The 71,873-nt window shown below is 36.6% G+C and overlaps 7 protein-coding genes and 1 pseudogene across 13 annotated transcripts in view; 3 read left to right on the forward strand and 5 right to left on the reverse strand.

The window, feature by feature from the left end:
• The first annotated feature begins 11,381 nt into the window (after window positions 1–11,381).
• On the forward strand, window positions 11,382–12,597 carry LOC121749300 (annotated as a pseudogene).
• Window positions 12,598–15,180: 2,583 nt separating this feature from the next.
• On the reverse strand, window positions 15,181–16,038 carry LOC121749301 (ethylene-responsive transcription factor ESR1-like). Its single transcript, XM_042143881.1, has one exon. It carries the CDS (start codon window positions 16,036–16,038, stop codon window positions 15,181–15,183), a length of 858 nt encoding a protein of 285 aa, XP_041999815.1.
• Window positions 16,039–20,121: 4,083 nt separating this feature from the next.
• Window positions 20,122–21,254, forward strand: LOC121749303 (probable carboxylesterase 120). The gene has a single exon (XM_042143882.1). The coding sequence runs from the start codon at window positions 20,304–20,306 to the stop codon at window positions 21,252–21,254; it is 951 nt and encodes a 316-aa protein (XP_041999816.1). The 5' UTR covers window positions 20,122–20,303.
• Window positions 21,255–22,306: 1,052 nt separating this feature from the next.
• On the forward strand, window positions 22,307–27,927 carry LOC121747101. 2 transcript variants are annotated; one of them, XM_042141084.1, is made up of 10 exons: window positions 22,307–22,536; window positions 23,421–25,949; window positions 26,042–26,223; window positions 26,295–26,363; window positions 26,444–26,596; window positions 26,730–26,893; window positions 26,950–27,097; window positions 27,198–27,320; window positions 27,408–27,495; window positions 27,562–27,927. In XM_042141084.1, the coding sequence occupies exons 2-10, from the start codon at window positions 23,459–23,461 to the stop codon at window positions 27,756–27,758; spliced, it is 3,615 nt and encodes a 1,204-aa protein (XP_041997018.1). In that variant the 5' UTR covers window positions 22,307–22,536; window positions 23,421–23,458; the 3' UTR covers window positions 27,759–27,927. The 2 variants fall into 2 exon arrangements, with proteins under 2 accessions (XP_041997018.1, XP_041997019.1); XM_042141085.1 differs by having other exon boundaries at window positions 26,304–26,363.
• Window positions 27,928–29,225: 1,298 nt separating this feature from the next.
• Window positions 29,226–31,468, reverse strand: LOC121748418. Of its 2 annotated transcripts, none has more exons than XM_042142769.1 (4): window positions 31,067–31,468; window positions 30,943–31,004; window positions 30,252–30,878; window positions 29,226–29,911 (listed from the first exon to the last, which is right to left on the reverse strand). In XM_042142769.1, the coding sequence occupies exons 1-4, from the start codon at window positions 31,245–31,247 to the stop codon at window positions 29,381–29,383; spliced, it is 1,401 nt and encodes a 466-aa protein (XP_041998703.1). In that variant the 5' UTR covers window positions 31,248–31,468; the 3' UTR covers window positions 29,226–29,380. The 2 variants fall into 2 exon arrangements, with proteins under 2 accessions (XP_041998703.1, XP_041998702.1); XM_042142768.1 differs by having other exon boundaries at window positions 29,226–29,917; window positions 31,067–31,466.
• A 5,288-nt stretch (window positions 31,469–36,756) lies between these two features.
• On the reverse strand, window positions 36,757–42,322 carry LOC121748420 (MADS-box protein SOC1-like). Of its 4 annotated transcripts, none has more exons than XM_042142771.1 (8): window positions 42,170–42,322; window positions 41,586–41,772; window positions 39,858–39,936; window positions 37,792–37,853; window positions 37,616–37,715; window positions 37,471–37,512; window positions 37,336–37,377; window positions 36,757–37,139 (listed from the first exon to the last, which is right to left on the reverse strand). In XM_042142771.1, the coding sequence occupies exons 2-8, from the start codon at window positions 41,765–41,767 to the stop codon at window positions 37,014–37,016; spliced, it is 633 nt and encodes a 210-aa protein (XP_041998705.1). In that variant the 5' UTR covers window positions 41,768–41,772; window positions 42,170–42,322; the 3' UTR covers window positions 36,757–37,013. The 4 variants fall into 4 exon arrangements, with proteins under 4 accessions (XP_041998705.1, XP_041998708.1, XP_041998704.1 ...); XM_042142774.1 differs by having other exon boundaries at window positions 42,133–42,294; XM_042142770.1 differs by lacking the exon at window positions 42,170–42,322 and adding an exon at window positions 41,954–42,126.
• Window positions 42,323–67,045: 24,723 nt separating this feature from the next.
• On the reverse strand, window positions 67,046–69,174 carry LOC121746681 (urease accessory protein F-like). Of its 2 annotated transcripts, XM_042140596.1 has the most exons (3): window positions 68,937–69,174; window positions 68,667–68,804; window positions 67,046–67,896 (listed from the first exon to the last, which is right to left on the reverse strand). In XM_042140596.1, the coding sequence occupies exon 3, from the start codon at window positions 67,871–67,873 to the stop codon at window positions 67,142–67,144; it is 732 nt and encodes a 243-aa protein (XP_041996530.1). In that variant the 5' UTR covers window positions 67,874–67,896; window positions 68,667–68,804; window positions 68,937–69,174; the 3' UTR covers window positions 67,046–67,141. The 2 variants fall into 2 exon arrangements, with proteins under 2 accessions (XP_041996530.1, XP_041996529.1); XM_042140595.1 differs by lacking the exon at window positions 68,667–68,804.
• Window positions 69,175–69,768: 594 nt separating this feature from the next.
• The window catches only part of LOC121749522 (molybdenum cofactor sulfurase-like), a 2,431-nt gene continuing 326 nt past the window's right edge, over window positions 69,769–71,873 (reverse strand). Inside the window, exon 1 of the mRNA XM_042144094.1 lies at window positions 69,769–71,873. This exon is cut by the window's right edge and continues 326 nt beyond it. Within this exon, the coding sequence (XP_042000028.1) occupies window positions 69,878–71,611 (1,734 nt within the window). The 5' untranslated portion in view covers window positions 71,612–71,873 and the 3' untranslated portion in view covers window positions 69,769–69,877.

A 71,873-nucleotide genomic window follows, 5' to 3' on the forward strand; every position in this document is an offset into this window, starting at 1 on the left:
CATCAGCCTTCACAATATTTGCCTGTGCAGTAGGGATCTCAACACTAGCCAGTAGATAGTACAAGCTTCCCCTCCTTTCAGCTTCCATCACCACTCTTTGATCCTTGGAAACTGTCATTTTTCCCCCAGTAGAGCAGAATGTATATCCCTTGCGTTCAAGAAGCCCAAGTGAAATGAGATTCCTCTTGATATCAGGTATATATCTCACTTCACTTATAATCTTCACAGATCCATCTTGCATTCTCAGCCTGATCTTGCCTATACCTTGGATGGTACAAACTTGGTTGTTGCCCAATATAACCGATCCAGTCATCTCTTGGATCTCCTCAAACCAGCCAAGATTCGGACTCATATGTAGACTACACCCCGAGTCCATGATCCAAGATCCTCCCAGACCACCCTCCATCACATTCAGAATTTCTGGCACATCAGTTTCCTCAACACAGTCAGTGGATGGAACACGGTTTCCACCACCATTTGCTTGCCTTCTTTTCCATGCGAAGCAATCCTTTTTGAGGTGACCCGGCTTCTTGCACCAATGACATGAGCGGGTTTCCTTTTGATTATTTGATGGAGTTTTCTGATTTTCTTGGCTCGGCTTCTGAAACCTCTTGACTCCCTTGAACTTCTTGACATTTAGGCTCTCAGCCATAGCCTCTGGATTCTTAGAGCCTGACTTCTGAATTTCTTTTGCTCTTATGGCCGACTGAACTTCAACAAGGGTGATAGTACCCTCTCGGCCATACAATATGGCATCTCGTAGCTGATCAAATGACTTCGGCAGAGCATTCAAAAGTAATATTGCCTTATCTTCATCCCCTATCGAGGCGTCGATATTTTCAAGATCATCGACCGCCTTATTGAAGTCTTCAAGTTGCTCCAATATCCCTTTATCATCCAAGAATCGATAGGAGTATAACCGCTGCTTCATGAGCAGCCTATTGGCCAAGGACTTAGCCATGTACAAGTCTTCGAGCTTCGCGATTATTCCGGCTGCAGTCTTTTCTTTTGCAACCTCTCGAAGAACTTTATCCCCGAGGCATAGCACAATTGCACTATGAGCTTTCGCCTCGATCTCAGCTCGTTTAAGGATCTCCTTTTCGTCAAGATCCATCTTCTCCCCTTTCTCCGACTTGTCCTCCTTTCCGCCCGCCTCCAACGCCGAAGCAAGGCCTTGATGAATCAGCATAGCCCGCATTTTCATCCGCCATAAGCCGAAATCATTCCTACCCGTGAATTTCTCGGCCTCAAACCTAGAAGCCATAACACCCTCCAATCTCACCACCGAAAGAACAAATCAGAAATCAATCGCGCCTCCCGATTCCCACAGACGGCGCCAATTTGTAAACAATTGAGGAACGATTTGAGTAGCAAGATCAATCGGTTGAAGATTGGAATGAAATTGTAAAGGAAATTTTATTCACTGGAATGAGAAAAAACAAGAGCGAGAAGATGAGCTACAGTATGTAAAACTAACTACTGAAAAAAGCTATTTAACAGAAACTAAAACTAACGGCTAGTTTCAATCCTACGGCTAGGATTAAAACTTGACTAACAAACAGATCTAACGGCTGCCGGAAACGAGTTGTCATAACAGCCGAGCTGCCGAGCTGCCGAGCTTGACGAGCTTGACGAGCTTGCCGATCTTGACGAGCTTGCCGAACTTGCCGAGCTTGACGAGCTTGCCGAACTTGCCGAGCTTGGCGAGCTTGCCGAACTTGCCGAACTTGGCGAGCTTGCCGAACTTGGTGCTTGAGCCATCACAATCTACCAACAAATTCTATTCTTCATTTCACTATCTAAAGGATAATTTGTTTTAGTTGGTACGTCTCCTCATTCAATCTTAATTAGCAATTTCTCAAGTTTCTTCCATATGACTGTTAATGAGTTGATAAAGAATACAAAGATAAAATCGGTGATACGGTTGATAATGTCGATGATCGGACTACAAACTATCCAAAAAACAAGAAATAGAGCAGACACTTCACTGCTCATTTTAAATAATTGTTGAGTATACGAATATCCATTATAGTTTATTATAATTATATTTCTTAATTTACTTATTATATTAGTAGTAATTAAAGTGCTAAATTTTGATAGGCCTTAAGTATAGACATGCACAAACCGAACCGGACCGCCGGTTCACAAACCGGAACCGGCGCCGGCGGTTCGGCGGTTCAAGCAGGGCGGTTCAGGTTCAAAAAAAGCATGAACCGTAACCGGCAGTTTTGAACCGGCGGTTCAGCGGTTCCAACGGTAGGATTCCGGCTAGGGTGTAGGTTTTCAGACTAGGTGTGCAGAAAAACCGGCGGTTTACGTCAGAAACCGGCAGTTTCTGCCGAAAACCGGCAGTTTCTGACATAAACCGGCGGTTTACGACGGTTCAGCACCTTTTTCAGGTGGCAGTGTATATGCCTGAAAACCGGTCAGAAACCGTGGACTGAACCGCCGGTTCAGGCGGTAAATATGCCGAAATTTGAAATTTGAATTTTATTTATTTTATTTATTTTTTATTTCTTCCAATTTTACTCCTATAAATACCCCACTTCCCCCATCATTTTTACTCACCCCATTCTTGTGTTAACAAGGATTTCCTTCTCAATCTATTTCTCTATTCTCTATCCTCATTCTCTCTAATTGCTCAAGTTGTTTACTACTATATTTGTTGTTATGTTCGTAATTTACCATTTATTCAATACTCCATATTCCATACCACTTTCATTTTCCATTATGTCTTCTTCTCGTAGTGGACCGGGACGTGGTGATCGGGACAAAGGAATTGCCCAAGATCAAAGTAGTCGTCCCCAAAGATCAAATCGACCTAGTCTTTGAGAAGTTATGGAAGAGGTTTCCCGAGTGGCGGCTGAACGCATGCAAGTAAATTCTAAAAAATAAAATTATTTTTCTAATTCATAATTTCATAAGATTGAGTTTTTTTAAAAAAAAATTGTGTTCCTAATTAAAACTTCAACTTATATAATATTTATAGATAGAAGAAGATCATAGGATGACCATGCTACTCGCTGAAATGCATCAAGGTGGGGGAGGGGCGGTGGTAGTTCCCAACAACAAGATGACGAGTACGACGTGTCTATATCGTCGGACTCGGACAACAATGATGATAGATCTCATTCTCATATTCCGTCTAGAACCGGCGGAAATGAGGACATGCCTCCCCCTCCACCCACTAAAAAAGCATTGAAATTTGATATTTTTGTTAAACACTACAAGAAGGTCCCGGTGGTAATTCCAAGTCCTAATGATCGGCTCTCTCAAGAAGAGACATCGGCGTTTCATGCATATTGTAACTATTGTGATAAAGTTTACAAATTTGCTAGTGGTGGGGGATATGGCACCCTCCGTCGTCATTTGGTGACAAAGCATCCGGTAGAATGTGGCACTGCCTCTACCCAAACCCAACTAAACTTCCAACCCGGTGGCTCAGGTTCGTCAGGTACGTCTCTTTTTAAATATGATCCTAAAAATTTTGCTGACGTTATGACTAGATGGGCTACAATGAAGCATTTTCCTTTTAATGTTTATGATGACAAAAAATTTGAGGTTACTATACAAAGTGGTTTGAACGTAGCTGTCAAAAGAATAGGTCGAATGACCGTTCAACGATCTACCGTTCGACAATGTTTAGAGAAAAAAGTTGATTTATCACGTTATTTACTCAACTTGGGATACAAAGTGAACATTTGATCAGATGTATGGACTGATTGTTTTACTAGACATTCATACATGGGCATTACGGTTCACTTTGTGGACAATAGTTGGACTTTGAACAAGCGTTTGATTGGTTTTAGAGAATTTGAGACACCACACACTGCACCCGAAATTGCTTCTTTAATTATTCAAGTTTTGAATGAATTTCAATTATGCAATAAGATATTTTCTGTTGGTTTTGATAATGCAACTGCTAACACTGCAAGTATTAATGACTTGATTGCGGCTTGAGCTCCGGTTATTGGTGGTAAGTATTTTCATCAAAGATGCATATGTCATATTTTGAATTTATGTGTATAAGATGCGCTTGAATTATGGCAAAAGCATGTTAGTCCTATTAGAAGTATTGCCACCAAAAGAAGGTAAGATATACGAATTTTACCATAAATGTGTCTCATAGATGGAATTCGGCATATGATTGTCTGAATTCTACTTTGACGCATAAAGATTCTTTGTGTGATTTTTTTAGAACCTATCCCGTTTCTGACTTATATCTGTCGCATAGTTGTTGGGATCATAGCGTGAGTTTATTTAAATTGTTCAAATATTTCAAAAATGCGACTGTTGAATTATTGAGTGTTTATTATTGCACTGCTATTCGTATTTTAGAGCATTGCATGTATATATCACTTAGTTTTAAAACTGCGATGAAAATTGCTTCATCTTCTTCTGAATTGACGTGTGTTTTATATTATATGATTGAAAAATGGCTTAAGTATTTCAGTGAGATTCCAACGGTGTTTTTGATTGCAAAGGTGTTGGATCCAAAATGGAAATTAGCCGTTACCTCCAGGATTTTATATTTTTATTATAACAATTTGAGTTCTATTGATCTTGGTCCACTTCAAGCATTGCAAGCGGATACCAATGACCAATATGGAGTAAACCTAACCGAAACATTTCATATAAACTTTCCGGACCGGTCAATTATCCAACAAACCTTCGAGTTTAACTTGCGTGCTCTCTACACCGAATATGAAACCAAGTATAACAGTACCCACCAAGTCAGAAGACCTACCCCTCCTCAACAACATAATTTTGGCTTCGCATTTCAAACTGATTATCATGACCCCGACGCGCAATCCCAATTAGGCGACCTATACAGCTACAGCACCGGCGGAAGGTCGACCTCAGGTATGGTAAGTGAGTTAGATTTATATTTCGATTCACTCTTTTCCTTTGGTGATGAAGGTCCTACTCCTCCCGCCCAAATCGGCGTCCTCGATTGGTATGAAACACACGAGAAAGATTTTCACATACTTGCGTCAATGGCCAAAGAGATTTTTTCGGTACTGGCTTCCACTGTCGCCGTCGAGTCCGCTTTCAGTGTTGGATCACGTGTGTTTGAATAATCAAGAAATAAGCTCTCCGCGAAAAATATGGAAGCCGTGATGTTACTTTATGATTGGGCCAAAGCTCACGTCAGAGAACAAGAAAATGATTGGGATGATCGTCAGAAGGAATCACAAGAAGAATTCACCGGGGATGAATCGTAGGCCAACCGTCAACCGCCGGCCAAGCAAGCCAAATAGGTAAGTAAGGTTAGAGAACTACGTGGGCTTTGATTCCCTAATGCAAATGAGCATTAGGGATACGTAGGCACCTCAACTTAAATTTTAAATTTAAGTTAAGCTAAAGTCCTTTTTCCTTTATTTATATTTTTTCATTTGTTTTTACTTTAAAAATATGCAAATACAATTAAATAATTGTATTTGTATATACTCTAGTCGGTTAAGCAGATTTCTCTATAAGGCTAAATCCGGGAAACTTTTGACAATTCTACTATAATTGTTGATTGTTAGACTAAACTCAACATTTAAGGTTGAATTGCTAAATGTGTCCTCAATTTAGTTATGTAGAAACATCTCCTTCGCCGACTAAGAGTATATATACTTATAAATTTATTGTTTAGAACTTCAAGTCTTTTTTGTAATTTGTAATTCGCTTCGTTGTATTTAATTTTTTTGTTTAAGACTTCAAGTTTTTTGTGATTTGTAATTGTTGTAACTTGTAATCTCAATAAAATTACAATTTTCATCGTAATTTTTGAATTTTATTTACGCACATTTCATAAATAAATAAATAAGAAAATGCAAAAAAAAAAAACGAACCGCCGAACCGGCCCGGAACCGGCTGTTTCGGCCAAAAACTGACGGTTTTGAACCGCCACATGAACCGGCGATTTTTTGAACCGAAACCGAAACCGCCGGAACCCTTGACGGGCCAGTTCCGGTTCATGAAAATGTTGAACTGTGAACTTCGGAACCAGCAGTTTTTGAACCATGTGCGTTCGGAACCGGATGTTTTTGAATCGTGTGCATGCTCACTTAAGTATAGTACTATAATAGAAGTGAATAGTGATGGATGCATCGAATAAAGAAATGATCAGATTACGATCACAATACTTAAAAAGAAATCAAATCAGATAGTGATCATGATATTGAATTCAGGTCCATGTATCTTGGACTGTTTTTGTTCCTGCCCCAGCTGTCTGCTTTAGGTGGTTGTGAAATTAATCATATAATTGCAACCCTAGCTAGAATAGTTGATGAGGATCATATCATCTAGGATTTCGTCCTCATTGATCATCAAGGGTTGTAAAGGAAAAAGAATATACGTGCATATAATTGAATATGTATGAGAATGTTAATATCTAATTTTCAATTTGACATCTTTAAGCTTGCAATGAATACGCAGATATAGTTGGTGGGGATGCTGACTGAGTTCCGCATTGCCCTTGGTAAAATTAATGTAAAGAAGATAGTCACTTTATGCTTTTTCTACTTTAAAAAGAATAATTCCAATAAATATTTTTTTGATTATATCTTCCTGTATTTTAATAGTAATACTGCTATTTTCGATGCTTTTATTCAATGAGCTTCATCATATATACCTTTAGTTAAACAGAGAATATAAAAGTAGCAAACAATTAATGGTGTAGGTAGCATGAGGGGTCGGTCCTTGTTAAGAAGGGTAAAATAAACTATTTTGCTTGACATTCTCGATTTGTTTTGTAAAGTTTTACCAATATTATTTACTGTATCATGTTACGATTTTGACCCGTAAATCTATCTAGTGGAGTACTACAAAAGTACTCTTCATAATATAAATATACTCATTTATTTCAATTCGATATTTATATAGTAGTATTAGGTAGTAAGAGTATTGCATGTTTGTATGCTAAGAAATAAATTAAAGGGAAATTGTAATAAAAATCACTAGGCTTAGTTAAATTATATTTTCATATTTTAAAAAGCGGTCGACTATATCATAATTTAGATATTTTTTCAATTTCATCTTAATCTCTTATTTTAGGGATATTATGTATGATGCATGAAACAGAAAATAATACGTGAACAAAATTTTTGTCCACTTAAACAATATGGCTTAATACACTTAATTAGTCATGTCTGTAAATTTTACACATGTATGTTTTACATCAATAAATTCAGATGCTTAACATGCCAAAATTTTCAGTCACGTGACAATTGAGAAAAATGTCAAAATTATGATATAAATGACTAATTTTTAAAATTGCGGGATTGGCCAATATTTGATCAAACTTGTTGATATTTTACATTAACCGTTGTTCATTAAAACTCGTGTCATGTTCAATATTGTCTATTTTTTAGGGACGAGGGAAGTAGTATTTAATTATATATAATGTTTTTTACAAAAGTTGAAATGAAGAGGCATATTTTCTCATGTACAACTATATCCCAAAACTCTAGACACTTCAGACATTGATAGTATTTCATCCAGCGGCGGATGGAGGTGGGGTCGAGTGGGGTCGGCCAACCCCACCGCCATCCCTGGTGAACTGCCGGAATACTCCTCCCAACGGCCCCCGACCCCACGGCGTTCGGAACTCTGCCCCATGATTCATCTTCAAGCTGCGCGCAGCTTTTGCACCTCTGTTGTTATTTCCTCTACTGCTAAATCTTTTATGCGTGGGTTTAGGTTTGGACCTTTTCATTTATTTTAATTAAAACATGCAGGGAATACTTTCTTCATAAATAATTTATCTCTATTATAATGGTTAATACTTTCTTTACAAATTACAACTAAGATTGCTCGGTATCTAAATTAATTTTAATTCAAATTAAGGGTTTGAGGCGTAGAGCATAGGCTGTGCAAAAAAAGATTCGGTGCATTATATTATAGGAGTATAGTTTATTGAACATCTTGTAGTCATGTTTTATTAATTAATTTATTTTATTATCGTAGTAACCGATAAATTTTAACCTAATTTTAATAGATATTCTTTCCGTCCGATAAAAATATGAATATTAATGAAACGGAAATTAATGTACAATTGTTAAAATAAGAGAGAAATGGAAAGAAAAAGTAATTATAGTATTGTTAGTGGAGAATGTAGCTCATCTACTAGAAACAGAAGTTACGAAATACTATAAAAGGAGATAATTTTATGTGACATTCCAAAATGAAAATGTATTTATTTTTATGGGACGGATGGAGTAATATCTATCTTTTACTTTTAGTTATTGATTTTAGTTACCTTCTATTTTAGATTAATAGATACTCAATTCGTCCCACAATAAAAGTCATATTTTGTCATTTCGGTCCGTCCTACAATAAGAGTCACATTTCACTTTTATCATAAATGGTAAATAGGTCTCACATTCCACTAACTCACTTCACTCACATTTTATTATAAAAAATTAATATAAAAAAGTGGACCTCATGTTCCACTCACTTTTCCTACCCACTATTATTTACATTTCTTAAAACTCATGTCTACATCAAATGTGACTCATATTATGGGACGGATAGAGTTCATTTTTTTAAAAATCTCGAGTTTCCATCAACTCTTCTAATGCTAATGGTGAACATCAACTAGAAGATATTTTCGCAACTAATTTTGACAGTTTCATAATATCGTAGAAGTACATATAAAATAGATATATTTCATTTATAATGTATCTTTATAAATATATATATTAGTATATTTTATTATTTATTTCGACCTCACGGCATTTTAATCCTGGATCCGCCATTGATTTCATCTTATACTAAGATAGTAAAAAAATTCAAACATTTACATAAACTATAGTCCGAAAAATAATGTGATTGTTGGATAGCATGTACTTTAATGAAAAATAATCTCACCGGTGGGCATGTCACCGTGGGTGGCGGCGCTGCTGAAGCCTGAAGAGGCAACGCATGTTACTCTGCAATAAACCATAACTGGGTTAGGTTAGGCTTGGACTTGAGTCAATGTGATTGGGCCATTCATGCCACGTATAGGCCGGGTATATGGGCGCATTTTAAAGCTGAGCTGCATCAGTTCATGGGCAGCTGGGCTAATTTAATTATGGCAGCCACATGAAAATTAATTAATTTACCATTATATTGAATTATGCTAAAATGTATATGGGTTGTGTTATATTGATAACTCACTCCTAAATTGCTAACTACAACTAAATAATAGGCATTAGATCTTCAAATCAATTAGGCTAAGATCATTCGATTCTGAAAATCAATATAGTGAACAAAAAAAATATCAATTCGGGTATTTATGTCAATTAACAACAAAGTGGTTATAACTAACTTTTAAAAAATATGTCAACACTTTAAATGCATATAACTATCTCATTTAAATTATTTTTCCACACAACATATATCAAACTAAAGATAATTTTATAAGGATTCCAACGAGATCCTACATGCATATGTTTCGAAGTCAAAATTTTTTTAAAAAATCTTGAATTTTCGTATTTTTGAAGAAGCAGTTTATATCAACACGGCTTACATAATATGTCAATATAATGCTTCTACAATGTCAATATGAAATTGTGCTGACATTTTCATGTCTACATGTTGATATATTTAATACTCCCTCCGTCCCAAGATAAGTGAGTCATTTCCTTTTTTGGCATTCTATCTCTTACTTTTTCTCTCTACTTTATTAACTCTCTTACTTTAATTCACTTTTCACTTTACTAACAAAACCTCATTTTCTTAAATCCCGTACCAAAAAGTTTTGGCTCACTTATCTTGGGATGGAGGGAGTACATTATATTGACATTGAGTTCTTAAACCTCAAATTTGATACAGGTGTTATTATCTTTTTAATATTATAAAATAAAAAAATAAAATTACACATGACAAATTATAGACCACTAGTTCTCTAAAATCCTATGGTCATAAATTAGTTGTAGTTAGCAATTAAAGGATGAATTAACAATTGATTACATCCCAAATGCATATAGTACTCCAATACATAACTAAAACCAATCCTACACCATTAGATGTCAAAATGAGTGAATAATATAAATCTCACTAGTATCATTAAATAGTGGATAAAAATCAATAAAAGGGTAAAATCGTCAATTTCTCATAATATAATAATTTTTGGGGTTTTACTGATATCAACATATTTCATTAAAAATATCAACACAATAATATATATTTCAACAACTAATAATGTGCACCCCACGATCTACTAACACTATTTTTACCATCTTTTTCTCTCTCTCGTACTTTATCAATTATACATTAAAAACCTATGTCTATTTTTTGTTGATGGGAGAGTATTATGGAAATTCAGTGTTTGAGTATAGCATCCTAGCAACTATAAGTATATGTATAAGTTAAATTACTATAAAAATCATGAATTTTAGTGAAATTTTAGTTTGTCCCATAACTTTTACAATCGATTGTGAAAACCATAAATTTTAACATCTTCTCAATTTTTCATGAGGTTTAACTTAAGTGATGTATTTAGTGTAATATCCCAAAATCTACAAGTTTGAGATCGTCCTTGAGTTTTACTCTCTCCGTCCCACAAATATTGACCCATTTTTCCATTTTCATCCGTCTCATAAAATTCATCCCATTTCACTTTTTATCATTTTTGGTAGTGGACCTCATATTCCACTAATTCATTTCTACTCACATTTTATTATAAAACTAATATATAAAATTAGGACTCACATTCCACTCACTTTTTCAACTCAATTTTCATTACATTTTTTAAAACCCGTGCCCGGTCAAAGTGAGACAATTTTTATGGGCAGAGGGAGTATATTTTTTCAACACATAACTCAATCACACCATAAAAGTGAAACACCAAATCTAAAACATGTTTCAGAAATAGAAAAGATGTTTATAGTTACGGTGTTTATGACCGATTTTCAAAGTTGTGGGACAATTACCAAAATTTATAATTTTTGCTACTATTATTAGTATATAAATTCCAAAAAACTTGAATTTGTGGAAGAGAATATAAAAATTCCAAAAAATCTTGAATATGTGGTTGAGAATATATTGCATATAAACATCAATACAATATGAATCTGTATATATCGTTGAAATGAAACATATACGCACTTATTAGAGAGCAGCTGTCCCACAACAGCCGATGGAAAAGAAAACCTGTCGGAAATCTCAATATCCTATCTCTGTACACACGCAGTCAAAGTCGCCAAATCAATAGTGACACCAATATGGAGTACTTGATTACTTAATTATATTAATAGATTTCAATGATCCCAAGGGATCAGTCGAATAATAAGATATCAATCATGCAATGTGTACAAATCATGATACATATATTTCTCTCTCTATGTGTTGATTTCGTCCCATTAGTAATTCTGTAGCTAAAAGAATTAAAACGTCCCAAAAACGACATGAAAAGAGATTGTAATAACCCATTCATCCCTTCACAAGAACATGAAATTCCCATTAGTACTCCAGATTTCTCGCTATGGGAAGTCAGTTTTGATCAAATTTTATTTCGCAACGATCCAACCAATCTCGAAGGAAATAAAATGGGCGAGGGTGATTTACAAGTGATCGACGATGCAAGAATCAATGAGGAGGTGGAGAAAAAAAAGTGCACAAAGAAATTGAGAGGCAAAGAAGAAAAGAAATGGCGAACCGAATGAAAGCACCAATTGATAAGGGAAAGACCCTTATCAAGTGAAAAAGATAAAGAAAGTCGTAGAGAAACCGTGCTCTGTCGACAATAGGAAATTCTAAACAGAAAAACTAAATAAACATAAAAAAAATAATTATGATTTCATTGATTGAATAATGAGAATAACAATAGGTCATATTTATAATACTCATATGAATAACCTAACTTGATGAACAAGATAATAAAGATATGGAAAAAATATGATAATATAATAATAGAGATATGAGAGATATTTCGGAAGATATAATCATATCACCGCCCTTTATGATTCTCTCCGATCAGTCCTCCCTTCCAAGTCTATCAAGGTAAAAATTATTCTTTTTCATATTTAACAAATAAGTATAAAACAATGTGTTTAATCTTGATAAAAGTGGGGGAAAAAGATGATCTCTATGATTTTTTTTTTAATTTGAAGGGCTTGAGATCGGCATCAGATCAAATTGATGAGGCTACAAAGTATATAAGATATATGCAGAATAAAGTGAGGCAACTAAAAGTGAAGAGGGATAAGATGATGAAATCGGCTGAAAATAAAAAGGGGGTTTGCTGAGAGAGAAAGGGAGCTCTAGCAAGGGTTTGCCTATCACAGTAAGGGTTCAGCGATGCACGGGTAGCACCGAGGTGCTGATCTTCGCGACAGCGGAAGGGCTATCGAGAATCCTGCAGGTGTTGGTCGAGAAAGGGCTGAAAGTGGTGGAGTGTAACTGCACCAAATTTGATGGGAGGTTACATTGCAGTTGCACCATCCAATGTGAGGTATCGATGTGTGAGAGTGTTACTATCCAATTTGGTGATTGCAATATCCAATTTGACTTATGTATTGAATCATTTATATTTTATAGGACGGACGCCCGAGTATCGATCTACAAACTCTGCAAGTAAAGCATTCAAGTAATATCAAAAACTTTGGTGATGAATCTGGATAGAACAAACACAATGCTTGCTTTCGTGCATCATTTTTCTGAGTCATTTTAGTAAGTTTGTTTAAAATCTGGAGTAGCATTACTTTGGCATTGTGTTTAAACAGTTTTCGGTCCGTTGCTGATGATATTGGTTTCACTACAAAAAAAACTTACTTTTTTAAAGACACAATTAATTGCGATGGAAATATTTTAAAAATAACAACAATTTAGGACGCAAAAGAAAGTGTTCTTAAATTAAGGACAAATTAATCTTTTGTTTTTTAGGACGCTTTCATTTGTGTTCTCTAATGTTAGTTTATTCACTAACAATAAGGACGCTGTGTATTAGTTACATATTTAGAAACACAAATTAATGTCCTTACTTGCATTAAAAATGTCCTTAACAATTTTTTGTTGTGTATGTTATTTTAATTTTTTAATCATTAACAAATCTTATCACTATTTCCTACATAAGGATTGCTTCCTTTGGTATATATGGGATTATGCATCCTCCTAATGCCTCAAACTTGATCTGAAAACTTAGGGTTCAGCCTTCAGAATTCAATTTGCTTTACCCTAATGTTATTCATACATCGTACCAATAGAAAGTTATCAGGCTCTACGATTGTGGGCCCTGATAACAATGTGGAGCAGCGATGCGAGATTTTTTTAATGTAAAGAAAGGTCTACGAATTTAGTACTCGCTTCGTCCCAAGAAAGATGATCCATTCCTTGGGCAACACAAAATTTTATACAATTTAATTTTGTGTGTTGAGTGAAAAAAAAATAAAAGTAAGAAAGACGGAATAAAGTAGAGATAGGTGTTTCCATTTTTTAGTAATGGATTATCTTTATTGGGACAAACAAAAAATGAAAGTGGTTATCTTCGGTGGGACGGAGGGAGTAGTATTATATCTCGGCTTAGGCGTTGGATTCAATCTAGCCTATGTGGAGTATTAAAGAGTATTAAGGTACAACCTCTGTTCGACATTAGTAGTTCTGTTTGAGTTCAACATGAGTAGTTTTAAAAACACATAAATGAAAGTGGATGAAAAAAGTTAGTGGAATCCATGATCCATTTTTTTATATATTTTATTCGTCCATGAAAAGTATGAACATCTGGTTTGGCACTGATTTTAATGTATAATCCGTAAAGTAAAAGTGAGAGAGAAAGAGTAGTGTAAGTAGTTTTAGTGGAGAGTGAGCTCCACATCATTAATAGTGTAGTTTAATGGTATAAATTGTAAATAGAATGATGTGTAGGGGTAATGTGCCTTTTAAATATTCTAAAAGGTTCATACTTTTTAGGGACATAGTACATGCTTATAAGTCAATATTTCGTACTTTACAGGGATGAAGGGAATATTAATTAATTAATAATAAAATGTGAATGAAATAAGTTAGTGGAAGACAATGTGCATTTATAAAGTGATACTTACGTACGGAATCATGATAATTATTTTCTATCTAGCTAGATTAAAATTGAATAAAACGAAAAATAATTAATGCAATATATAAAATCGCGAGACAAGAGAATTTTACATGGGAAACCCAAATTTGGAAAAATCAGGACACCGAAATCTAGAAAAAATCTCCACTATGTATTACACTAAAAATTTCCTCATTACAAAATTTCCTCCGTTCTAGAAAAATTTCCTCATTACAAAATGTTCTACCTACACAACACAAATCTCAAATTCAATAACTAGAGAAATAAGAGAGAGAAAATTGTGTAATGGCGGACTTTTTCTATCTTTTTAATTGTACTTGAAAGGACATTATTTGTTTAAGACAAATTTCACGTTTGTTTCTTTTGTTGAATGAAGAAAACACCAAATACTACGAGGCAAAAAAAATAGTTTGAAGGAAAAGTTTTAAAATTAAAACACATACATGCATAGGCCTGCCCAAGCAAATAAAATCAAAGTCCAAGTAATTAATTAAATAAAAGAAGTGGGCCTAAATAATCAAAATGTGGATAGAATAAATATAATTGGGCCTAAGGGATTAATTATACAACTGTTTAGGCTCAATTAAATTAGAAACAGAAAATCAATCAAATAAAGCCCAACCCAAGAGGATGATGATTTGTTTTGTGCCCAGATCCTCTCCCACTCCATACCGTTACAACGCCCTTTCACAATCTGCACTACAATTTACAAATTAAAAAGCATACTATTATACACCAATCGTCATAGCAACCGAACGCCAGTCTCCCTCAGTATCAAACTTAACAATTCATAATTCTAATTTAATTCATTAAAACGTGGCAGAAAAGAGAAGAAGAATCTGCCATTCAACCCAATCCATCCAATCTCTCATTTCACAAGAGGATCATTGCATATGTATGGATCTTTATAAAAAAAAGGATCATTTTAATAAGTGGTGCATCTTAAAAAAAATCACTGCATTCACTGCCATACATTATACTCCTGTCCCCCAATAGTCTGTTGGAACATAACATATACATCCTCATCATCACAAAATATCATTAATTCTGTTTTTTTTTATTTCTGCTTTGCAGTGGTACAATAAATTAAATATAAATACAATTCTGCGATGCATAACATTAACACCGTAATTCAATCTAGTTATCACCATGCTTTATTAACTTAGTACAGAAGGTACAACATAACTAAGCTCAGATTCCCACCCAATATTACTTGAAACCCAATTATTACTATCTTGATACCCATATCTGCCCTCTAAAGGTGGAAGTGGGTCCCAATTACTCGACGCAGCATCGACTTGCACATCCTTCCTTCCTTTATTGTTAATTGCTAACACTTCACTAAGAGGATTGCAATTGAACGCCAAATCCATGAATGGATTCTCATCAACTTGGCACATCATATGTGGTTCCCAACCTAATTCAGGCTCACCGAGCCACTCGAGGCTCGAATCCAGGCCCACCGAGCTAGTCTCCTCGTTCGTAACAACGTTGTTTTTATTGACAACCATGCCACTGACGTGTAATTTATCGAGAATATGATGCTTGGCAGCAGTTTTCATTGTTTGACTATGTGGGGCCCGTTGATCTCCTTTCGAGGCAAAGGACGCGTGGCCTTGGATTAGCACGCGGGAGCTTTTCTTATTGAATAATTTCGCAATCAGGGCACTAGCAAGACTGTCGGTCTCGCCAGTGCTACACATGGCATCAAAGGAGAATGGCTCTGCATTCTCTGGAAATGCGGAGCCAGGGCCTGACTGGGGCAGCTCGAAGTTGGTGCGGGCATTTGCTCCTCTCAACTGTCGAGCTGCCTTGTCATAAGCTCTGGCCGCATCCTCAGCAGAGTCGAATGTCCCAAGCCATAACCTAACCTTTTGCAAGGAGTCTTTGATCTCAGCCACCCACCGCCCAGAGGGCCGTTGGCGGACTCCAACAAACTTGTGGTGGCCCCGCGACGACGTTTTCCGTCGGATTTGGATGCCCTCGTCGCCTCCTCCGGATGTATTTTGCTTCATCTATTAGTATAGTTTGCTAGTCTATACTAAAATTTCATGGAATAATTTATACTTAATAGAGTTATAGTAGTAACCATGAAGGAAAGGAATTATATTGGCTACGTTTGTGGACATATGCTAAATGACAATACTAGGAGCAATGATATATCAACCAAGAAGGAAATTAATTATATTGGCTATACATTTGTTGACATATGCTAAATGACAATAATGAGAGCAATGATATATTTTGATAAGTATAATTAATATGAATGTGGATGTCACAGCAGGTTGCAGGCCTTGATTTTATCATTAAATAATCCAAAAAAATGACAGCTGATTGTTACAAGAAAACATTTTCATAAGAGTTATATTCAGTATTTGAATATTTATCGATGTTTTGTTGAAATGGTCAGAAACGAAGGATATTGATTTAATGTTGGTCCACAAGATGGAAGCTAAGGGAACCATCCACTAATCATGGGCCAACAATATATATATTTTTATGAATATGGTTCAAAATTAATAAAAATCATTTTTAGTGTATGTCATTTTATGCAAGTAACAATCACTTTGTTGTGTGTTTTAGGATATAAAATGTATGAGTGCATAAACAACAATAGTTAATTATGTTAAAAACATTTCTACATAGAGAACAGTGTCAGGATGAGAAATGATCAAATTCATGTGGATGTGAAAGCTTAGAAATTATTTTATAACTACGCATAATATTTTTTTCTATTAATTACATATAAAATTAAATAAATTTTGAATTAAACAACATGAAATATTTATTAATTACGACACTTATCGTTACAACATACATACTTTAATACTAAAATACTATCAATATTAAATTGATATAAAATATTAAATATACAACTAAAAAATATAATGAGGACAATAACATCGTCATAAAAAGATAAAATAATGTACAAAACAAATAAAAAACACACATATATAAACATTAGAACAATAAAATAATATAGTTTGTAAGCCATGAAAAACTTACATGTGAACAATCTTAATAGTACAATAATAAGAAAGCAAAATAAAGAGAAAAAAAATAATAATAAAATACAAACTCCAATATTCTGATGACTCTTCCTATGCCTTATTTTCCTCCTTAGGCCATTAGCAATGGGGCGCCCTAATGCGCGCCACGTCATCAGTTTTATCCTCCTACCCCCCACCTGCAATGGGGCGCCCTAAGGCGAGCACTATATGTTTTACTATTGTTTTGTTAATTAATTTAAATGTTTTCAAATATATAATACAAACTAATTAAAAAACACAACGATTAACTAAAAACCGGGGAAGATTGCATTGATTAAACAAAAGTTACACGATTCTAATTGGCTAATCTACGCAATTCCCAACTTTCAGCGCAGCTCATCGATCAACCCCCGGAGATATTCTGCTTCGGCGGGGTCCGTACACTTCTTGAGGGTCTTGTGCGTCTGCAACAACGTCTTCGCCATCGAGGCTGTTGCCAACTGCTCATACGCGGAGGCCGTCGGGTTCGGGGTCGGGAGCGGAACCGGGATCGGCAATGGGGCGGCGGCGGTAGAGGATGATGTCGCCGCCGCCTTCCTCTTGGCCTTCGCAGCCTTGACGCCTATGGGACGCAGGGAGGACATCGGTGTGCCGGAACTCTCAATGTCCTCGTACGTCCGGTTGAGATCCACCGGATGAGTTCCGCTTTCGCTGCTCGTGTAACCACCAGCTTCGGTGGTCTTCGTCCTCTTTGTCGCCCCGGTGTGCAGAATCCCGCCTTGGAACTTCTGCTTGTCCCTCAAGAGCGCCCAGATGGCCTCATGCTTGAACTCGCCGTACAGGGACTGGTACGACATCAGCGCTTTGGAGCGCACGTCGCTCAAGCTCTCGTCGTTCCCCTGCTCCCTCGCGCACTTCTCGTACTCCGACAAGAATAGGTTGATTTGCTTCTTCACCTGGTCCCAGTGCTTGCGGAGCTGCTCCCGTTGGCGCTTGTACGTGCCCGGCTGCTTCGCCGCATTGTAGCGCTCGGCGATGCGCTCCCAGTACGCCACTTGCCTCTAGTTGTTCGTGAATATCGGGTCATCCGATATGTCCACCCAACACCTCGCCAATATGAAGGTTTCATCTGGCTGGTAGTTCATACGGCCGAGGGCGTACTCTTCACAATTTCCCGGAGGTGGCAACTTCAGCGCACGGTGCCAGGTCCGCTTCTTTTTGCCGGGGGCGGAAGGGGTAGCGTCGGCGGCGCGGCGGGAGGGCGCGACGGGTCGGTTTGGAGACGGCTCCATGTCATCGAAACCGTACGATTCCGTGCAGAATTCGGGATCGTACTGCGTGTTGGCGTCGAACTGTCGATATTCGCCCGGTTCTGTACCCGTCCAACGCGCCTCCCCAAACATCAGACTCTTGGGACTTGAATCAATTTCGTAGTAATAATAAAAATGTGAGTTTCGATAGTGAAATCGTGAAATGAAACGTTACAAATGAAGGTGGGGTATGGATATTTATACAAAAAATCGAAAACGCGTGCCATCTTTTTAGATGGTGCCAGCTCTGTAGTGGTGCGATAAAAAATCAAAAAATCAGTCCACAAAAATGCACATTCACTCTTTTGTTAATGGTGTGTTTAAATAAGTGTTTAATCTTTTTTGAGAAGCCAATGTTTCATATGACCAATTTTTTGTCCAATAATATTTGTCTGCCTCTCAGTCTAATTTATCACCCTTTCTCTCTTTGTTTAGAATTTGCACAATGTTATTAAAAAAATACAATAACTGTATAAAAAAAATTATAGCTATTACACATCAACTTCTCATTTTCCCTCCAAAAAGGGGCAAAAATGTCATTTCATCCAACTGCCCCTTTTTATTGAATAGATTGCATGGTAGTAATTTAGATAAACACGTTGTCGTTGATTATAGTGTTCAATCCACAATGAGGGTGTTCGGTTTGCAAGATTGTATCCCGAGATTAAATTAGTAGTATGTTTGATTTATGAGATTTAGTCCTCCAAATTCATCCTAGATGGATAATCATGAGATAATTAGTCATAGCTAAACCCATATGACTAAAATAGTCTCACAACTCAATCCTAAATTATATCTTAGTATTATATTATCTAGGAAACCAAACACCACCAATGTAGATTGTAGATAGTTAAATAAGACCATATACATTAGTGTCCTTAAAATTAGCCCTATAAATCTGCACATTTCTATTTCCTCTATGTCACGTCATCAATTTATCTTCCTACCTGACCACCCGCAAAAGTGTTCTAAGTTAAGCCTTTAAAATCTGCATATTCCCAATTTCACTGCTATTTTCATTTTCTAAAATATTTTGTGTTATAAAATAAAATAAAATAGCGAAATACTTAACATAAATTAAAGGCAATAATCAGAGTTTCGTTGGCATTTATTTTGAGCATGAAATTTAATAAGTTGATGTATTAAAAGTTAAAATAGATAGAAGGAGAAAGAGAGAGTAAAATATTAGAAAGAAAAAAGCTTTTACCAAATAAAGAAATGACTCTATTATCTTAGGACAACCAATTTAGAATACGATTCAGCTACCTTGGAATAGAGGGAGTATATCAGTATTATACTACTCCATCCGTCCGCCATTAGGAATTCCATTCATTGGCAGCACGGGTTTTAAGAAATATTAAGAAAAATGGGTGAAAAAAAGTTTGTGGAATATGAGTCTCACTTGTGTATATTAGTTTTAAATGAAATGTGAGTGGAATAAGTTAGTGGAATGTGAGACTCTATTACCATTTATGGTAAAAGTGAACCGAGACTCTTATTTACGGAAGGACTAAAATGGAGAAATGAAACTCCTATTCGCAGACGGAGGGAGTAATATGTTAGAAAAACACAAGCATAAATTGTATAAAATAATTAATAAGGGACAAGCCAAAAATGAAAAACTGCAAATCAACTTTTTTTGTGATGTAGTAAGATACAAATTGTGATAGTTATTTTGTTACCGACTTTATAACTGCAAGTGTCAAAATATTTTATATAAATATATGGATTTACAGCTATTTCTTAAATTATAAAAATTAAAGATCCATAATCCAGGATAATATAATGTGATTATCCACAGATACAGGTATACAGTATACTAGTGGAGTATTAATACTACTGTATTAATTTAAGAAGGTGATACCAACCCCAACATAGTCGTGAGTCTTGACATGTGCCATTGCTTGAGATGCGCTGCACCTGCACGTTGTTCGTAATTTCGACTAATAGTCTAATTATGCTATTTAAGTGTACTGAGCAATGTTAATTAGCAATTGCACCAAACTTTTCTCTACACAGACTGCTTCCAAAATGAATCCCAGCAACGATCCATATGCCTACTTAGGATTCACCAAAAACGCTGACGCCTCAATCACACGCATACCGGGTCACATTCCGACCACCGCCGCCTCCATCGACCCCGCAAATCCCGTTCTCACCAAGGACCTCCCCATCAATCCCCAAACCAACACGTGGGCTCGTCTCTATTATCCCTCCGCCGCCACGAAACTCCCCGTCATAGTCTACTACCACGGCGGCGGCTTCGTCCTCTGCAGCGCCGCCTCCTCCATGTTCCACAACTTCCTCTCCGGCATCACCCTCTCCATCCCGGCGCTGGTAGTCTCGGTAGACTACCGCCTGGCGCCGGAGCACCGCCTCCCCGCCGCCTACAACGACTGCGCGGAGGCGCTGCGCTGGGTCAACGCCAGCGAAGACGAGTGGCTGACCGGCCGAGCTGATATGTATATCATGGGAACGAGCGCTGGAGGGAACATAGCGTACCACGTGGGGTTGAAGGAGGCGGCGCGGATGAAGATCCGAGGGCTGATATTGCACCACCCCTTCTTCGGCGGGGTGGAGAGGAGCGCGTCGGAGATGCGGCTGGTGGACGACGCGGTGCTGCCGGCGAGCGTGGCGGATCTCATGTGGAGCCTGGCTCTGCCGATCGGGTGTGATCGTGATCATGAGTTCTGCAATCCGGTGGAAGTGGAGATTGTTGAGAAGGTGAAGGTTTTGGTGACGGGCTGCGGCGGCGATCCGCTGATTGATCGGCAAAAGGAGGTGGCGAGAATGTTGGCGGAGAATGGTGTGGATGTGATCCAGGAGTTTAGTGAAGGAGGGTGTCGTGGGATTGAGCTTTTTGATGAGTCAAAAGCTTTGGTGTTTTATGAGCTTCTCAAGAATTTTCTTTCTACATGTATCATTGATTAGTCAATGTTTGTGGACACTACTAATCTTTTGATTATGCAAGTAAATTCTCGTAACAAAAACTTTAAATATCTGATTTGTCTCGACTTATTAGATCTTTGATTACGATTCGAAATGATTTTGAAGCAACATAAACATATATTTGCAAACATATATAGGATTGTGATCAAGATAGAACCATTCTTAAACGTAGAACCATTCTTAAACGTAGAACAAATGTCAAACGGAGGTCGTTAGATCTTTTAATCAAATGGTGTTGATTTGCACAACAACTTCCCATTACAACCAAAACTATTATTAATGGGTGAATGCAGATAAGTGAAAAAATAAAGCATGCATGGATTCTTCTTCGTTTCATTCATTCTTCCATCAACATGTGAGTTTTTTCACATGTTGAGTCCGGAATGTCGTGAAAACATAGTCTAATATGTATGATTTTTAATCTTGACCGTCATTTTTTCCTCATCCAATGAATAAAATATGTAGAGTTCTAGGTTCTACACTTAAGAATGGTTCTATCTTTAACGCAACCCAACATATATATTGTGAAAAATTCAATAACTATTTAAATTCTTAATATTATAGGTTAAATTTAAAATTCATAGGAAAAATAAATTTTTAAAAAGTAATATCCCTTTTATTAATGTCAGAGCTCATTATAAATTAACCGACTTTTTTGAGAGGTTGGAATAGTAGTATTACTTAAAATAGTCACATTTTTTTAGTTCTCAACAAATTTAAAAATAAATTAATGTTTTATTGAAAATACAAATTTTATGCAATTGTTTTGTTTTTTTAGATGACAATAAAAGTATTACTCCTAATTTTAGGTTGGCGTGGTGATTTAATGTGATATGTCTGGGTCAAACTTACCCGCAATTTATGGATATACTTTGAATTAAAACTCACACTTCACCGGTTCACCCTACATCCACTCTATGCACTCCTCCACGTGCTTCACCTCTCACGAACACCTCCTAATTTTTAGAACATACATAAAAACATTGTAAATAATAATTTTGAAAAAAACTCGAATCGACCCTATCTTGCACATTTCTTCAATTTTGGGTTCTTTGTGTTTTCCCTTCAAGAAACACATCTTGGTCCCCAAAATTTTTTAGAGGAAATTATTTATATTCAATTTACAAACGATTAATGTTATGCATACATTAAGAAGAAGATAGTGTGGTCGGAAGATAATGACAGATATAAATGGAAGGGCTTAAGAGATTCCCAAATTCTGCCCTTTCAACACTTTTCATGGGAGATTCCAATTGAGGATCAGGTATTTGATCCTTTCTCAACATATATATTAAAAGTTTCCATACTGCCCATTTTTTACTATTTATTGTTGTTTTGGTGTTATTGTATCAAAGGTCATCTTGAATTTGAATACATCGAGAAAAAAAGACGTGTTAGGTCAAAATTTTCTGGCTCACAAAATAAAAAATAGACTGATTAAGCCGAACCAAGAACAATTCGAGTTTGATTAGGCTAGACCAGAAATTGTACTCCCTCTTTCCCGTTGTGTTTCTTTTAGCATTTAAATTAAGAAAATTGTGTAGTGAATTAAATGAGTTAATAAATGGAATGTCTGTGCTGTGGATGGGTGTCCTCATTTTTTACCTTGCTTATTTTCCTTTTTGGGACAAACTAACGATTAGTGGATCCTTAGTTGAATACATTTTATACTTTGATGATGTTCTTCTAATTCTTACACAACCTTTTATTGACTCCAATCAAAACAACATAAAGAAACTTTATTTATTTTTCTAGTAAGCTTTGCTTGATGTCATATTATGCCATTCATGTACCACGTCCATGACTCACTCTTTCCCTCTCTTACTCTCACACACTCACACACCTTATAATCTCAAGAACATATTGTTTCACCTTAAGAAATGTTATATATTTCTCCCTCAAATTGTTATGCAATGTATAAACATTTAACTGCCCTTTCAATCTTCTTACCTCACATTTTTTACAAGAGTTACCGTTACTCAACTCAACATATATTAGTATCTGTGTCATGTTGCACGTAATATTTTACGTTATTTTGAGTTAATTCTTATGTTTTCATGGTTATGATCATTATATTGTTGAGTTGAATGTGGTGAATGTAAGCAACACATATTGAATTTAAGTACTGATGTATTTTTTTTGTTCTAGGGATTGAAGGGCAACAATATACTATTCTTTAGTTATGCATGATGGCCTACGATCAGAACTCAATACCCAAAGATTTACGTCCGCTAAATATTATGAGAACTCTGCCTGAGGATCCTAGGATTTCTCCGGCTACTTCTTCTGGAAGGCCAGTTGAAGGATATTATGCTAGCCCACCTGCTGATGGTAGCCCTGGAGCAGTGCCTCTAGTTTATTATCCTGCCACAATTCCAGAAGTTGGGTTTATACCTAAAGCATTTAACAATGGTGGAGTTGCCGGATGGATTCAACAAATTATGCCGCCTCCTCAAGTCCAACAAGGTGTTGTGAGTGGTACTGTGGTTAATTCGTCGTGTGTATATTCAACCAGTCCTAATTGTGGGACACAAAACGGGTGTAGTCCTTTAGATCATGCTAGTGATGAGGGTGGTGATCATGATTCTTTGACAGGCCGGAAGGTCAAATTCTTATGTAGTTTCGGTGGGAAAATACTGCCACGCTTGACTGATGGGGCATTGAGATATGTAGGAGGGCAGACAAGGATAATTAGTGTTGCAAGGGATATTCTATTTGGTGATTTTGTTCAGAAAATGGAAGATACATATGCACATAATATGGTGATTAAGTATCAGCTCCCAGATGAGGATCTTGATGCACTTGTCACCGTTTCTTGTCCTGATGATCTTGAGAACATGATGGATGAATATGAAAAGTTGGTCGAGGCGTGTTCTGATGGGTCTGCTAAGTTGAGAGTATTTCTATTTTTGCCTGCAGATCTTGATCCGATCGGGCATTTGCAAGACGGGGGGCAGAGGTATATAGAAGCTGTGAATGGGATAGGGGATGTATTTAATGGTAGAGATTGTATTGATAGAAAGGAGAGTATTGAAAGTACTATTTCTGTTGAGAACTCTGAGTTGAGTGGGGGTGATAACCTAAGCCATGGTATAGGGGAGGCTGCTGCCGGAAACCTTGTTCCTTTCACTACAGCACCAGCATTGGTTTATGGAGATCCTAATCCGGTGCCTTATGCCGACTCTTATGCTGCTACCTCATTAAACATTCCAATGGCTAAAACAAATGTGGGTTGTGTTATGAATGGGCAAGATGTAGAGAGACCTTCTGTGCCTCTTGCATCAGCACCTGTTATGAGTTTTCCGGCTTCTTCATCGTATTATGCAGATTCTCATCAAGAAACATCCAATTATGCCCAATTTCCTCATCCCCACATGGGATTCCCAAGTCAAAGTTTAGGGACTGTTATGGCTTCCCCTCAACACTTCACTTCTGCCGTCCGCATGAAAATGAACCACCCCTCGTACATCGGTATAAGGCCCAATATAGTTCCTGCTGTTGGTCGACCTCAACAAGTTCAAATGGAGAATTATCCTTTTGATAACATCATTTCACATAGGCTTGTTCAAGGATACAATGTCAGTCAAGGGGGGGTTTATAATTGGCAACAAATTTCACATCCCGAGCAGATAGGTTTCTTAGAAGGGGGCTCGACTCCTCAACCAGAATGGATCACACGGATAGAGTACTGCCAGATGTGTCAAAAAGGATTGCCTCATGCTCATTCAGATACAGTAGTTCAGGAGCAAAAAGGAAGTCCTTCCAGCACTATGTCTGATATCAGCTCTATTTCTTGCAATCTCCCATTAGATGCTCGAACCGTTCCACACAAGCCAGAAAATCAAGAACCTTCTAAGGTGACAATTCCCCATGGTGTCGTAAGCGGAGTGCAAGTTCCATATGGTGTTTTTATGACTAACACTCATCCATCTTCCCACCAGAATGTACATGTCCAGGCTAAACATGAAAGGTCCTTAAACAATGATTTTGTTCCTATCGGTATGCATTTGCAAGGTCGCCAATCCCCAACGGAGTACTCTCAAAAGATATGTATAGATGATTCTACTTCATCGTCATACGACTATAAAACTATAGCGGATCTCAGAAATGAAGACTCACAAGATAACAAGCCACACCAGATTCCTATGGGGGAGGTTGTTGGCAAGCACACTTACTCATCCACAGAATCCTATGAAGTGATGTCGACTCCTCCTTATTCACTAGTCGGGGCCAGTCCTTTATCCTCAGATGAAATGGTTGGAGCTCGTGCAACAGAAAAAGAACATTCTGTTAATGAACGGAACGATAAGGTTTTATGTTCACAGCCAAGAATAGGTAGTGACAAAGGTGTTGCTCATGAGGCATTTGTATCGGCATCCCATGGAGTTGGAGATATTCTAGAGACATCAGCGCCACAATTTATCCACCAGGATCCGTGGAATATGCGTCCTGATACCCATTACCCTCCTCCCAAACCAAGCAAGATTCAAACAAAGAGGGATCATAATGCAGGACATCGAGATCCTTTTGTGGACAACAATCTGTTCAACAGTGGAGAAACACCAACAACTAATTCTAGGGAGTTAGTGTCAGAAACTACACTTGATGATGGAGTTCACCACCTTTCCAACAATCTTAACTGGGATTTGAGTCCAGATCGTAGTTCGTCCAACAAAGGTCAACAATCTATTTTTATTTTTCTTTATAGCTAATATAAAACTTGTTCCTCTTATTTCATTAAACTATAGTCGTTTTTCATGCACATAAAGGTTCAAGTGAGGAACAAATAAAGAGAGAAATTGAAGTTGTTGATGGCGTGGCAACCCCGGTGTTTCATTTGTCTATGCATTCAAATCCAGACTCATTAGCGAATCCGAGGAGTGATTCTGCATCTATATCCCACAAGAATTGCGATGGCCAACCTGCTAATGTAGATTCAAAGCAACAAGATGTATGTGATTTCTTAAATTTTCACAAAACTATATTTATTTAATACTTGATGTGGCTGAGTATGTTATTTAGGAAATCAAGACCAAATTATCAGAGAATACAAATTTTGGGTTCCCTGCATCAGGCGTTGGCCGATTACAGGTTTTTGTTTTTTTATCTTCAACTCGCTTTGTTTGATTTTCAACAAGGTTAGCTTTCTCAAATCTTGCTATTCTTGGTAGATTATTATGAACAGTGACCTGGAAGAACTACGAGAACTAGGTTCCGGCACGTTTGGTACTGTTTATCATGGAAAGTGGAGAGGCACCGATGTTGCAATTAAACGTATCAATGATAGATGTTTCTCAGGAAAGCCTTTAGATCAAGAACGCATGGTTCGTCTCTTTATTGTTCTGGTGAACGGTGATCTGTGTTATGGTTGCCTTTGGGAATATAGCAATTACTCCCTATTTTGTTGTGAGTGAGATTACTTTATCTTACTACTATAATTTTGGTAAATTTAATCAGAGGGATGATTTTTGGAATGAGGCCATCAAGCTAGCAGACTTACACCATCCTAATGTTGTTGCTTTTTATGGAGTTGTGCTTGATGGCCCTGAAGGCTCAGTTGCAACTGTCACTGAATACATGGTCAATGGTTCTTTGAGAAATGCTTTGCAAAAGAATGATAGGTATGCTATATATTTTTCCTATACACCGTGAATATTTCTTTACACCGAATTGGCAGGATTCTTGATAAGCGGAAGCGTCTTCTGATTGGCATGGATGTTGCATTTGGAATGGAATACTTGCATGCCAAAAATATAGTACATTTTGACTTGAAAAGTGATAACTTATTGGTTAATCTCCGTGACCCGCATCGACCAATATGTAAGGTTAGTGCTTGAAAATAGATTTTTCTTTTGTATGATGAGAGAAAGAGCTTGTGAAAGGGCAAGAAATCTCCACATCACAAAAATGTGATATTGCTTGTAGGTTGGTGATTTGGGACTGTCGAAGGTGAAATGTCAAACGCTAATATCAGGAGGTGTAAGAGGAACCCTTCCATGGATGGCCCCGGAGCTTTTGAACGGAAGTAGTAGCCTCGTCTCCGAGAAGGTCTGATTTTTTATCCGTTTATCTATTACTACTCCTACTATAGAACATTTCTTAGTTATATCTAAGTAACTTTTTTAAAAGTTACAGGTGGATGTGTTTTCATTTGGAATTGTATTGTGGGAACTTCTAACTGCGGAAGAGCCATATGCAGATCTGCACTATGGGGCCATCATTGGTATGCTTTCATCTCTCATAACACCGATGCTTAAATATTTTACTTATGTCGTCTTCGCGTTGGTAGGTGGTATTGTTAACAACACGCTGCGGCCTATTGTCCCGGAAACATGTGATCCTGATTGGAGAGCTCTCATGGAGAAATGTTGGTCATCTGAGCCATCGGAAAGGCCAAATTTTACTAAGATTGCAGAAGACTTGAGGGCTATGGCCCTTAAACTTCCATCCAAAGGCCAACTCCAACATTCTCACCCCAAAACCTGATTTCTCTCTCTCTTTCATTTACTATAATACTCCCAATTCCACCTCAACAAAAACTAGCTACGAATATAATCCTATGCTTCATGCTTACACTTACAGTTACAGTCGTATTTTTTGGATGACACTTGACTTTAGAGTTATAATCCATTTGTAATGAAATTAAGAAAAAAGTATTAGCCTCATCCGAGATTCCAACGAGGTGTCTTTGCTAATTAAATACACTCATTCTTATTTTTATAATAAAAATATTTTTGTTTGAACATCTATGTTATTAGTATTATGCTACATACTAAATGCAAGTAGTATTATTTAACATCATTCTCACATCCATTGTACATATTTTTTGTTTTATAAATTTATTTTAATTTTTAAAAATTATTATATTAAATTCAACTTATTCATTTCTTTATAATAACTATGTACCATAACTAGAAATCGGTCATGTAATCCACAGTATCCAATTATATGTAGGCGAATTATATCAAAATTAACCAGTGGAAAGTTTGTTGAAGAGAACATTTTTGTTTTTTGTCATGAAAGGAAGTAATTGCATGAGGTTTTAGTCTAGAAGTGGTGGAGCCGGGCAACGAAAAGAAAGAACTGTTGGTTTTAATGAGGAAAGAACGTTTCATTCATTCTTTACTGTGTTTCAAATATATTTTTATTTTCTTCTAATTATTCACACTTTTAAGACTATACTTTTTGTTCATACTTGTTAGTAATTTTTATAATCTGCTTTATTTTTCCTTTTACTTAACTTTTAAGACTAAGACTATTCACACCGTTGCTGGCCGCTGTGCTCTTGCCGACGCCACGGACGTGCTCATGCCAACGAGCAGTGCCATGCCGGCAATGCCGTTGGCATTTTTCATTTTTCTTTAATTTTTAAATTCAAAAATCCGAATGTAATTTTAATTTTTAATTATGTAATTTTTAATTTTTAGGATTTTCAGTATGTAATTTTTAAATTTTAGGATTTTAATTATGTAATTTTTAATTTTTTTAGTAATTTGTAATAGTATTTTGGGTATTTTGAATGTATTTTAATATTGTGAAAATGTTTTTAGTAATTGAAGTATTTAAATTGAATAATAGAATGGTAGGACTCTTGAAAAGTGTAAGAGCATGTTCTTGTCGAAGAGTATGAATGTGGGTATTCTGCTCTGGCAGAATAACAGAGAATTAAAAATGAATAAATGTGGATGCCTCTTATGCTCCTAAATAAGAAATCAAATAAGCTTGAACTAAGCGGCAACATATAGTTTTTGAATTCTAAAGAAAAACTGTCACTCCATACATTTTGAATAAATGTCATATTTGGACTAATAACATAAATTTTAAAAAATGTAAAGAATATTTTTCAAACATATTAGAGTAGAATGTAGATCAAATTTATATATTTATTTTATAGTATAATATTTCTTCTATCACATCTAAGATGGGACTTTCCACTTCTTCTTTGTCCCAAATAAAATGACACATTTCTTTTTTTAAAACAATAATTTAACTTTCTCTCATCAATTAATACACCTAATTATTTTCTTTAAAATATTCATTTACAGCGATACAATTAGAAGAGAATCTGGTTTAATTCAAAAGGAGAAGGTAGCCCAGTTAGTGAAGCCTCACGCGACAAATAGCAGTTCCTCCGCCGCATCGCCACCCATCACGGCCACCACTTCATCCACCAACCACTCCATTATTTCACATTCAATTTTGCCCACCATATCCTCTTCTTCACCCTGAAACCCATCCCAATTCTCCTTACACCAATCTTTATCGATTAACGAATCAATATCTTCAAGGACCACACACTTAGCCGCCGGAAAACCTCCTATTTTCTTGCATAATTCCTCCACCAACCGACAACCGCCGTCATCGCGGACAGGATTAATTCTCCGGCTCAACCTCAATTGGCGAGTTAAATTCTCAGCTAAGAGTTCATCAACCAGCTCAAAAATCAGCTTTCTCTCCCACCAGCGGCTTAAACCGGCGCCGGCCTTGAGCTTGAGAAGTATTTGCAGCATAAAGTTCTTTTGCTCCGACCAGGCGCCGCAGCGGGGAGCAGCGGCCGGTGAGACGGTTGTGGGTGTCTGGATGCACGGCTTAGTAGATAACTGTGTGCTGCTTTTCCATGAAAAAATAGCATTTGATACCTGCGACTGCATTTATTTTTTCACCCACGCAGAAAAAAATATTTATGATGTTGCCTACTCACAGGTAGAAAAATTTAATTGAGGGAAAGGGATATGTTTTCCTGTGAATTCAATGAATTCAAAATCTAACTTCTCCAAAATTAAATGATCATTTGAACAAATGATTCAAAAATAAATGGTTTGCAACATAGTAGGATTCTGAGCTGGAAATTACCAATTAAAAAGGAAAGTAAGTATTAAGATAACTCCAAAATATGTTGCTAAAATGGTGCAGACATTATTATTAGGCATTTCTTCCATCTACGATAAATACAAATCAAAGAAAGTTCGAATTGAATACCTGTTTGTGAGGTAATTTTGCAGCTCCATTCCTGATTTGTACAAGAGTTCTCTTGCAATTCTTTTGTACTGCCAAATTAGATTTCTTTTTCTCCTTTGAACCAACAAATCCATCCTCTCTCGGCAGTTTCTTGCATTTTCCACTAGCTTTGTTACTCTGCTGCCGCTCTTTTACTATTGGAAATTTATTCACAACTTTTTCTGAATTAGTAATTGATTGCTTGACCTCTCCTTTTCCATCTTTCGAAACAATCTTCGATTTTGTGTGGTAGGTGTTGGTGATGTCGAGAGGCCCCACCGATCTAATCCTCCTGTCGTCTTGATCAAGTCTACCGCCGCCGTCGGAGGGAGAAAATACATTCTCTTTGTTCATTTCGAGGGAGAGTCGGTGGCGCTCGACGTCGGACTTCCGGGACGAGGAGGATGTCCGCGGCGTCTCCGGCAAGGAGCGGGCGACGTCGATTTGGAGGAGGAGAGGTGATTTGGTGGTGATTGAAGGAGAGGTGCATTGTGGTTGTGGGAATAAATCAAGGCCCATTAGCCTTGCTACTACGCTTGGTGTGTTCGATCCCGGAGAGTCACATTCTGACGCAATATCATATTCCGTGCTTTTTATTTTAATGCCCACCTGAAAATTAACATAATTACTAATTTTACTAAATTTTCCACAAATTTAAACTACTACTACTTACTGGGAATTTTAAATCTTCTTCTTGCTTCAACTCCTCCAAGCTGTTTCTCGGCGCATCTAATCCTGCATGAATAATTAATTAATTGATTAACATATATGAGTGTGAGTGTGAGTGTGAGTGAAACCTGTAGTTGTAGTGGGTTGTTGTTCTTGAATGAAAGGATATGTGTTGGAGTGGTTCCGGCGGTGGGCATGAAATAGATGCAAAACAGCACACATGCAGCCACCTGATGCCATTTTCTCTCTCTTGGCGGAGGACATACTATTTCCGCCGCCGCCGATCCAAGACACCCACTCTCTGCCCATATATATAAAATTAAATAGCGGAATTGAAGAAAAGATGAGGGTGAAAAGGACGGGAGCGGTGAGATAAATTAAAGCTTCAAAAAAGCTGCTCTTAACTCTGGGGTGAGAAGAAATAGGGAGAAAGGGAAGCTGCAATTTGTGTTTGTTTGTGTGTGAGTGTGATTTTGTTTATATTATCGCGAGCAGACGGCCAGAGGTGAGAGAACCTTCTCTCCCTTTCTCAGATCGTACAAAACAAAGATGACCAATCAAACATACAAATTTAAGGTGATGTTTGGTTGATTTGCGTTTATAGGGAATATTATGCGCCAAATTTACTCTTTTATGTTTTTTAATATACTCCAATTTTGTATATAATGGACTAATAAATACTTACTCCCCTCCTCATTGAAAGGTCCAACTTATCATTTAGGAGTCTCATTTTACTTTTACAATTAATTTTTATAAATGGGTATCACATTATGAAGTCAAATAATTTCTTAAAATCTATGTCCGTAAAAAATGAAACCTCTAATGGGAACCGGAAGGAGTAAATCATTTTCAAAAGATCTACTAATATTCAAACTAGTCATGCTATTGCCAATATCCAAAAACAAAATGAAATTACAACTTACACTTCGATTTGATTATTATTGACACGTACGTCGATTTTCAAATGACAGACTAGTCTCTCAATTTAGTCACTTAAACATAGCTAATTCCGTTGGCATGTCACTGATAATCAACAGGCCATAAATATTGTCCTACTGAGTTACCCTCTGCACTCGACAATTTATTTATTACAGTGATTGACACCTTCAAGAGAGATCGAAATTTGAATCTGTGTTATTTACTGATTCATTATTGTTAGTATTTTTCAGCATTGTTATTTTATCCCCACCTCATTTTTCTGCAGATTATTTTATAGTGTGCAGATCATTTATGAATAAATTAATGATAGAGAATCCCGGGACTTTAATTTAGTCACTAGTACCTACTATAAATTTATTGTATTAGGTACGTCGTAAATCATGATTTTAAAATAAAATTAAAAATACATTATATACACGTGTTCAGGAAATCTTCGCAATGGATGTAAGTAGTATGTTTTTGATAACATTGCTAGATATATTAAAAATATTTAAAGATAAGACTTAGTATAAAAACTTTTGTAAGGAAACCGCGCGCGCACGATATTTATACCACTAACGAGGAAAAACAAAATTCATCAATATTCAGGTGAAAATATAGTATAAGTCGATGGTGATTGATGCAAGTTGGAAATCGAAAATATTAGCACAATAGAATAGAACTGACATAAAAAGATCTCTTGAACATGATTCAGGCAATGAAAGACGGGACGCCATATATATCTAACAAACGAAAAAGAAAAAAAAAACAAATTAAGAGATGAACATGAACATATTATTGGTATATATATTAATATGATGAATTGATTATATTCCAACTATTGTTTTTATTTTACTTAACCTTTTATTATTATTATTATTGAGGAATATAAATGTCTTTTTTTTTCCACGACTTATTATAGATTTTGTCAGGTTGGCTTAATAAATGTCGAGGACACTGAATGAGAACGAAAATCATTTATTGGAGGACAAAATCTATATAATCTAGGGTTTCATTAAGTTGTTTTGGTAGATATTTGATTTTCTAATTGATTAGAATAAGTAGATGGAAAGTGTTGACCAATAATAAAGACTTTCCTTTTATAAATTAGTCTCTTTTAAACCTACTTTTAAACCTAATTAATTACTTCAAAAAAAAGAAGATCATCTATCCAATTACTTTCAAGCCTTCCGCAATATTCATTAATTAATTTGTCGTCAAATCATAAACACATCGATGAGAAACATATCAAAATATGGACTAAAAATCAAAGAATTCCTAAATCCAACAAATTTTGACGCATGTCTCAGTTTTTATAAAACAAAATAATGCATAATAATCACAAGAAATATCCATAATTATAAGCATGCTAGTATCTTTTATTTACGGAGTGGAGTACTATTTTTTGTTACTACTATGTATTGGCTTGCATTTCAAATCACATAAAAGTTCAAATAGGTAGGATGTGGAGAGGCGAAGAATCGAAGATCAAATTAATTGTTGAAATGAAAACAAAAATAACGTGATGCCTATGCTGGACGGATTCCCGACAGTGGTACGTAGCCCTATTTATTAATTCGTATATGGACAAATTCAATTTTATTCATATGCACTACATTTATCTTTATATTGTTTGATTTGTGGTGAACCATCCTCTTTTTCCTTTTCGTCTAACCACGTATCTCATTGTTAATTAATACAGTACATAGCTAAAATTGAAACCAAAATTATAAAATTTTAGTTATAAATAAAGTTAATTCCTACAATTGGCAATACGATGGAGGAGAAAATGGTGTATATCGTGTTAATCATCTCCACGATTTATCGCCTATAATGCGAACATATGTATTGTAATATAACCCAGGATAAATTAAATGAATTTTGACCATCTAGATTAAGATCATATGGATGGGATTGGTTGTATGTTATCGTTATAAAGGTATAAGCACATTAGTATTCCTTTATATATAGTATTAACTATTAAAAAAAATACTTTTGTATCCACATGCAGGATCAATAAGTTTAAAACTATTTATGAGTACGTCATTTGTTAATTAAAATATACTATAAATGTGTTAAGAAATACCCTCTCAGTCCACTATTTAAATAACTATTTTGCCATTTTGAGTAGTCCATGATTTATAGAACCGTTACTTTATTTCATCAGTATGCAGACCTCACATTCTACCAACTTTTTACACTCACAATCCAATATAAAACTAATAGAACTTCTCTTTAAATGGATCCCAAATTCTACTCACTTATTTTTCAGTCAAACAATTTCTTAAAACCCGGCCGTGCTGAGCCAAAATGGTTCGTGGATTCAGAGATTCAAAAACGAAGTACTTGATTATCAGAAACTAAAAAGTTTTAAGCATATATGTTAGGTCAAAGCTACATATAACGAGGGGTGTCTTTTAATTAAAATCAGTGTGTGGAAAGCTATGCTAATGTATGTTATATCATATGTCCCTTGCTTCCTGGTTTGGGGCGTTTGTCTGATTGCACCTAACATAAGTCACTTCTCAGGGACCACTGTTGCATTTTAATTGTTTTAATACTTTGGACTAGGAACCCCAAATTTATTTTGAAATACTTTTGGAATTTGGGACTTTGATTTTATTTATGCCTATGGGGAATGGATTGCATGTCCCGTGTGTATTTACGCAAGTGACATTTTTTTGACTTTGTATATTGTAGGGTAAGTAATGATGAGAATTAAATGTGACCACATAATTTGATTTTTTGGGTAACCACATTCAGCTTAAGCCCACTCCAAATACATGTTATTCCACACAATGAACGCTTAGCTTTTTGGAGACATTGAAGTTTTCCAAACTAAGAGCACCCACAACTGTGCTCTTGCCAACGAGCACGGCTGTGGGTCTGGCGCCACTATTCAGGTCTGCTCTTAGGCAAGAGCACAACACCCACTGTTGTGCTCTTCCGCAAGGACGAGCACAATTCAATTTAAAATTCAATTAAATAAAAACATTTCCATAATATTAAAATTCATTAAAAAACCACAATAAATATTACAAATTACAAATAAAATAAAAAATACATAATTAAAATCCTAAAAATTTAAAATTACATAATTAAAAAACTAAAAATTAAAAATTACATAATTAAACTCCTAAAAATTAAAAATTACATAATTAAAAGCTAAAAATACCCCATGGAAGACTACTCATCCGGCGGCACTACCCCCAATTATTTTTGGAGGCCCAATATCATGGCCTCGTGCGATCGAAGTTGCGAGGGGGTCATAGTGGACCTATCGGCCATATTGAGTTGGGCCAAAAGGGTCCACAATGAGTTGGTGGGAGGTGGCGCATATGGAACGGGAACGGAAGCATCGGCGGTTGCAGCCGCGGCTCGACGGCGGTTGGTCGCCGCCTTCTTCCTTCCTTGCGGTCGGCATTGGGAACCGCTCGGGCCGGCGTCGGGGCTACCCAAGTTAGCTCCGGCGAGTTGGCTAGCCACTTCTTCGGAGCCGGCGTCGGATAGGGATACCGACCTTGACCGTTTGGAGGAGCCGCTAGATGAGGATGTTATGGCTCCCCTATACTTCGGGTGCGTCCGCGTCTCCTGCCAAACGTTGAGGTACTTGAACGGCTTGTAGTTCATGGATTGGTAGGTGCTCATCGCGGCAGTGATGATGTCGACCTCGCTCCGGCCGCTCCCCGCCGACCGCTCTTCCTGGAGGAAATAGCCATTGAACTTGCCAATTTCTTCGTTGGCTCGGTACATGGCGTTGCGCACCATACTCTCGTTGCGCTCGACTGTTCCCGGCGGCCGGTTTTCATTGTACCGGCGAGCGATGCGCCACCAAAAGTGATCGTCGGATTGGTTCGTGCCAAGCACAGGATCTTCGGAGATTTCCAAGTATGCCGTGAACAATTTATCCATCTCCGCTGGAGTGTACGGTGTGCGGACACCGCGAGTAGGAGGAGTCGGAGTTTGGGAGGGGGCGGTCGACCTAGGCTCGGGTGTCCACCCGTATCGCCCTTCGGGGGCATCTTGGTCGTCGATTGGGTATGGCCGATAGCCACCCGGAACTCCCGAACTTTGGGTTTGAGGAGTGGTTGAATATTCCGTTTCCGGACTAGGAAACAGTTGTGAACCGAACCATTCGGGGTTTCAACCGTGGGATCCCGGGGGGTTATCGCCTTGGCCGGACATTGTTGAGAATGGAAGATGAGAGAATGAAGATGATAATGGATATGAGAGAATGAAGATGAGAATGGAAATGAGAGAATGTTGATGAGAATTGTGTACTGTGGTGTGAATTTTTTGTTGTGAAAGTGGGGGTATTTATAGATGAAAATGTGTATTTTTGGGGAAAAAAATAAAAAAAATAAAAAAATGGTAGAAATCGGTTAAAAACAGATATATTTTTTTTGGGAAGTGGAAAAAATATTTTTTTTATTGATTTTTAATTAAAAATAAATAAATAAATTCAAAGGCAAAGGCTATGCCGTTGCCCAATCGCGTGCCGCCACGTCACCTGCTCGCTGGCACGGACGTGCTCGATGCAGCGAGCAGCACCGTGCCAGCGGCACGGACGGACGGACGCCGTCCGTCCACCGTTGCAGATGCTCTAATCTTCTTGTTGTCTTTTCCCATTTTCTATATTTCAGGCTTAAGTGCTTAACCAATACCCCACACTCCTTCAAAAAATAAACTAATTTTACCATTTTGGATCGTCCTTTAAAATTAGACTAAATTTAAAATTCGAGCCATTTACAAGTTTGTCTATTTTTCCAAAGACGTAGAAAGTATTTCATACTTTTTGGTGAATGTATCAATATAGATAAATATAAGCTTTTTCATAGACAAAGATAGTAAATAATGTATTGCAGTCGCATAACATCACATCCATAAGGAAAACTGAAGAAACAGTCACAACAATTTAATTACCTTACTAATTAAATTAAGCTGTTGAAGTTTCAAACGTAACTCTACAATGCAAAATAAAATTTACCCATTTTCTTGGTCCTTTTTTCTTTAATTTAGAAAGGTAAGAACAGCAATGTAAAAGGAGTTTGAGTTAGCCCTAGTACATGAGGGAGCTAATATATGACTAATTATTAATTAGATTTATTTGTTATAAGGAGAGGTAATTAAAATGTAAGTGGGTAGAGATTAATTGTATCAAGAGCAGGGAGTTGGTAGGCCAATAAACAATTCAGTCGTCACCGCCTCCGACCTCTCTATGCTTCTACTGTAACTCCCAATTTCTCTATTCATTTCTGATGCCTGATTTTGCTTCAATCCAATCTGCACACAATCATTTAATTAGTCTTGTTTTTATCCTATATCTGGGATAATTTAATGACTCAAATATTATGATGATCTATATATACTAACTTTGACTTGAAGACAAATGTCTAACTGTAATAATAATATATCAAGGTGATGCAACTTCAAAAAACAAAAGTTAAAAAATGCAGATGAATAAACACATTTTAGTTACCTTTTGCCTGAGCTTTTGGTTCTCATCTAATAAAAACTTTTCCTGAAATCAATACAGGAATGATGAAGTATAAATTGATCATCCATGAGATTATGAGAAGCAAGAGTAGAAAAATACAGGCAAGAGTAATCACACCTTTGATAACAACTTTTCTGTTTCCTCATTGTATAACTGAACCTGCATGGAATATATATATATATATAGTTAAAAAATACTCCCTATGAACATATCACAAAAATATTGAACATAACACACACATATAGTAGAGATGTCTCTCTACCTTTCTGGCCCTTATGCTATTAATGCTTCTTTCGAGCCGGTTCTCGATTTGTTCAAGTTCATCCATGGAGCACGACCCAAGATTATGCCCTAAAAGATTCCTGGTGTCAAAACCACACAGTTAGACACAATGGATTAGCCGAAATTATTTTTATCTTTCTAAAGAAGAGAAGCTACTGTTGGGAATTCTCGAGTAGCTCTATCTTCTTCGACATGAATGCTGCTTCGTGCTTTAAGCGCTGCGGTAAGATCAAGCCAGAAAACAATGGTTTTTTTTTTAATAAAAGAAAGCTCACATTAATTGAGTCAATATATCAAGATATTCAATTGGCCAATGTAAAGATAAAAAAGAGAGCAAATACTACATCATATTTTGGGCTTGAAGTGAAATTTTGTCCCACTTCTGGCTGAACTCATAAGATACTTATAAAAACTATTGAAAAATATTTGGCCAAATAAACCCCAAAAGAAACTTAGGAGTATAAGGTAAAAATAAGCTCCTACAGGGTATAAGGTCTCAAATAAATAGGTTTATCTATCTCAACTTATATTGTCATAATCTTATAAACGACAAATTTTTATGTATGAAAGGTACTCCATAATGGTTTGTTATTTTCAAGTTCAATTTTCTCTTTCCCACAAAATATAATTATCTTTCTAATTCACAATACAATTTTGGCAACTTAGAAGCTCTTCAGATATGGAATCCTAGCTTATAAAATTAACTGAACCATCAAATAAACTGGAAAAACTTAAAATAAGCTTAGCCAAACACTCACTCCTTAGTCTTAATTCACAACTAAGTAGTTTTGTTCCTATACTATAGGCAAAATGGACCAATTCATGAGAAACTTTGTGGCTGTGGTAATTGACAACTATCAATATGATTCATGGAATGTACTGTATCAATTATTGTTGTGCATTTATTAAAGTAAAAGTTACTTTTATATTTCCACAAGATCCTAATATGTATTGGTCAGTGCATTTGATCTACCTAAATCACAATAAATTTTTTGGCTTGTAGTTGTATCATTGTATATTATAATTAAGAGTAATCCTATCACATTTACAATATTACTTTCACTAAGATCCTTAAAAGCTACAAAATTATTATTAGTTCATTTATTAAGTTACACCTTAAACAAGTATCTGGAAAATCATAATTCAAATTTATATGACCAGTCACTGCTATACATAGGATTTAGTTAATGTTCAATTATTCACCTGCATGATTAAGTTGAGGATGGTTAAATTATTGACGTTTAAAATCGAATTATAGTATTACATTAGTTATTATAGCGCGCGTACTAGACTCCTAACTTTACATTCTTAATTAGAAATTTCGATATACGAATGCCCTTCTTAGAATTCAAATGATCATTCCATTTCATTCTTATATCTACTTATTTTAGATTTTAATAAAATTATACTCCATCTGTCCTTCACTAAGGGTCCATTTCTGTCGTTTCCATTTATCCCCCATTAAGAGTTCAATTTCACTTTTATTATAAATGGTAAGTAGGTTTTACATTCCACTAACTCATTTCATTCGCATTTCATTATAAACAATAATACAAAGGTGGGATAAATATTTCACTAATATTTTCAATCCACTTAAAACCAATGCCGAAAAAAAAGTGGACACTTAATGGGAATAGGAGGAAGCACTACATTTATAATACTATATTACCATTTGCAATTCAATAGCCTCTCAATTATAGTATAATTTTTAAATTTTATAATCTAAGTAAAATTTTGAATTTTTTAATAATTAAAAACAAAACTTATTTTAAACACTACACAACAGACACACACACTACACACTCTTTAAAAAACATACTCCAAATTATAGTACTCCCCCCGTCCTATAGAAATAGGCCATTTGAGATCGGCACAGATTTTAATGTATAATTGGTAAAGTAAGAGAAAATGGAGAAAAAGTAGTTAAAATTGTGTAGTGGATTGTGAGGCCCATAAATGATAAAGGAAAAAGAAGAAGAAAAAAGTTTTCATAAATGGATATGGACTATTTCTATGGGACAGGCGAAAATGGAAATATGACATATTTTTATGGGACGGAGGGAGTATAATTTTCAGGGGACGAATTAGATCTAACATGGACGTAATATTGCTTACAAAATTAGTAGTTAAGTTAGAATGCAGCATAAATACAAGTTGTGATATCTAAAGTCAGACCTTAAGTAATTAATTTCAATATTGTTTTGGGGGAAGTGAGGCCAAACCTGCATGTTCTGTTCCAATTCCACGCCTGAAATACGATCTTTTGTAACTTCCAAATATTTCTCAATTGATTTCTGCATGCTGAATAATGCATGAATATGAGTAGCTATATACCGATTCAGAGTATTACACACATACAATTTTTAAAAGTTAAATTAAATAAATGAAAGATATACCAGAAGCTGCTTAGTTGTGTTTTTAATCACCGTGCAACAAATTTATTTGTCTTGAAATTCCTAGCTAAATATACTATTACTTCTCTCAAATTGTAATATCTTTACAATATTCATTCCACCAACTACAAACACGTCCATTACACACACACACAAACCATAAAGTCTCGGCTAAAACCTTAATCTCACTCTTCAAATAAATCTAAGATGCTGAAAGTTATTTGAAAACCTATTGCATTTATTATGTTATTACTAATTATCTAACAATGAATACATGCGTTAACATCTATTAAAAAGCAGCAATCAATGACCATCAACAAACAAATATTAATTGTGGGTGGCTTCAAAAATATAAAAATAACTGTACTGTTGTTCACTTCTTAGTTTAAGATGAAGACTTCACGAAATCCATAATAATTTCCTCAATAAAGCCAGTATATGGGTAGAAAGAGACATATATTGTTGTATTTCATATAGGGAAACCAAAACAAATAATTAAATGCTAAGCATGCATGAAATTCTTTCTTTTCTTCTCAAAATTACAAGTATATAACTTTTTTCGGTTGACATATACACATTTTTTATAACCAACTCGTCACAATACTTCTTGAAGAAGACTAGGAAACATTAATTTAAAGGAGCTAGCATATCAAACACAAGTAGATTGGGGAGAAGTAGTACGTAATGCATATATATATGAATGCAAAATATGGTCATCCATACAAAGAAATTTTATTCTACAAATATTATCTAAGCATCATCTATGAGCACCGCTCTAATTTAATCTACATTAGCATTATCATTTTGTTTTATACATATTTTTTATATTCTAATGCCTCGAAAATTGTTATTGACATCGTTTATTTTATAAATTACTTAAAAACAATCAACACTAAATATGAATTAAGTGAAAAATGTTCTAAAAATGATTTTTAAATAAGATATGTAGCATAACATTTAGTGAGAGACACATATACATATGTATAAGTGATTTGGTTCAAGAGAAATCCAAGTTTTCATATCCTACTGGCTAATGTAAATCTACTTTTTGTGGATCAGAATATATATACATGTACAGTGTGAGATACACAAACATGCATCGAGGGCAACAAAGGTATTAGGGTTCTCACCCATACTGTCAATTTTGTTTTAAAAGTCTCTTTTGGTATTGTTATTCCCTATTTCATTGAAGTAATTTTTTTCTAATTTCATGATTCTTATCAAGCATATCTTAATAATCATTTTTTATACTACTATGGTTCATATTCTACCAAAAATTATATTCTCAATAACTATTTATCGTCAAAGACCTAAAGTGAAATCAGAATTCTTGAATAAATCAAATGATGGATCGATTCATAACACAGCCAAACAGGCCCCCCTCTGACATAACAAAACCCTGGGATAAAAATTTATTGCAACAAGAATTAAGCAATTCGTACACTTTTTTTTTCTTCTAAATAATGTTTGACATCATCAAGGACAATAGCATAGTGCATCACCGACTAAGTGAAAAAAAATATTGAAAAAATGAAAAAAAAGGTGAATAGAACATACTTGGAGCTGGAGAATTCATAGAGCCTTCCTTTAGAAGAGAAGATGATCAAAGCAACATCGGCGTCGCAGAGAACAGAGAGCTCATACGCCTTCTTCAACAGCCCATTTCGACGCTTTGAGAAGGTCACCTGCCTGCTTGATGCATTCTCAATTCGTTTCATTTGCACCTTCCCCCTCACCATTGTTTCTATTAATAAATTAATTAGTTATGCAGCAAACACTCTTGAAATAGAGATAAAAATTCTACCAATATTTATACAGGAATTCGAGAGAGTGATTAGTGTAAGCACACATATCCCACTCTACAAACCCTAGAAATTAAAAGTACTTATGCAAATACTCATTAAAGCAAGAGAAGAAGCTACTACCTCCCTATCTATAAAAACTCTCTCTACCTAGGAAAGGATCTTGATAATTATCGACATGGTCCAAGAAAAAATCATAGATAAGAGAATGTTAGTGTGTGATAATATTATTCCACCAAGAACATAATAAGCAGATACGAATTAGCTGAAAATGGTATACAGAAAAGGGAATGGGAATTTACACTGAAATTAGCATCACAAAAACAGCAAGGATCTTACATTTTCTACTACCCAAAAGTCTTGTGCTAATTGACAAAGAAATCTCTTTATTTTGAGACCACAGAACCCATTTATTTCCGTATTCATCCATAAATCTGTTATTCTCCTTGTCTCTTTTTCTCTCCCTCTCAAGTCTTACCACAAAAAAAAGGGAAATGCCCACACAAATAAAAATGGGATTCGTTTTGTTTCTAGCAACGGATAAAGAATGGTGAACAAGGAAAAAAGTTAGTAGTACTCCTATTACTTTTACAGCTATTAAATACTGCAGTACTAAAAATTACGCAATTAAGCAAAAGTTCTTGATTATAATATTAATAAAGAAATGGGACTCATGTCATCATCGTACTACTACTATTATATGGAGTAGTAAAAGTGATTAAGGTCCTCCACAATAGTAATAGCCCAGCAATAGCCCAGCCATAGCCTAGCCACTGCCACATCATCAGCACTAAAAATCCTCCTGCCACATCATAAATAGTCCAGCCATAGCCTAGCCACATCATAAATAGCTCAACCACATCAATAGTCACATCACTAATAACAATTATATAAAATGACATAATTAACAATCACACAATATATGAAATTTAATTTACGAGACATATACGGAAAACATTAATAATACGATTAAAAATTTAAAAAGTACAATAATTTAAAAATATTACAATAATTTAAAAAAAGTACAATAATTCACTCCGCGTCGCCGTCGTCGTCTCCTCCGTCGCTGTCGCCACCATCGCCTCCGCCTCCGTCGCCGTCGCCTCTACTCCCGGCAGCTTCCCTCCGTGCCGCCTCCAAATCCTCATGCATGCTCAGGAGCAATGTTTGAAGCAAACTCTTCTCCACGGGGTCCACCGCCGCCCGCCATTCGGCCATCGTCTTGACCATCTGAGCGCGCGTTTGTTGACGCGCGAAGAATTTGAGATCCGCTGTGGATTGGCCAAGGGGGGATGCCGACTGGACCTCCTGTGAACCCCCGGCGACCCCCATCGCCTCCCGTTGAGCCCGCCTGTGCCCAACCAGGCGAGTACGGCGAGCAAACGAACGAGGGGTCGGGACCTCCTGGGCCGTCTCAGGGAGGTCGTGGGAACCACCGCTACTGCCGCTAAAATCACCGGAATAGTTCAGCCGTTGCTTCTTCGGCCAGCCAGAGTCGACACCTACTCGGAACTTTTCGGAGTCGTTCAGCATAAGATAGCAGTTCCAGTAGGTGAAGTCCTTGTACATCCCCTTCAGGGGGAAGGCTTTCTCCGCTATCCTCCTGCAGTCGTCCTCAGTTTGCCCACTGCTCATCATGCGGAGGGCGTTGGTGTACAAGCCCGAAAATCGGGAGACCGCAACCCTGATTCGGTCCCACGCCTTCCGGCAATCCTCCCCATTGCGTGGCCTGCCCTCCGGGCAAAACCTCTGGTAGGCTGCTGCTATCTTGCCCCACAAGTTGACGATCCTCTGGTTGTTCGAAACGAGAGGATCGTCGCAAACACTCACCCAAGCCTTGGACAGCGCGACGTTCTCCGCGTCCGTCCACCTCCTCCGTACCGCGTTGTCGTCCTCACCCGGCTGCGAGGACTCGCCGACCCTTTTCCCCTTGCCTTTCTTCTTTGGGGCGCCCCGACCCCGCCCTGCGCCCCCCGTTTGAACGGGAGCATCCGGAATACCGGAAAGATCTATCCCCAAGTCATCGAAGGAGAAAGTGTCAAACTGGGCCGGAGGCGCAGCCTCCGTTGGCGTCGATGTGTGCGACGAACCAGTCGAAAAATCAACACTGGGGCGATAGACATCCCCCGACGTCCCCTGTGTCGCCGGTATCCCCCCGGGCATCATCTGCATTCCGTGTGCCCACCCCGGCATCTGGACACTGGGTGCCCACCGCGACATCGCCAGAAACGCCCCCGGCGGACTCCCCCCCGCTGGTATCCCGGGCATCATCTGCTGCCACGGGTACATGTTGTAGTATGGGTGCATCTGACTCGGGTGCATCTGACTCCATCCACCTCCCACGGAGATCGGGGGAGTTTGAGATCCGCTACTCCCTGAAGTAGGCTCGTTGTTGAGATCCATTTACCGTTGTTGATCTTGTACAGAAATTTAGATAGAGAGTACTCGTTAATACAAGTGGTGCGAATGAAAATGACAGGCAAGTCGCGTATATATAGTGTTTCGGAATAAAAAAAAAATTAAAAATTCACGCTAGGCGGTGCGCTAGGCGATCCGGACGCTGCAATAGCGCCTAGCGGATCGCCTAGCGCACCGCCTAGCACTGCGGAACCGCCGAGTGCTAGGCGGTTTTTTTCCGCGAAATCGGCTAGGCGACTGCAATAGTTCGCCTAGCGCCGGCGCTCGGCTAGGCGGTGCGCTAGGCGCTATTGTGGATGCTCTAAAGAGGCTCAAAAGATGTTCACAGCCATCTACGGAAATTGTCGCTCGTAAATGTGTTCCCACTTTCTTTTGGCTCCACTATATTTTAGATCGTACTATCAGTAGCCTTATTTATTTACTTTCTTCGTCTAATACATACTCCCTCCGTCCACGAATAGGAATCCCGTTTTTCTATTTTAGTCCGTCCGCGAATATGAGTCTCGGTTCACTTTTACCATAAATGGTAATAGGGTCTCACCTTCCACTAACTCATTCAACTCACATTTCATTTAAAACTAATATATACACGTAGAACCATATTCCACTAACTTTTTTCACCTATTTTTCCTAACATTTCTTAAAACCCGTGCCGCCAAGAAATGAGACTTCTAATGGTGGACGGAGGGAGTAATTAGTAAAGTAAGAGAGAAGTAGTGTTAGTGGAGAACGAGTTTCGATCCATCAGAGATAAAAAGAGTTTCCAAATTTAGAAAATGCATATTCTTGTGGGACGGACTAAGAGCATTAGCAATGGCGCCCGTCCCAGTAGGATTCCGACCGGCGTGCCGGAAGTCCGTGCGGGACGTCCGCCATTGTGCAAGGGAGGCACGGATACGGACATCCGCTGCGAACACCGGAGTTCCGCGGCGTTCCGCAGATATCCGTCGCGACGTCCGCCATTGCGTTGACTCTCACGGACGTCCGCGCGGACGTCCCGATTATTGCATTAATTTCTTTTTTTAATAATTCTATAAATACGTATCGTTGAACTTCATTTCATTCACACCACTTGTATTAACACGTATCTCTCTCTCTCTCTAAAATACTTTTCTTTCGAAGAACAATGAAGCATCACGATAGCGATTCTATTTTTCACAATGTAATTTTTTTAATAATTATGTATTTTTTTAATTAAGTATGTTTTTTTAAATAAAGTGGTTTCTTTTTCCCTGTATTTGTGTCGAAATTTTAATTCCGTAAATTGTTTAATTTGTGAATTTTTATTGTGAGAAGTTCTTCGGGATGTCCACCACTATGCAGTGGGATGTCCGTATGACGTGGCATCCGCATTGGGATGTCCGTATGACGTGGCAGTAGGTGTTTTTGGGATGTCCGCTGCGACATCCGTACCACTGCTAAGAGCATCCGCAGCGGTGGCGGTTGGCGCCACCGCCGTCCGTGCCAGCGGCAAGGCGAAGAACCGCCGCCGCTGCAACCGCGCCGCTGGCACGGCGCTGCTCGATGTATCGAGCACGTCCGTGCCAGCGGACGCACACGTGTCACTCTCCCATTCGCCAACGGCATAGCCGTTGGTTTCAAACAATTTTTTATTTTTTTTTTAAAAATCGGTTTTTTATTAAAAAAACCGATAAAAAATAAAAAAAAAAAATTTTCACTTCCCCAAAAAATTATATCCGTTTATAACCGTTTTTCCCCACTTTTTAATTTTTTTTATTTTTTTTACCCCAAAAATACACACTTTCATCTATAAATACCCCCAATTTCACTCCCAAAAATTCACACTTTCACTACACAATTCTCATCATCATTCTCTCATCTCCATTCTCATCTTCAATCTCTCATATCCATTTTCATCTTCCTCTCACACCCTACAACACCACTATGTCCGGTAACGACGACAACCCAAGCGGCTCTCACGGTTGGAACCCCGAATGGTTCGGTTCGCAACCGTTTCCTAGTCCGGAAACGGAATATTCGGCCCCTCCTCTCACCCAAGATTCGGGCGTTCCGAGTGGCTACCGGCCATACCCAATCGACGATCAAGGTGCCTCCGATGGGCGCTACGGGTGGACACCGGAGCCTAGGCCTCGCGCCCCTTCCCAAATGCCGAATCCTCCATCTCGCGCCGGTGTCCGCACACCGTACTCACCGGCGGAGATGGAAAGATTGTTCAAGGCGTACTTGGAAATCTCCGAAGATGCGGTGGTTGGAACGAACCAATCCGGCGATCACTTTTGGTGGCGCGTCTCTAGCCGGTACAATGCACACCGGCCGCCGGGAACGATCGAGCGCAACGAGAGTATGGTGCGCAACTGCATCGGCCGAGCCAACGAAGAAATTGGCAAGTTCAACGGCTATTTCATCCAGGAGTCCCGGAATGCCGGGAGCGGCCAAAGCGAGGTCGACATCATCACCGCCTCGCTGAGCACCTACCAATCCATGAACGGTAAGTCGTTCAAATATCTTAACGTTTGGCAGGAGACGCGGACGCACCCGAAGTATAAGGGAGGCATAACATCCTCCTCTAGCGGCTCCTCCAAACGCTCACGGTCGGTAGCACTATCCGACTCCGGCTCGGAAGAAGTGGCTAGCCAACTCGCCGGAGCTAACTTGGGTAGCCCCGATGCCGGACCAAGCGGTTCCCGACGCCGACCGCAAGGTAGGAAGAAGGCGGCGGCCGAACGACGTCGCGCCGCGACTCCATCTGCCCCTGCTCCCGAACCCGCACCCTATGTTCCACCTCCACCCCCGAACAACTCGTTGTGGGCCCTTTTGGCCCAACTCAATATGGCCGATAGGTCAACTATGACCCCCACGCAACTTCAAACGCACGAGTCCATGATATTGGGTCTCCAAAAACAATTGGGGTTGGTGCCGCCGGATGCGTAGTCTTCCTCGGGTTATATTAGCCAATAATTATGTAATTTTTAATTTTTAGGAGTTTAATTATGTAATTTTTAATTTTTAGGAGTTTAATTATGTAATTTTTAATTTTTAGTATTTTAATTATGTAATTTTTAATTTTTAGGATTTTAATTATGTCTTTTTATTTTATTTGTAATTTGTAATTTTTATTGTGGTTTTTTTAATGAATTTTAGTATTATGAAAATGTTGTTGTGTAATTGAATTTTATATTAATTGTGCTCGTCCTTGCGGAAGAGCACAGTTGTGGGTGTTGTGCTCTTGCCAGAGAGCAGGCATGAATAGTACCGCCCGGGCCCACAACCGTGTCGCTGGCAAGAGCATGGTTGTGGATGCTCTAATGCTCTAAAAAGGAAAGAGTATATATTCTTGTGGGACAAGGGAGTATTTATGTATATAGTGATTTACCAGTAATAATGATTTAAACGTGAATGGTTTCGAGTTTCGACTTTCCTATGAGGAACGAAATTGAATTTTTGAAACTTCTTTACTATCCTATGAGGAACGAAATGGAATTAATGAAACTTCATTAAACGACTTATGTACTTATCAAGCTTTCCGTTTAAACAATTAGTTGAGAAAAATTATTCATGTGTCAAGGAGTCTCATATAGATGCTACTTCATAAATGTATGTTAGCAGAGTGACATGTGCAAAATAGCTAAATTTATTATTGAACACAAAAAGTTAGAGATAGGTTTAATGATATGTGAGTATGTGACAATTGGTGATTTTTGTTGAAGTCAATTATGTCCTTTGAGTGAGAATCTTAGATGTAGTTCAAGCTGATGATGCTACAAAGCCCACAATGTTAACGTTAAAAGTAATAACCCTAATAATCAACTATATATGATGTTTTCTTAACACAAAAAACATCATAGTTGAGTATTTAATAATTATTATCTTTAAATGAGGTGATTATTTAATCATCACTCAATCTACGTTACAACATTCTCATAATACTTTTATAAAGTTTAATACGGAGTATTAATCTTGTTTGTCCTTAAATTTTGCATTTTTCTATGATTATAGAAAAGAATCATAAATTTTCTGATTTTTTTTTCATTTTAGTCATATATTTTCATTTAATAAAATTTAAATAGTCAAATAATGTAAGAGCATCTGCAACGGTGGACGGACGACATCCGTCCGTCCGTGCCAGCGGCACGGAAGACGTCGTCCGCCGCAGGCACGGCGCTGCTCGATGCATCGAGCACGTCCGTGCAAGCGAGCAGGTGACGTGGCCGGACGTAATTGGGCAACGGCATAGCCGTTGCATTTGAATTTTTTTTTAAAAAAATCAGTTTTTAATTAAAAAATGATTAAAAATAAAAAAATATTTTCCCACTTCCCAAAAAAAATATATATGTTTTCTACCGTTTTTTACCTACTTTTAATTTTTCTTTAAATTTTTTTCCCCCAAAGATACACAGTTTTTTATCGCACGAGGCCATGATATTGGGCATCCATAAACAATTGGGGGTAGTGCCGCCGGATGAATAGTCTTCCACGGGGATATTTCTAGCTTTAATTATGTAATTTTTAATTTTTAGTATTTTAATTATGTAATTTTTAATTTTTAGGATTTTAATTATGTAATTTTTATTTTTTAGGATTTTAATTATGTCTTTTTTATTTTATTTGTAATTTGTAATATTATTTCAATTTTTTAATGAATTTTAATATTATGGAAATGTTTTTATTTAAATTGAATAATAGAATGGTGGGACCCTTGTGCTCGTCCTCGCGGAAGAGCACAGCTGTGGATGTTGTGCTCTTGCCTAAGAGCAGGCAGAAATAGTGGCGCCGGACCCACAACCGTGCTTGTTGGTAAGAGCACAGTTGTGGGTGCTTTAATCCTTCTTAATTTATCCTAGCACTCTTATTTATCGTTATATAAGCCAATCTATTAAAAAAAGTATCAGATCGTCTGCCTTGATAGCGAACCCTTGGTTGGTCGGATTTGATTTGCACATTATTGGTAGGGACTTTTGAGCCCATGTGAACCAAAAAAAAACAAATGATTTGGACATGATTCATCAAGTAGTTGAACTGAACCGATTTTAATTTTGTTTTAAGCATTTTCCAGAAAAATATGTTTAATAGGGTTTGATCCTGGACCAATTGACAAAGTATGTAAAATGGCTTACTAAGAGCATCCACAACGGTGGACGGACGACGTCCGTCCGTCCGTGCCGCTGGCAAGGACGAGCTCCGCCGCCGCTGCGCTCTTGCCGCTGGCACGGACGTGCTCTTAGCTAAGAGCACGTCCGTGCCAACGGCAAGAGCACGAGGTGTCGACGTGGCATGCTCTGATTGGCTCGTTGATTTATTATTTTTTTAAAAAATCGAAAAAATCTGAAAAATTCAAAATTAATAAAAAAATATTTTCCCACTTCCTAATAAAATATATCCATTTTTTCCACACTTTTAATTTATTTATTTTCATTATTTTTACCCCAAAATTTATACTTTCATCTATAAATAGTCTCATTTCAAACACAAAAAATGACACTATACCAAACAACTCTCTCAATCTCAAATTTTAGGATTTTAATTATGTAATTTTTAATTTTTAGGAGTCTAATTATGTAATTTTTAATTTTTAGTATTTTAATTATGTAATTTTTAATTTTTAGGATTTTAATTATGTCGTTTTTATTTTATTTGTCATTTGTAATATTATTTAGGTTTTTTAATGAATTTTAATATTATGGAAATGTTTTTGTTTAATTGAATTTTAAATTGAATTGTGCTCGTCCTAGCGGAAGAGCACAGCTGTGGGTGTTGTGCTCTTGCCAGAGAGCAGGCAGAAAAAGTGAGTCCGGACCCACAACCATGTTCGCTGGCAAGAGCACGGTTGTGGATGCTCTAACTAACAGAATAATTTTTTAACCAAATACGTGATTTTCTATCTATTTTTTGGACTTCATTAGTTAATATTTTTAACTCATGAAAAATGGTAGCGTGCGCAGAAATTAATTACTTATTAACTGAGGAAACCCACGTAAGATGGAAATGCTAATCCATTTAACGGCGAAAAATTATTTCATGAACTCAAATTAAATTGATATAAAATAATTCATTACTATAAGTAAAATTGTTGGATTAAGAGGCTATCTAATTTATGTACTGATGTAGTAATTAATTAATTTTAATATTTTATGTATAGTACTCCCTCCGTCCCCTATTAATTGTCAACTTTGGTTCCGACATGAGTTTTAAAAAATATAATTGAAATTGGGTTGAAAAAGTTAGAGGAATAAGGATCTTATTTTTTTATATATTAGTTTTATTATAAAATGTGACTGGAATGCGTTGGTGAAATGTAGGAGCAACTTACCATTTATAGTAAAAAGTGAAAAATAGACAATTAATGAGGGACGGACGAAAATGACAAAAGTAGACAATTAATGTAGGACGGAGGAGTATTTCATTAACTAAATTATTATACATTAACTTTCAACACTTTTTCGCGTTCTATACTCCTATCCATCCGTCTCAAAAGAATATGTACTTTGCGTTCAACACGAATTTTGATGCAAAATTGGTAAAGTAAGAGAGCAGTAGAGAAAAAATGTAATTAAAATATTGTTAATGGAGAATGGGTCCACCTCATTAGAGAGAAAAAAGTTTCCAAAGTTAGAAAATGCATATTCTTGTGGACGGACGTAGTATATTTTACTAACACTGTTGTATAAAATATATTAAATTAAATAAACATATATACACTACAGTCATTTGGGTCGACTAATGATTAATTTAATACAACTGATTAAATAGTTAATCGCTGGTTTTGATTGTTTACAAATCTACTCGAGTGTTCACGGCGGTACAGAAACATTTTAATTTTTATAAGACTAAAGTCCAAATTTAGTCTCTTAGTTCAAAAAAATTTGCTATTATACATTAAGTGTGTTACTTTTTAGTCACAAATAATATGTTTTGGTACATAATTAATTAACCTTATTAGTGTCTTAATTATGAATCTAATTAGCAAAATTAACCTAATTAATTCAATATTAAATATATAAAATTTTATAAAGGGTTTAATTCAAAGTTGTTATGTCAACCATAACAACTTCACATATCGAGAAATTATATAAACTCTCAGAATATAATCGTTCAAACATAACAAACAACAAAATACAAACCTTAATTATACTCCCACCTTCCCATTAAATATTATAATATTTTGGAATCGGTACATGATTTTATATAGTTTTGTTTTGTAAGTTAATGAAAAGAGAGTAAAGCAAAAGATGAAAAAGTAGAGATAAAATTATTTTCATTTTAAGAAACGTTTTATTTTTAATGTGACAATCCAAAAAGAAAAATATTTTATTTTTAATAGGATAACGGAAGTATATTACTAGATCACAATAACAGTAAATCTGAAATGGAGTAGTAATTAACACATGAGACATAGTAATAATTAATAAATAATACTCTATCGGTCTCACAGAGTTTGCTCTACTTGAAATTTACCCAAAAATATACTCCATCCGTCTCTCTGTAGTAGAGGCGTTTCATTTTGAGCATTCGTTTTAAAAAAATTATAATAAATAGCTAAAGTGTAAAAAGAGAATAATATAGTTAAGAGTCTTCTCTATATTATTTTTTCTCTTATTTTACATTTTTCTATTTTGATTATTTATTATCATTTTATCAAAACAAGTGCTCAAAATGAAACGCCTCTATTACAGAGGGACAGAGGGAGTATAATCCATTAAATATACTTCTCAGTCTTCTCAATGTGGGACCCTTATTTCATTACACACTTTCATTTAAAACAAAATTAAATAATTTTTTAAAACTTGTATAGGGTATAAACTTTGTGGGTGGAGAGAGTACTCCACGTAACCAAGGAAATACTATATGGAAACATATTCCACCAACTACAATTTAATTAAATATTTTATTTCTTCTTGAGCGGTGCGCCGGTGGCATTGCGGTGGTATTTTTTTCTTTTTGTCATTTTTATATTCGGAAAGTTAACTACTTATAGGCAATATCATTTCCAAATAAATTTATACCAGTAGTTATTTTAGTTTTTTTTTATAAAGTAAATGGGTAACTAATTGACAACAAAATCGATCCGATATGTACATCTTGAAAATTGTATTTTAACTTGACTAGCTAATAATATTATTATCCCTATCCATCTTTTTGTAACAGTCAAATCAAAATATTCACGGCGTCTGGTCTATGATTTTTCAGTACAGACAACCACTAACGTCGATCTCCAATAATTTTTATATTAAATTCAAATTCATTTTTAGAGTATGTATTTCAAAAATTAATTTTATTTTAAATATTTATACTAATTCAAATTTAAAAGAATATTCTATAATCACCTATTCTTTATACTTTTCAATCATTTATTTCATACCTACGCACTTATTTTAATTACACATTCGTCCCATACAGTTTATCATAATTTATATATATTTCATAATTAAATAGTATAATTTTCTTATTAATATATTTATGTATAAATATACTTTACATTCAAAAAATTTACACTAACTTAAAATTAAAATACACTAAACACTATTATAAAATTAAAATATAAATTGAAACATATTTAGAAATATCACAATTATAAAGATTCTTCGTATTTCGACAATATTAGAGGATCTGATTCTGATTTACCGGACTATTAGACTATGTTTATCATTTGTTTTGTAATTTGTTGTTTGTGTTTTCATTCACATTAATTAAATAATATGGGATAATTTGCAATATCTCATAAATCTTTGCCGTAGCTACTGTACCACCTATATGATTTGGTGTTGTTCCCATATTTGGTGTTGTTTCGTATAAAAACCCAAAAATGGGTTCGGATTTAGTGTATGGTTGGTGAAGTTTTTCACACCAAAAATGAGATTTGATGTATAGTTTGACATGGTTTAAGTCACGCAATAATATATAGTTGCAGGTGATTTTACAAACTCTCCTTGCATACCTTATTTACAAAGACATTTCTTTTCTTTGTAAAGATAAAAAATGTTTAGTGTGTTAAATGTGAAATAACAAAGTATATATATGAATAAAGTAATAAGTGAATAGAAAATAAAGTAGAAAAGAAAAGTAAATAAAAACTAACAATTTTAATTTTGGTTAAAATGAAAATAATTCTATTATAATTAAATAATAAAAAAATACGATTCTATTAACATGAAAGTATAGAGTATATAATATCAATTCTAATCTAAAAAGTAACGAATCATTTTTATGTTTTTCACAAAATGAAAAATTCGAAACATAAGATTACAGATATTCTGATAAATACGATACATAATCCTATGAATGCTAATACTTCGAATCTGGTTGAGTACGGTCCGCTCAACCTGAACGCTAAGAGCATCTGCGGTGTTTCGACGGGAATACGGAGAAAATGCAACCACTTTTTTTATAAAAAAAGCATACATAATTATTTTATAAAAAAATACATAGTTAAAAAAAACAACGTCAAGCTTCGACAAATGCGGCCCCCGTCTCACTCCTCGTCGTCCCCGTCGTCGGTCCCGGCGCCACTCCCGGGCAGGGGTGCCATCCCCAAATCGCACCTCATAGTGTCGATGGCATCCTTCAACATCATCTTGCATAAGGGATCAGTCGATGCATGCCACTTGTCCATGGTGTCGAGCATGCTCTGCGTTAGCTGCATGCGTGCGAGAGGGTTGAGCTCGCGAGTGACCAGGGAAGGAGCTTCCGATTGGACCTCGTAGGACCCGCTGGCGCTTCCCCTAGCCGTCCGCATCGCGGTCTTTTGTTCAACCGAGCGACAGCGGCGGGAAGACGATGATGGGGTGGGGAACTCTGCCTCGACATTGCGAAGTTCGTGGGAATCAGCACTGCTGCTGTACTCACCGAAGGCATTGATCTTCGTCCGCTTCGGCCAGCCAGCTTCAACACCCGCACTAAACTTGGTGAAAGTCTGCACCACAAGATAGACCTCCCAATATTTGAATTCCCTGAAACTCAATTCACTGTCGGGGAGCTGCTGGTGAGACAGAATTTCACATCATCAGCGGACATGCCGCTGGTTGCCATGCGGAGGTTGTTTTGGTAGATGCCGGCAAATCGGCTGAGCTGCCTCCTCAGCCGCTCCCACTGTTTCCGGCATTGCTCTCCATCGTGAGGCTTCCCACCTGGCGATTTGAATTCAATGTAGCTTTGGCTAATGCGCCACCATATTCTGTCGATATGATGGTTAGCCCCGACATAGGGATCCTCGACTACACTTATCCAGGCGTTCGCTAGCGTGACGCACTCCCCTATGCTCCAGATGGTCCTCTTGCTCCAGATAGTGCCCTTGCCCTTCCCCCTCTCTTGCTTCCGCGTCCTCCTTGCTGCTGGTAGCATCTCAGTGGGAGACTCCCTGACCGGAGGTAGCCCCAACTCATCTCAAAAGAGAAAGTCTCAATGCCGGCGAACTGAGTCTCCAGAGGAGTACTCTGGGGGGAATCACTGGATAATAAATCCATGTAGGGGCGATAGACATTGTCCACAGGTGATTGGGGGACCCCTACCTGCTCCCCCCGCAGCAGCAGGCATGCCCTGCATCATCCCGGGCATTTGGGGCATCATCCTCGTCATCGCGGCACTCATCCCGGGCATTTGGGGCATCATCCCCGTCATCGCGGCACTCATCCCGGGCATTTAGGGCATCATCCCACTCATCCCTGCACACCAAGGGGGTACATATTGTAGTACCCGGGCATCATCCCCGCCATTTGGGGTAGGGGCATCATCGGTGCCATTCCGGGAATCATCCCGGACATCGGTGCACTTCCGCCAGCATTTCCCCCCAACTCTAACGGGAAAAATCGACGTTTGTGACTTGCTCGTTGCGGGGAATCACTATCGTGGTACTCCATTTATCTTCAAAAGAAATGAAAGTAGAGAGAGAAACTCATTAAAACAAGTGGGGCGAATGAAATGAAGTTCAACGAACCGTATATATAGAGTTTTTTTTTAAAAAATTAAAAATCGGTACGTCCGCTGGGACGTCCGTCGTGGCACCGCAATGGCGGACGTTGTCGGAAAGCTGCGGAACTCCACCGTCCGCAAGCGACGTCCGTGTCCACCGAGTTGACGCCTAATGGCGCTGCAGATGCTCTAATAATTCAGCTCAAATAGGCTGTCCATCATTTTATCTCTAAAATCGTTCATTCACTAAACATTTATGGATCTTAATTACATTATTTTTATCTCATTTAATTTATTATTAAGAAACAAAACTCACAAAGTCCACTTCTTTTATGTTATAATATACTAGTATCACACTCGTGCGATGCACTAATTGATTTAATTTTATAAAATAAATTTATATTTAAAAACAATTATTTTTAAATCCAATACAACTATATTATTTAAGGATTAAAAATCACAAACATGTAAATAATTTAAATAATTTAAATGTACAACCCCAAAACATTAAATTTAACAAATTTAGAAATCAATCAAGTACATACACATATTTAAGATAATGGTATGTAATATGCATTATTTATAAAATTATTCAAAGTTCCAATGACCAATTTTTTATCTCTATCACAAAACAACAACCATAATTTTATATTTTATTAACGGAACATAAACACTTGAATACCATTCACATAAAAAAAATTAATACACATCAATAATCATCAATACTAAGGAGACTTTAAAATATAAAGATGAGTAATTAAGTATGCGGTACATATTAGCTCATAAGTTTGATAAAACATTTTTGTACACATTATTAACAGTAGAATCACAAATACAACCAACCTTGTTGATACAAATTAAAATTTTCAAAAAAAATCACACAATCTCTTATATTTTGAAAAAAAGGATATATTGCTTACTATAATTGTGCATGTAATTATTTCCAAGGTCAAGCCTAAAAATAATTACACATTAAATATACTTTCGCCTCAACTTACGCCTCAACCCTATTTCCTCCTTATTTGCGGTCAACTAACAATTCGACATCAAATTTTATTATCTTAGAAGGCATATTATATTAATATTTACATCTGTAACTGAAATGAAGGAAATGTTACATCTCAATATCAATTCTCGAAATAAACTACAAATCTCACACTTCCATAAAAAAGTTTTAATTTTATGCTTAAACAATTGTCTTCAATACCACAATCAATGTAGTGTATATAATTTGTACAATGAGTTAATCAAATTTATCCAATCACGTTTATAGAAAACCATAGAATAAAGAATAAAGGTTATCGGAAGATGAAACCAAAGATTAAAGGTTATTAGAAATTAAGTGATAAATGCCATAGAAATACGAAATAACGTAGTGAGTGAGTAGATGTAAACTACGAATCTCATACTTACATAAAAAAGTTAATTTTATGTGTAAGCAATTGCCTCCAACACCACAATTCACGTAGTGTATATAATTCCTGCAATTACATAAACAATGAGAGTTAATAAAATCTATCAAATCACGTTTATAGGAGACCGTAGAATAAATTTATTGGAAGATGAAACCAAAGAATAAAGTTTATTAGAAATTATGTGACAAATGCCATAGAAATAGGAAATAGCGTAATGAGTTCGTGGATTAGAGCCACCACATGTCATATATTTATAGTCAAAAAAAACCTTTCACTTCTCCAATTATTTATAATAAATTTTAAAAAACCTTTTATTTTTAACTAATGACATAATCATTGAAATTCAATTATTTTTAATGTATATAAATGGAGTATATACGTTACTAATGTGAGTGAATATAGCTTTTGACTGGATTATAATCTTTCATTATATCTATTGAAATATAACATAAATTTCTAGCAAATAATAAATGTCATCAATTTTTAGACAGGCAACGGCCTCATCAATATTTATATATAAGATCTACATATATACACAAAGACTAGTAATATTGGACAAGTGCCCATTAACTATATAACTAGAGAACAAATCACAGTCACAAGATCAAGAAAATCACAGCCACAACGAAAGAGTATACTGAAAAGCATGTTTCGAGCGACTTCGCACGAATAGAATCTTGCTTGTGTACGAAAAAACTCTACAATCCACTTTTGACCCGATTCAGTATCATTCGAGCAGTTTGCACGAATAGAATCAATATATTATTACATTGTATTTGCTTGTGCGTTTATAAGATGTTTTATAAACATTTAAATGCATAAGAAGTAAACGAAGCCTAAGTCTTTTGCTTAGTAGACTGGTTGTGGGCGTCGTCCACTTTAAGGTAACTACAGTCTGTTCTATGCAATGCTTTGCAAAAGAAAAAGAAGAATTTCACAACCTAGATTGGCTTTGGCAACCTATCGTGAAAGGTTGCAATGTCAGTCCGATTATTTCTAAACCTTATAGAAATAAGATGACGTTGGTGTGGTATAGCACTAAATGGATCTAACAGCAAGACATGTCTTTATGCTATCTACTGAAAGACGAGGTCTTGATAAATATCTATTTCTTAATCAATATACGTTAGCATTGAGCATACGACATTGAGTATCTACTACTTTGATTTACCAAAGGTGCGGGTTTTTCGTCACCCAACGATCCAGGTATATTGGGTAGTGGTGATCATTATCTAGCGGTGCTAGGATTGCTATTATGTTGAATCGTGCGCGAGGTGAGTCTCGTTTGATAATGTCCTCAAGAGGAGCTTGAACAATGTTTTATTATTCGGAAACTGGCCAGTTGGAGTTTTATTACTCTATGAATAATAAATAAGCGTTTCTTGCTAAGTTGGCTGGCTGACTGGCTAAGTTTTATTATTCGGAAACCCTAGGCGTAAGGACCGAGACGGGCGGTCGGAGCTGGCTGAGAGCTCGGCCACCCGACGACTCGGATGGCCGAGACGGGCATCAAGACGCTTGCCGAGAGGCACGAGCCGCCGCGTGCGCGCCTGGCCGAGAAGCGTCGACACTCGTCGGAACACGAAGCCGAGACGGGCGCTCGCCGCTGGCCGAGAGGAGCCGCGCCTACGCGCACGCTCCTGGCCGAGACGCTGTCGACTCCCGACGAGCCGCTGGCCGAGACGCTGGCGCGCCACCTGCCCGCCGGTGGCCGAGACGCCGTGTGCGTCGTATTCCGACGAAGAACTCATCGAATTTTCATCGTTCATCGTTCGTGCGAACCTCGTACAATGAGATAACGATGAAGGATTATTTTAATGATTATTTAATTATTTTATTAAAGGATATCATTAAAATATTATTATTTAATGGAAATAAATTCTTTTGGGAATATTTCCCTAGATTCTTGGATTTTATTTTGGAAAATATTCAAGATGAATTTGGAAATTAGATTTGAATATATCTTTTATGGATTTTATATATTATATAAGATTTGATTTAATATCAAATCATGGATTAATTAGATTCTTTCCTTATTCATTGGATTTATATGGATTTTATTCCTAGATGAATCCTAGTTATATTTAGAAAATAATGATCTAAATTTTATCTATATCCTATGGATTTATTCCTAAACAAATCCTAGTTGGATTTAGATAATAATAATATTATTTTATTCTTATCCTATTAATTTAAATGAATTTATTCATAGATAAATTTTAGATGGATTTGGATAGTGATAATATAATATTTTATTCTTATCTTATAGATTTACATGGATTTGTTCCTAGATAAATCTTAGACGGATTTGAATAATTACAATATAATATTATCTAATTCTATGGATTTATATGGATTTACTCCAAGAATAAATCCTAGATGGATTAGGATTAATATTAATATTAATTTATTTTATCCTATGGATTTGAATAGATTTAAGACAAATCCTAGATGGATTAAAATAAGTATTAATCAAAGTTATCCTTATCTTTTGGATTTATATCCTAGATAGATAAGGATAAAGATAATATATAAGAAAATCCTTATTTAATTGGATTTAGATAAGTTTATCGAAGAAATCCTAAGTAATGTATGATATATTCTAGATGTCTATTCTAAATAGAATTAAGATTTGTATAAATCTTGATTGATTGGATTTCAATTATCGTATGGATTTTGATGGAATCGTTTCTATCTAGTAATATCCTAGAATGATTTAAATAATGATAATCAAGTGTCAAGGTTATCTTGAATTGAAGGATTTGATTTTATCGTAATAAAATCTAGAATGATCCTAATTGGATTTAGATAGTTAACACTATCTTGATAAATCCTAAATGAATTTGGATAATCATTATCCAAGATAAAATTTAATTATTTAATTAATTCTCCCTTGACTAGATTAAATAATTGTCGTTAATTATCCAGTGTGTTTAAATGCCATGCATTCAATGGAATTATCTGTTTATTTGGTGTTTATCTATTTTAAGTGGATTATCTGTCTTATCTGCTTATGTGATAATTATGCAAAAACCATACAAAATATCTAAGCGATAATTACAACAAGTGCGTTGTATATGGTCTCCATCAATTGGTCTGCAATTTATGAAGCTTTTTTTTCTAATATTATCGCCACCTGCTCTGTGGGGACAATAATCCTAAATTCGGTGGTCTTGCTTAGGCAACATTAGGCGGACATGCCACACTTGTGGTCTCTGGACTATTCGTCGATGATTGTGACCAGTAAAAATGTAAGATTGTAATGCGTATTGACCTCCTCTAGGGGATACAAAATTTTAATTTTACAGTTGCAAGATACATAATTGTTTTGTGGTTATTTGCGATTATGTATTGAGCATAAGTACGTGATAATAAGTTTATATGCCAAATCTTCATTATGTCGTTCATATTTTGTCTGCGATCCTTAAAGAAATGAACTCGAATGCCAAAATTATGTAGACTGGAAATGAAAATGGATAAGATTCTCATCGCTAAAACTTGGAGTTTATACTCAATGATTCATGTCCTCCATTTCCTCGACATAATTCCACGAAGATTGTTCGAGAATGCTTTTTGCATGTACTTGACAAGTTCTTTAAGGAATATGGTCAAGCTATTTTCTTTTAAATAGCATGACAAGTCTTGGTTAGTGACGATGAAAGATGGATATCAATAGAATCTGTCAAGATGATTCGATTGGAATATCCTAAAGGGACAGAATATTTTGAGGAATCTTTTGATCACTCAAATAGTTTCTGACTCAAGTCATCGCCTGAAGTAATAAGAAATGACTAAAAGAAGGTTTAACCGAAACGTAGAAAACCTTCAGAATATTAGTCGTTATATTACTGTTAGAGGAAAGTAACATGATAGATGACGAATTCGTAAAGGCTGCATTTTTCCTAAGTCCTAGTTCATTTGAACAAAAGACTAGATATGGAAATGAGAGAGCCTGAATTGTCATCGAAGTTTGTTTAAGCGAGTGGAGATGCTTTGTAAGTTGGATTGACATTTCTTTCAAAGAAGGACAATGACTTAATGACAATGCAACTTCTAAGTAAGAGATCTTGATCCAATTAGGTTTTTGTTGCAGTGGGAGCTGTTAATGCTCAATTATTGTTTTATGGTTGATGTTTAAGGCATCATAGTATTGAAACAATATAGATGCAACAAGATTGAGTATTAAACAACACATCAACTTCTTAAACAATGAGTGATGAAGTATTTATGGCTCTTAGTCTTAAGGCCAAGAAAATACTTGGTTATTGTTCAAACTGATCTAGACTATCAAGATTTTAACAATTTGTTAAATAGTTTGAAAGTCGAGAATGTCTATTCGAAGCACTATGAGTTAGAATCATTTGATTCAAAATACTTATATAAGTGCAACGTAGAAAGACTAGCAAGTCTCAATGGTTTACACCAATGTGGAGACGAGCAAAGCGTTATGATCAGTAGTGGGAGTCTAATCTCCATTAACGAATCCAAGCATTCTTTCAAAGAATGGGATAGTTATGTAAAAAGGAATCGAAGTCTTTCTAAGATAAGTTTGATCAAATGATGAGTTGTACTCATGAAAATCTTATCATTGATGGGACAAGCGTTAAATATAATGAGATACACCTTAAAGAAACTACCATCATTAGTACCTTCTACAAAACACGAGTTGTGGACTAGAGCGTCTCAAGTCTAGCACATCTCAAGGTGTAATGTTGTTCCAATGCATGTTGGAAAGGTATCCAAGTAATTGGAGTTGAGTACTGATCAGGCATGTTTTAAGGTTTTCCCAAATGATGTAAGGTTATAAGTTCTGTAATCTTCAAAGATTGAATTCTTGTATGAAGATCAAGAAAGGAACTAAAAGCCTAACAGTGTGATAACTCTCAGTACAAAGAGAGATATCGAATTTTCCACCTTACCAAGGACTAATACCATTAGAAGCTTATGCACTAATAAGATCAACTTCAACACCTAAGATTATTAGAACCATGTCGTAGTGGGAGCGTTCCTAGAAAAATAACAAGTTCATGGGTCTAAGAGTGTCGCAAGACTCGGTCTTAGATTAACTTGAACATAATCCCTTTAACTACAATGTAGAATTGGTTCGTTTGGATATTCATCCTTGGAAATGTGGTAGATTCCAAACTACAATCTTAGATAGACAACATATATTACAAAACTTGCAATACTGCCTACAGGTTGTGTCAGTCAGTGGGAGCTAGTACATTTGCAAGTGTAAATGTGGATCTCAAATGGCTAGTCAATGACAATGGGCTCTTCCCAAAGAGAAATATCATATTCTCGCTGTTGTTGTGCCAAGATTTGTTTGATCCTTCTGTCTATCAGCACTTACATAATTAGAATGTATGTATCATGATTGTCAAGACAGCTTTCTATTAATAGAAGTCTTGAAGAAATCATCTACATGGAACATCCTAAAAGGTATGTAATAGAGGGTAAGAAACACATGATTGGAAGCTTATGAAGACCTTTGTGGTCTTAGGCACACATCTAAATCAGAGTATGTGTTTTAGCTAGATTGTCAAATATTTGGAATTTGACATGTGCCCTTAAATGTGTTGTGAGGACAAGGAGGTTGAAAGTGCATTAAATATGGTATTATTGGTACTTTACGATGATGAAATCTATAAAAGTTGCAAACAACTAAGATTGGCATCTAGCGTAGGAAACTGGTTGTCTACCCAGTTTAAGATAAATGATTTAAGAGAAACTAATTACATTCTAAGCATTTAATTTTTTGAGATTGCTAGAAAGAATGTTGAGATTCTCTTAGGAATCATATATCTATACATTGCTTGGAACATTTTAGCATTAGAATTTCCATGAAAAGGTTTTTACCATTCAAGATAGAATTGTCTTGTCTCTAGTCAAGTGTCGTTTGACACTTAGTGAGAACAAGAATTATGAGACTGGTTCTGCAGATAGATGTCTCATGTATGTTATGATGTGTACTAAGTTTGATATTAGTTGTGCTTTTGCATAGCAAGTATATATCATATTAACCATGACAAAGGACTTTGATTGAGGTAATGGATATACCATAGTACTTGAGAAAGATTAATCGCTATATTCTAGTTTACCAGTCATTCATGTAATGTCCTTGGGGTTACACTGACTAAGTCTTATGACTAATCAGTGATCGAGTAAGTCATCCTAATTATATGTGTTTACCTTAGGAGTATACTCCTAGTAGCTTTGATCGTAAGTTTGAGTATGCCTATGAGTATTTTTACTCTAACAAAGGCTAACCCAAGGGAACACGAGATCATAAGCTAAGCAATCACATAGAGAGATAAATTAATTAAAGATCAAGTACGCAGCAAAGACATAGTGGTGGAAAAGATATTATCAGAGAACAACCAAGCAGATTTTTCACATAAATTGCCTTTGTGGCAACATGTTCATGATGTGAAATGAATGGTAGTTCGATATATCTAGCTCCAAGACTTGCTTTGTGTATAAGTGGGAGAGTTTTTGGTAGTGGGTATACTCGAAAGCATGTTTTGAGTATAAGTGAGAGATTGTTAGGGTTAGTGTACTGAAAAGCATGTTTCGAGCGACTTCGCACGAATAGAATCTTGCTTGTGTACGGAAAAACTCTACAATCCACTTTTGACCCGATTCAGTATCATTCGAGCAGTTTGCACGAATAGAATCAATATATTATTACATTGTGTTTGCTTGTGCATTTATAAGATGTTTTATAAACATTTAAATGCATAAGAAGTAAACGAAGTCTAAGTCTTTTGCTTAGTAGACTGGTTGTGGGCGTCGTCCACTTTAAGGTAACTACAGTCGGTTCTATGCAATGCTTTGCAAAAGAAAAAGAAGAATTTCACAACCTAAATAGGATTTGGCTACCTATCGTGAAAGGTTGCAATGTCAGTCCGATTATTTCTAAGCCTTATTGAAATAAGATGACGTTGGTGTGGTATAGCACTGAATGGATCTAACAGCAAGACGTGTCTTTATGCTATCTACTGAAAGACGAGGTCTTGATAAATATTTATTTCTTAATCAATATACGTTAGCATTGAGCATACGACATTGAGTATCTACTACTTTGACTTACCAAAGGTGCGGGTTTTTCGTCACCCAACGATCCAGGTATATTGGGTAGTGGTGATCATTATCTAGCGGTGCTAGGATTGCTATTATGTTGAATCGTGCGAGAGGTGAGTCTCGTTTGATAATGTCCTCAAGAGGAGCTTGAACAATGTTTTATTATTCGGAAACTGGCCAGTTGGAGTTTTATTACTCTATGAATAATAAATAAGCGTTTCTTGCTAAGTCCACTCTTGGAAATAATAAGATGTTAATTAATTAAGTCCATAGCAAACTTTAATTAATTAATGGACATTTATATCTTAAGCGCGAGAAATAAATAATAAACAAAATAGAAACCCGGATTACTTATAATTTCGGACGTGGATGTAGAGTTCAATATTACTTCTGTAGTGGCTGCTCATAATATTCCAATATAAGCTTGTATTAAATTGTGGGTTTAATTTAATTAGTAAAAAGCTAATTGGGGAGCTCATATCCAAAACCTTCCATAGCTCCCTGACTGGGCCCAATATGTAACTATTATAAATAGGAGAATAAAGAAGACAGAAAATTAATGAATTTCATAATACAATTTTCGTCCCCCTCTATTTTGAGAGGAGCTCGAAAATTCTCTCTCCTCCTCCATGAGAAATTTCTGTCTTCTTTATTCGAGTCCTAGTGTTTCGATAAGATCAGCCCACCCTGATGTCGAGATACAGTTCGGGACACCAGTCATAAGATCCGTGGTCTAGTATTGAAGATCATCGTGGAGAAGGCGCGAGCAATCGACGATTCTTTAGAGAATCAACAAGGTAAATTGGCTAACTCCGTAGCAAGCATGTTTTAGGAATTTTTTGTGCTAAAGCATGTTTGAAATTCAAGTTATGAGCATGATACATGTGATAATTACGCGAATAGAATTTGTCTAAATAATCTGCAAAATAGATCCGTATATGTGATCCGTTAGAACGCATGCTTCCGCTGCGTACCCCTTCAAAAACATGGTTATAGTGATGTGTTCCATGGTTAGACTGATGTTTATTTGATATTTTGTTAAAGTGATCTATTTTGTTAACATCAGTGAAGTAAAAACATGGTTATAGTGATGTGTTCCATGGTTATAGTGATGTTTCTTTGATTTTTTGTTATTGTGATCTATTTTATTAACATCAGTGAAGTAAAAACATGGTTAGAGTGATGTTTCTTTAATTTTTTGTTATAGTGATCTATTTTGTTAACATCAGTGAAGTAAAAACATGGTAATAGTGATGTGTTCCAGGGTTAGAGTGATGTTTCTTTAATTTTTTTGTTATAGTGATCTATTTTATTAACTTCAGTGAAGTAAAAAATGGTTATAGTGATATGTTCCAGGGTTAGAGTGATGTTTCTTTGATTTTTTGTTATAATGATGTATTTTGTTAACATCAGTGAAGTAAAAACATGGTTATAGTGATGTGTTCCAGGGTTAGAGTGATGTTTCTTTGAGTTTTTCCTATAGTGATGTATTTTGTTAACATCAGTGAAGTAAAAACATGGTTATAGTGATGTATTCCAAGGTTAGAGTGATGTTTCTTTGAGTTTTTGCTATAGTGATGTATTTTGTTAACATCAGTGAAGTAAAAACATGGTTATAGTGATGTGTTCCAGGGTTAGAGTGATGTTTCTTTAATTTTTTGCTATAGTGATGTATTTTGTTAACATGAGTGAAGTAAAAACATGGTTATAGTGATGTGTTCCACGGTTAGAGTGATGTTTCTTTGATTTTTTTGTTATAGTGATCTATTTTATTAACATCAGTGAAGTAAAAACATGGTTATAGTGATGTGTTTCAGGGTTAGAGTGATGTTTCTTTGTTTTTTGCTATAGTGATGTATTTTGTTAACATCAGTGAAGTAAGAACATGGTTATAGTGATGTATTCCATGGTTAGAGTGATGTTTCTTTGATTTTTTGCTATAGTGATGTATTTTTTTAACAACAGTGAAGTAAAAACATGGTTATAGTGATCTATTTTTTAAAAATCAGTGAAGTAAAAACATGGTCAGAGTGTATCCTTGTTTTCATTTCAGTGTGGTATAATGAACGTACAATGATGTATATAGTGAAGTAAATATGATGTTTCATATTTCAGTGAAGAAAATTGTTTATAGTGCACTGTTTTATTATTTCAATGAAGTAAAAACATGTAGAATACACAATTATTGAGATTTAGAATTCAAAATCAAAGCTCATAAACTCAAAATTTGAAGAGAAAATTTTGAAGAGAATTCAAAATCAAAGCTCATTCCATTCCTCAACCAAAATCGCCCGCGCCTGATCTCATAAAATCTTCACCTCCGTTTCTAACAACGGCTTGCACTCCATCAATTGCTCTATCTGCCTATCCTAATCCCCATGCCCATGCATCTTTCTCTATAGAAAAACAGAAATTCAGCTACTTGAATGCTCCGCACCTCTGATCTGGAATTTGAATCGTAGATTCAAATCCGAATTACAAAAAGTAAAACTGCAACTTATTCTCTGAAATTTGCAAGCCACAACCTTTTTTCAGGTCAATTCGTTCAAAGGTATATCCCATACTCAACACCAACTCACTTTCTTCAATTACTGCATCTCATGAGTTCGGTAATTACAAATCCATTTGGGGAAACTAAAATTAAAGAAGTAAAAAATTTAACAACTTATCTCGCGGGGTGAATTCGGGGCTGCCGGAGGTGCGTGTGAGGCGATGAAATGGAGCTGCTCGGTCTGGACTTCGCCTGAACAGCGAAGACACGGCGGCATCGATCCTGCTTTGGCAAATTTGGGGATCTGTGTTTCGACTTGGTTGGAGAGGGATCGATGAGAGCTATGGTGGGAAGGGAGCTCTGTTAAATTCTGTTTCGTTTTGAGACGGAGAGAGTGTGTGTTTGTGTATGAGGGTGAATGGTGTGTATATGTGAAAATATGATAACAAAGTTGATTTCCTAAAATACCCCTATGCAGTTTTTATTAACTAAAAATGTTTACTTATTTTGGTCATTGGATTAATATAATGTGTGCCTGAGATTTGTTCTCTAGTTATACACTTAATATTAGTTATACTTTGATCATCTCCCTATACACAAATGCGTAATCATGAGTGTAAGTAACAGCAGCTTAGCCTTAAAATTATGATAATCAATCACAAATTTTATGTATTAGCCGCATCTTATATCATGCCCAAAATTCTTAAATATTCAAAATGTAGCCCAAAACCCTCTTTTTATATTAGTATAGATTTATTCTAATTTAGATAAAATAAGAAATTGATTAAAATCCTAAAATCAATTGCTTATTAATATACTCCTTTAATTATGTTAAATTAAAGAACATAGTAATAAGATTTACTTATTAATATATCTATAATAAATATACAATATTATTTATTGAATAAAAGATTATACTCCAACTTAGAGCAAATAATTTCCATTAGCATCTGCATAATTATTATAGATATATTAATAAGTTGTCATGTAACCCTACCAACACACTTTCATTTTCACCATTCAAGAGCAAAACAGTCTGGAAAACAAGTAGCTGTGGCAGCCCTGCACAGTATCAAGCAACGGGCACGTCTGGCACGCCTCATCCACGCTCCGATTCATCCACTTGGTCGACAAGCTCTCAGCAACCGGAGCAACCTGATGTTGCAACACAGCAGCGCCCAATGGTCCGACCAAATTTAGTCTCGTCGCAGCAGATATGATGTCTCTCATGGTCACAAACATGTACGCTTTCTGTGTAGTCTCGGCATCAAATCCAAGAAGTCCGCATACAAGCCCAAACACGGGGGCATGGTGGAAGTACAACTCCCCACTGCTCAGAGCTTCGCCTCTCATTGTTTTCAGGCAGGGGATCTCAGAGAAAACAGAAGCAGCTACCCTCATTAACGCTGATCCTTGAGCTGTGGACGCCTTCCGGCTGACCTCATTTGTCAGCATCGCGTTCAACAATCTGTCGAGCCTACGCAATGTCTGTGCATCCGGTGATATTGTTGTGGCACAGATGAAAGGTAGAAGCAGGCTTCCTGCATTCTCCAACACATGGATCACGTAGGTTTTTAGATCATCGGTTGTAGTGACCAGACGAGATTGCATAGCTGCCTCGAGACCAAAAGAATGAGCAAATCCCCCAGTGGGAAGTATAGAATCTAATAGTTGCCATTGACTCCACAGCTGGGGAAAACTTGCTGATAAACATCTAGCATTTATCTCATTTGCATCTCCCAAGCCCTCCATGTTAAGCCACAATCTGCATCAATCTAGCATATGGAATACAGTTTTAGCTGACCAAACTGGGATGCCTTAGATTTCTATAAAGAGCCCTCAAGATAGATCAGAAGTGCATACACTCTTACAAAATTCTAATACAAGGGCACTCACTATCTAATTCACAACCATAAATAATCAAGAAACCATCATACAACACAATAGGCATTTGACAAATTCTATTCTGCCGTGTCTTTTATGTAGCACCTCCATAGTTATTTCTGTCTCCGGCACTTAATTTGTCATAACTGCGAATTATCTACTACTATGATGTTTCTTCCACACATAGCCTTTTTTTGTTCTGTTGCAGTCTTAACAAAATTGATCAAAACTCAAATCTATTTCCTAGTTGGAATCATAATCTAAATCCAATGCCAATCATTCTTTTGCCATTTCCCCTGCATCCAATGCTCGGGAAATCACATTTTTTTCTGCAAGTGCTGTACCTATTCTTTTTTCAGTTCAATGAGAAGATGGAGGGAGTTGCAACATCATATGATACTCCCCCATTTTGACTTAAAAACACTAAATATGCCCAACGCGTAAAGTGATCACATAGTTGGATCGAGTAAGCCCTCTAGGATGAATGCCTATTCAAATCAACACTACAATCAACAAACAAACTTAGGGTAGTATCTATCACGTTACTGGTGAAACTCAAACAATAATCTAAAGGTTCCCCTGCTTCTAGACATTGAAATACACATAAATTCCAACTCTCAGATAATTTTATTGAAGAAGTATATCAGTATTGGCCCATTACCATGATCATGCTTGAAAATAGTCAGTTTGCAACAATAACTTCAAATATTACATCCAAATGGCTGACATTTGCCAAAATTCCACTGTAATTGTGAAAACTGGTAGAAATAATTGAACAAGAACATCTTGCAACGATAAGCTGCCACAACACAACTAGAATCTTCACTCGGTGTATTCGTGAATTGGGATTTTGACATAATATATCAAAAGAAATAATTGAATGAGACATGCTTCAATTGATTGAAAGAGTAATTGAGAAAGGGACACAAACCAAGTTCCATGATTCAATTTTTGTCAGCCGAGCACAAGGATCTCCGCAAAGAAGCTTTCTACAGGTTATTGATTCTGCCGATGACAAGAGTCGAGCAAAAGCAAATGAAAAAGTAGAGAAAAGAAGTTGGAAAATCTTCTTTGATTTGGTTTCAATACACAAATTACAGTACTCCCTCCGTCGCTTTTTCAGTGACACATTGACGATTATTTTTTTGGGGGGATGTTTTATTGATACTCCATCCGGAAGATGACTTCTACTTTGAGCAACTAAGAATTTATGTAGCAATATGGAATTTATGTAATTTTATTTTTTGTGTAAGTGAAGAGAATGAAGTAGCACATATGAAATAAAGTAGAGAGAAGAATATTTTTATTCTTAGTAATATATTTCTAAGATATAAATATTATTTTCTCTGCTTTTTTCCATTTCTAAGATACAAACATCGAATCTACTTTTTTCTTTATAATAAAATGAGGCACGTTTTTCCAAAAATTCAATAACTATCCACTACGTTTTGGCCTTTCTGTTTGTGGAGTATTCTGCCACAAATATGTTACTAGTGATTTCGTTCGGTGCTGATTCTTCCGAAAAAAGAAATATACTTAATTCAATTGTTGTGCTCAACGTTAATGAGCTTAAATTCTAAATCGTAACAATCCACAAAATACATTTGCTGATAAAATTATTCTCTGCAATTAATTATTGTAATCACACATGTTTCCTTTTTTAAACCGAAAATGCTTATTAACTGTTCGACTATTTGTCTATTTTAAAGTGCACTCTCTTCCTCGGATTTATGCATAATTTGATGCATAAATTAGATTGACAGTTACACACGTGCAAAATGTTAGGTTGATGCAGAAGCCATTGGTCAGGATTTACAATTGAAAAATCACAAGGAGAAACTTGAATGAATGCGGTGAAAATAAGTGTGCAGTTTATACTTCAATGGTTTTTTGATTGAGCGCGGTGTATCTCCACCTCTCCTTTTCCACGAAGTCGGCGTCGAGAAACTGAGCTATGAAAGCCCACAGCCTATACACATCTTCAAAATTGGCCAAGTAAGTAAGCGCTGCAGTTACCACATTGATTTTATGATCATCATTTCCGCCTCTCTTCTTTGCTCTGCAGCTCCTCTCGAACAACTTCTGCTTCTCCTCGTCTCCCTTTTCCGCGTACCAAATGTGGTGCAGCATTCCATTGCTGAGCGATATGTGATTCCTATCCGCCAGCTTCTGCACCAGCGCAGGCTCCACCATCTCCCCTTTCCAGTCGCATATGTTGAATGCCAATGCCGGGGCTCGGTCGAACTTCCCCCTCGGCCCGTAGATTGTCACCAGAGGGAAGCTGTCGAGCCGGTTTGGATGCTGCAGCTTCGTCACCGCAGTCACCACCCAGTTGATCAGGTACCTTCTTCTGCTGCTGATCACTGTCAATCCTAATGAGTCCACATGATCCAAGCATCTGCATTCCATGTTTCCCTTCTCAGCAATGCCTTCCTTTACAGCTTCTTCGTTTATATCAAGTTTAGCCATTTGTTCGAGTTCTGTGTCTGTAGTACACGAAGAAGAGTCGTTCTTCGCAGCTGTGATCGACACAATTCCCGCACCTGCAGAAGCTTCCAGCATCGGGACAACAGATTTCTTGACGAATAGGCATCCGAAGCCGGTCGGGTCCTCTCCAAATACTTTGTAGAAGGAGCAAATGAGGAAGTCGGGGCTGAAGAGGGAAAGGCCGAAGCTGTCCATGTCTTTTGGCCCCAATGCACAGGCGTCGAGTAGGACGTGCCAGCCGTGCTCCTGCGCCAAGGTCATCCATTGGTATGAGTAGCTGGCTCCTGTCATTCTTGATTGAAGTGGAAACACAAACAGCCCTCTCTGCTTCTTCTTTTTCTTCTTTCTCACGACCATCTTCCTCAGCTTCGCAGAGTGAATCCTCAATCTTGGCCACTTGAACTCGGCTGCCATGAAGCGGGCCCCTCTCTTCCCCGATGTGCTGATCATGGAGCTCAGCGCCTCACTCTCATGGTCGTAGACCGTGAGTAGTTTGCGGCTGGATTGGTAAGGGTAGGATTCCGCTACAAGTTTGAATGCTGCTGATCTGTTCACTGTGAATACCATAGCATAATCATTTTGTGAGATATTTAGAAACTCCATGATCCTTTTCTTGATGGCGGATTCCAATTCCGACCCTTCTCCGCCGTGGAGAAGCTGCGACTTGAGGCTCACTGACTTGAAGCTTATACCGAACAATGGAAAATCGGACGAGGATGGAGAAGAGATAGCGGATCTGTACCGGGACATCACCTGTGATTGGGAAAAAAGACCAACACCAATGTAATCTAGGGATACATGGTTGGAGAGCTCGAGGTGGCCGTACTCACGAGCCCGGATTTGATCAACCGGAGCAGTATCAGAGTACTTGGGGTAAGCTTTGATGAACTGACCAAATGATTCTTGCAGAGAAGGGATAGACTCATGGTTGGTGAAGTTTGTAGCAGGGAAAAGAGAAGATGCAGTTGTTGCTGCAAAGTTGTGACGGCAAACAGCCAACGTGCTGCTTGTCTTCGTGATAGGCTGCTCCGCCTCTGGCAGCGGTCCTTTCGCAATCGGATTCGGACAACAACCCTGAAAGCATACTTGAGTTGCCGCTTTCAAACGAGGTGAATGCATACTTCTTTGTTTTTCTGATTATTGTGGTGAAATTGATGCCACTTGCCTACAAATTGGATTTTGTTGTTCTTATATATTCCTACCTATGATGCTTACATGTTAAGATAAGTGTGAAAAAACCACTTTTCTAAACAAAGTTTTCAACTCTCAATTTCTTTGTGGAATGGGACAGCCATATGATTGTATTCAAATGGCTCTATGACCTTTTCCTCTATATTTATTGAAGTTTCATTATCTTTTGCTCTCCTTTTTATATCTTTAT

Source organism: Salvia splendens, chromosome 9, assembly GCF_004379255.2.
Source record: "Salvia splendens isolate huo1 chromosome 9, SspV2, whole genome shotgun sequence".
NCBI classification, from domain to species: domain Eukaryota; kingdom Viridiplantae; phylum Streptophyta; class Magnoliopsida; order Lamiales; family Lamiaceae; genus Salvia; species Salvia splendens.

Bases quoted from the DNA above. Each gene is read 5' to 3' on its own strand.
- LOC121749301 (XM_042143881.1), bottom strand. From the start codon at position 16,038: ATGAAGCAAAATACATCCGGAGGAGGCGACGAGGGCATCCAAATCCGA.
- LOC121749303 (XM_042143882.1), top strand. From the start codon at position 20,304: ATGTTAATTAGCAATTGCACCAAACTTTTCTCTACACAGACTGCTTCC.
- LOC121747101 (XM_042141084.1), top strand. From the start codon at position 23,459: ATGATGGCCTACGATCAGAACTCAATACCCAAAGATTTACGTCCGCTA. The intron at 26,364-26,443 runs GTTTTTGTTTTT...TATTCTTGGTAG, and splicing joins CAGGCGTTGGCCGATTACAG to ATTATTATGAACAGTGACCT. The intron at 26,894-26,949 runs GTATGCTATATA...CCGAATTGGCAG, and splicing joins GCTTTGCAAAAGAATGATAG to GATTCTTGATAAGCGGAAGC.
- LOC121748418 (XM_042142768.1), bottom strand. From the start codon at position 31,247: ATGGGCAGAGAGTGGGTGTCTTGGATCGGCGGCGGCGGAAATAGTATG. The intron at 31,005-31,066 runs GTTTCACTCACA...TTATTCATGCAG, and splicing joins ACAACCCACTACAACTACAG to GATTAGATGCGCCGAGAAAC. The intron at 29,918-30,251 runs GTATTCAATTCG...AAATAAATGCAG, and splicing joins CAAAATTACCTCACAAACAG to TCGCAGGTATCAAATGCTAT.
- LOC121748420 (XM_042142771.1), bottom strand. From the start codon at position 41,767: ATGGTGAGGGGGAAGGTGCAAATGAAACGAATTGAGAATGCATCAAGC. The intron at 39,937-41,585 runs GTATGTTCTATT...TGCATTATTCAG, and splicing joins TATGAATTCTCCAGCTCCAA to CATGCAGAAATCAATTGAGA. The intron at 37,854-39,857 runs GTTTGGCCTCAC...ATCTTACCGCAG, and splicing joins AATTGGAACAGAACATGCAG to CGCTTAAAGCACGAAGCAGC.
- LOC121746681 (XM_042140595.1), bottom strand. From the start codon at position 67,873: ATGGAGGGCTTGGGAGATGCAAATGAGATAAATGCTAGATGTTTATCA.